Genomic DNA, 72,089 nt, shown 5'->3' on the forward strand with positions numbered 1-72,089 from the left:
CCCCAGATCTCTAGGCAAGTGCCATTTTGAACTGTATCAAACTCAATATGCCCTCCATATAGTTGAATCTTGTAATAAAGCCCCACCACTCTATGTCCTGTAGGCTGCAATCTGCTGTAACTCAGCAGGCTACAAGAAACCAGCTTCTTACTTTAGAGGGTTTCAGGGGCATCATTACTTTCTAAAAAGTGCGCTCAGGGTACATTATTTATTTATTTTAAGAGTGCACTATCACAGAGGTACAATACTGACTTGCTCTGGGTGCTGTCAACCCAAGCTATGCAACAGAACACATCGACAGTGAAAAAAAAAATGAACACATTTCACGGTGTCAGTATACACCAAAAATATTATCACAGCATGCTCAGCCTATACCATTGACATGTCCATTTCAATCAACTATGGGCATTCAGTTTTTCAATTTAATTATAAGAGTTGATCCGGATCAGATTTCCAAACATATTATGGAAGCATGGTGACTCCGTGCTTAGCACTTTTGCTGCACAGCTCTTGGGTCCAGGGTTCAAATCTCGCCAAGGACAACATCCGCAAGGAGTCTGTATGTTCTCCATGTGTTTGCGTGGATTTCTTCATGTTTCTTCTCAAACTGAAAAGATATACTGATAGGGAACTTAGATCCCAGTGACAGTGAAGATAATATCTGTAAAGTACTTTAGAATATGATGGTGTTAAATAAGCAATGCATAATAATGACATATACTATACAGACAAAAGTATTGTGCCCATTACACATACTAGATCTTTTATACCATCCAATTAGGAATCCATAGATATTAATACATACTTGGCTTCTACTTTGCATCTACAGTTTAACAGCTTCAATTTTCGGGGAAGACTTTCTACAAGATTTTGAACATCTCTGTGGGAATTTTCATTCATCCTGAGAAGCATTTGTGAGTTGTGATGTTGGCCAAGAGGTCTTCGTTCACACTTTCCATTCTAGTTCATGTTGGATGAAGTTGAAGTCAGGACTCTGTTCAACTGCTCATGTTCTTCCACACCAAATTCACCCAACCATGCATGGGCGGACATACCGCCGGTTCAACCGGTGCAGCTGCACCGGGGCCCGGAGGCTCTGGGGGGCCCCTGCAGGGCGGCCAGGGACGCTGCTACCATTAGGCGATTTGACTATTTGAGCCCTTTGGCTCAGGCGGGAGAAGAGAGAGGGCGGCAGACTACTGGATTTGCGCTGCTAGGTTTTTTTTTTTTATAAAACTCCGGGGTCAAGTGCCCGCCCCCCCTCCTGCCCGCCCCCCCCTCCTCCCTCCCTCCTGCCCGCCCCCCCCTCCTCCCTCCCTCCTGCCCGCCCCCCCCCCTCCTCCCTCCCTCCTTTCCGCCCCCCCTCCCTGAAGACGTAATACTCACCTTCCTCCAGCGGTGGCTGCAACTGCGTCTCAGCGCCGGCGGCGCGTCCTGTCTTCAGCGGTCACATGGTACCGCTCATTTAGTAACATAGTAACATAGTAACATAGTTAGTAAGGCCGGAAAAAGACATTTGTCCATCCAGTTCAGCCTATATTCCATCATAATAAATCCCCAGATCTACGTCCTTCTACAGAACCTAATAATTGTATGATACAATATTGTTCTGCTCCAGGAAGACATCCAGGCCTCTCTTGAACCCCTCGACTGAGTTCGCCATCACCACCTCCTCAGGCAAGCAATTCCAGATTCTCACTGCCCTAACAGTAAAGAATCCTCTTCTATGTTGGTGGAAAAACCTTCTCTCCTCCAGATGCAAAGAATGCCCCCTTGTGCCCGTCACCTTCCTTGGTATAAACAGATCCTCAGCGAGATATTTGTATTGTCCCCTTATATACTTATACATGGTTATTAGATCGCCCCTCAGTCGTCTTTTTTCTAGACTAAATAATCCTAATTTCGCTAATCTATCTGGGTATTGTAGTTCTCCCATCCCCTTTATTAATTTTGTTGCCCTCCTTTGTACTCTCTCTAGTTCCATTATATCCTTCCTGAGCACCGGTGCCCAAAACTGGACACAGTACTCCATGTGCGGTCTAACTAGGGATTTGTACAGAGGCAGTATAATGCTCTCATCATGTGTATCCAGACCTCTTTTAATGCACCCCATGATCCTGTTTGCCTATTCATGACCTTAATTAGCGCTATCATGTGACCGCTGAAGACAGGAAGGAAGACGCTGCAGAAGAGATGCCAGGAAGTTCTGTTCTGTGCCGCGCGGTGACAGGTGAGTATGACAGGGAAAAAGGATGGGGAGCCATGCACACAGGGAAAAGGATGGGGAGCCATGCACACAGGGGAGAAGGATGGGGGAGCCATGCACACATAGCAGAAGGATGGGGGAGGCATGCACGCAGGGTGGGAGGATAGGGGAGGCATGCACGCAGGGGAGAAGGATGGGGGAGCCGTGAACGCAAGGGAGAAGGATGGGGAGCCGTGAACGCAGGGAAGAAGGATGGGGGAGCCGTGAACGCAGGGGAGAAGGATGGGGGAGCCGTGAACGCAGGGGAGAAGGATGGGGGAGCCGTGAACGCAGGGGAGAAGGATGGGGGAGCCCAGCACGCAGGGGAGAAGGATGGGGGAGCCATGCACGCAGGGTGGGAGGATAGGGGAGGCATGCACGCAGGGGAGAAGGATGGGGGAGCCGTGAACGCAGGGGAGAAGGATGGGGGAGCCGTGAACGCAGGGGAGAAGGATGGGGGAGCCGTGAACGCAGGGGAGAAGGATGGGGGAGCCGTGAACGCAGGGGAGAAGGATGGGGGAGCCGTGAACGCAGGGCAGAAGGATGGGGGAGCCCAGCATGCAGGGGAGAAGGATGGGGGAGCCCAGCACGCAGGGGAGAAGGATGGGGGAGCCGTGAACGCAGGGGAGAAGGATGGGGGAGCCCAGCACGCAGGGGAGAAGGATTGGGGAGCCGTGAACGCAGGGGAGAAGGATGGGGGAGCCGTGAACGCAGGGGAGAAGGATGGGAGAGCCCAGCACGCAGGGGAGAAGGATGGGGGAGCCGTGATCGCAGGGGAGAAGGATGGGGGAGCCCAGCACGCAGGGGAGAAGGATGGGGGAGCCGTGAACGCAGGGGAGAAGGATGGGGGAGCCGTGAACGCAGGGGAGAAGGAATTACGGGAGCCGTGAACGCAGGGGAGAAGGATGGGGGAGCCATGCACACAGGGTGGGAGGATGGAGTATAAATATGGAGTATAAATACTAGGCCCTATAGGGGGGACACAGTGTGTTAGGAGTCGAGTTTCCTCTGCTGCACAGGGGGAATCTCGATCCGTGTCTGCTGCGGTCTCCCATGCTGCTTCGGCCGCAGTGGGCTCTGCTCAGCAGAGGCGTCGCTCCCAGCGTCTCGCTGGGACTGATTCTGTGCAAAGGGTTACTGCTGCCTTTTCCGGCTCTCCTGTTGTACCCTGCACTGATCTGCGGCGAGCGGGCTTCCCTGGGACTAAGTCCTTATTTGCACACACTGAGCATGCCCAGGGCAAGATCTCCCGTTGGAGATCGAGGGTCACATGCTCAGGTACTGCAGCACATCCCATTGGTCCTTTTGGCAGGTCCTGAAAGGGCAAAACTTCTGTAGCTGTTTCCTGTGCTGCAACTATATAAACTGCGCATGACCGCACGGCCATGCGCTAGTATTGTCTTGATAATATGTGTGTGTGTTGTGAGTGAGAGTCGCTCTTTAAAATACCCTCCCTATTGGATGACTGTTCGCGGAAGGTGTATGTTTGCTATCTAGCGCCCGACTTATCCAACAGCACGTTACACACATAACAGCGTCTAGTTGCTGTGACCGCCTGTACGGCGCCGTGCGCTTCCTCTGCGCTTTCCTTACCCAAGCCTGGGTGGTTAGTGGCGTCCGTCAGTGCGGCACTGCATGCACTCTCGTGCCTTTATATACTATTTTTATAGTTTCCTTACACACCCAGTTGCGGTGTTGTGCCAGCAAGTGGTCTAATCGGACTTCAATCCTGTGTTGGGGTTGTGTTCGCTGACATCTTGCTCGCGTTCTATGTGCGGTACCGCGGTCCTGTAACTCAACAGGATCGCTTCCTTCACGCAGGGTGAAGTTAACCCGTGCGTGTATACTTATAGTACCGCCATATAGTCCGTCTTACTAGCAGCAGGGTTTTTACCTGCACGGTGGACCTCGGACTGCGAACGCACCTAGTTTCATATCTTCTATACTTGGTGCGTTCCGCCAGTCCTTAACACAGTGTGAGAGGACAGTGTGAATAGGGGGCCGGTATAGAAAGGAGAGGTCAGTGTGAAGAGTATGTACCATAAGAGGGACAGTGTGGGGGTCATATTTTGTGCAGACAATATAGTGAGGGGCAATTTTTTATTCCGGAGCATTATAATGACACTTGTATCTTTAAGGGCGTCATGTGGAGACTTTCTGCAAAAGAGCGGAAAAGATGGAAGTCTGCAGAGACGCTGTGGCTGAGAAAACTCATCAAGGGGTCTGGACAAGATGAAGAAAAGAAGAACGGCTCCAGAGTCAACGCCATCTATAAGGTACCTGGATGTAAATGTTATTTGTGATACTAACTAATTCTCATGTTTTTATTTATGTTAGGAGATTTAAAGGGGATGTCCAGGTTTGTAATGAGTCTGCAGTCATTCTTTGTGACTGCAGACTTCTGACTTCTCACAGTGCGCACTCCACGCTGTCAGGATTCTCTTGTGCTGGTGATTTACATACATGCGGTCATGTGCTGACTAGACATGTGTAGCCTCCGTCATTGAAAATGAACTAAGCGAGGCCGGGCATGTCTAGGCGTAATGTGGTCAGAAGAAAACAAATCACATGCTTGTGCTGACATGACTGTCCACCGGCAAGGGAGAATCCTAGTAGTGTGCAGTGCATGCGTTGTGAGAATTCAGAAGCTGCGATGTCAGGATTCAGCTCTGCAGGTTCCAGTAGTCGTCACATGGACACTTCACTCATATGTGATTTTCCTACTCATGGTCCTGTGACATCGAGCTTCTCTTCTGCATCTCTCAGTTTATCACTGAACATTGAGAGCATTAGGGAGAGGAGCTCGTGGGCACATGACTGAGTGTGCAAATCGCATATGTCCTTGGCGGAGGGGGGGCACCAAAATGAATTCTTGTCCCTGGTGCCAGAAACCCTAGATACACCTCTGCTGGTATGCTACTGCGAGCGGCGATTACCGGGTCCGGTGGAGGGATGTGTGTGCACAGGCAGTGAGGCAGGGACTGTGGGGGGGGGCCATTTTTCCGTTCGCCTCAGGCAGCAGAGAGGCTAGGTTCACCCCTCAGGGCGGCTAATATAGAAGGCAATATGGCCAGTCTATCAGGCTCCGGGGGCCCCCTGGCCAGATTGCCCTCATATGCGGCAGGCAGGGAGCAATCCCTGCAGCTCCGCTGCCTGCAAGAGAAAATGGCAACGGATCTGCAGGGAATGGATGCTTCCTGCTTCCTTTCTCACACAGACAGCAGCGGCTCAGCTGAATGACATCATCATTCCGCGCTGCGGCTGTGCGAGACAGGAAGCTGCCGGCGTGCAGCTTCAGGATAGTATCTGTGCGCAGAGGTGAGACATCTCCTGTCTTCTTCACGGCTGCTCCTCCTCCCGGCTTGTCCTGTCTGGCACCTTCTCCCTGCACACACTTCCAGCCTGTGCAGAATGGCGTCTGCACACTCATGCCTGGAACGAAGCTGCAGCTGTGTGCAGGACCTCAATCACCCCCTGAACAGGAGGTAAAGAACGGTCTGAATGTGACGGATTGTTTAGAGAGTTAAGAGAGGAGGCAGGTGCTGCAGTCAGAGACTAGAAGCAGAGATTTACTGACTGTGACCCCCGGAGCTTTGTGTTCTCTGGTCAGTGCAGGATTTTCATCCACACACAGCAGGGACCAGAGAGCTCAGAACTTGGGAACACAGTCACTAAATCACTGGGTCTATTCTCTGACGGGACTCCAGTCATCACTGCAGCATCAGATCCAGGCTGGGACTGACCCCTGAGCCCATCCCCCAGTGAAGACTTTTTCACATATACTGTATCTGTTGCATTAAACACACAGGTACAATACATAGACACATATAAGGGTATGTTTCCACTGTCAGAAAACTCTGCGGATTGGACGCTGTGTACATCCGCAGCATCCAGTCCGCAGCGTCCTGATGTTACAGCATAGTGCATGAGATTTCAAGGAATCCAATGTCCACTATGTATGCAGCGGCACCCGCAGCTTCCCTGCAGAGACGGACATGCGGCACATCTTTCTTGACCGTAGCATGTCTATTTATCTTGCAGAGACGCTCAGTCTCCACAAGATAAATATCACAGTCCAATGTATAGGATGCGGTGATTCCGCATGTGTTCAATGAACACATGCGGAAGCATCACTCGTACAAAAGCCGGAAGCGCTTTGGACCGAGCGGACATGTGCTGCATCCAAAGCGCTGCCGATTCCTGACCGTGGAACTATACTCTTATACATTAATGTATTCTATGTCACATATGCAGTAGACACAGGTGTTTATTATACATGGGCATATTCTACAGATATATATATATATATATATATATATATAGCTTTGTCGCCTTTAAATAAGGGGGGGCCCAGACACATTTCCTGCACAGGGGCCCCAAGCTGTCTGTGTCCGCCCCTGCAACCATGCCTTTATGGATCTTGATTTGTACACTGGGACACAATCATGGAGAACAGAAAGGGGCCTTCCTCAAATGATTCCAACAAAGTTGAAAGCTACAATTGTCCAAAATGTCTTGACATGCCAAAGCATTAAAGAAGACCCATCAGCAAGATCTTTGACCCCTATCTAAAAGTATGAGTGTAAAGCCTCTTTTATTACATTCAGACGCTGCTAGTAGAATTTCACTGGGGCATTTTTGAGAAATCTATTCTTGAATATTTATGCTCAAGTACAGCCTGCCCAGCAGTTCACTCCTCAGTTCTGCTATACTCCGCCGTCCTCTTCTGGCCTCTAGTCATTGATTGACAGATCAGTCTTCCTTCAGTGACCTGTCTCCCCTGCGCAAGTGCCATCATTGCATGAGTTTGTTTAATCAGAAAGTGCAGTGCCTGTGCCATGAGCTACTGATGATGTTGTGAGATCAATGTATTTCTCCTGCAAGATCATTAGGAGCTCACTGCGTAGGCGCCATCTTTGCAATGAACTTGCGCATTGACGACACCTGTGCAGTGAGCTCCTAATGATGTTGCGGGAGCCGGTACAAGTCATCAGGAGCTCACAATGAACTGGAACTAAAGGGTCTTGGGTAATCCCTGAAAAACATCACATAGCATTAGCTCTATTCCACCAAGCTTTACAGTTGGCACAATGCAGTCAGGCAGTTACCGTTCTACTGGCATTCCCCAAACCCAGGCTCATCTATCAGATGCCAGATAGAGAAGTGTGATTTGTTACTGCACAGAACATCCTTTCTATGCTTTTAGCAATTCTGTCCAGCGGTGATTTCGGTGCATAGGGGACAAACTGTATATGGGGTCTTCTCCTCCCTGTCTGTGATCCCAGGCCCCTCAACCTGCCTCCTGTCGGTGAATCACCTGCCTCCTATGTTTGACATCTCAGCAGTGTCCTGTCATTCAAAGACAGGAGGCAGGCGGAAGGGTCAGGGATCACAGGCAGGGAGGAGAAGACCCAGTGCACAGACCGGTCCCTGTGCACCAAAATCTAATTATCAGAAAACATCAAATGGTGAATAAAAAAGAACCACACAGCCGATTTCTTCACCAAAGGTATCGGTGGAATCAGTATTACAGCGCCATTACAGACATGCCTTTACATTACAAAATGGTACTGACAAGTCCACTTTAACACAGCTGTAGATGATACAAATCTGCTTGCAGCCACCACTAGAGCAAGCTTATGTAGTGAGCAGAATTAACCTGTAATCGTGTCAATACCTTGTGGTAACAAGTAGAAAGAAGTTTATAATTTTACTATTGACGGAAATCAGAGGATCCGTAAAAAAAGATGTAACCTCTGTCTCACACATATATTCAGATTTTAGGAGAAGGGTTATAGGTTCCTCTAAAGTTCTATATGACCCATAGGAACACCTCAACCTGTGGCACTTACCTTTTTTTAATACACAAATTTCACGTTGAGAAAATATCTTTAACAGCACCAATGACGTCCTCTACTACTATTGGTGCATTCCAGACCACTACTTCTTGGTAAAAACCCCAGCAAAAATGTACATATGAAGTCCTATTCACTGCTATGTTACATATTGACGTGGGTGCAGCCATTGTGGCAACCATGACTGAGTGCCAGGTGGGTACCAATAAGTTGCTTTGCCTAGGTCGGGTCTTAATGTTCTGGGATAGGGAAGTGAATTAAACCTTTGCATCGGGTGAAAGAACGCCTAGCTACAGCTCTGCATCCAGCACGTCCTCCCGTGTCCTTGAAAGGTCTCCTTCCCATTAAAATGTCATTGATACCATAAATGGCACTTGATAAATAGTGGGGTATGCTATACATTTTGTAACAGGGTTGAATGACTTAAAGTTAACAATTGGTAATCTCTCCAACACTATGAACTTACCCTTTTACACTCATTTTAGTTGAATATCCAGTTTTTCATAGACTGATTAATATACACAAATTCATTTATGCAAGACAAGTTTATAATTACCAATCTGCCCTCCTCCCCTGTACAAAATACAGCGTAATAGCCACAAACAATATTTAACCTAAACTATCACAAGACCATAAAGTTAATTTTAAACTAAAATGTTCTTACATTTTATGCTTTTACTGGTGTACATCATGTTAGTGTGTCTAGTTTGTGATATCAGTTCCTCGCCACTTTATGTAGCTCTGTTGACAGATGGAGAATAGCAATATTCTTGTTTTCATCTTTTACAGCCTTGATACCTGTCATAGCTCTGAGATAACTACATAAGAGGTAAAAATACATCAATTCGTCATCAACTCTCCTAAGAGTTTATTACAATGTATTAGAGCTAGAAATGAGCAAACTTATTCAAATGAAATTAAATTCTAATAAAAATAAAATGGGTTGGCGCAAGATAATCCTAAACACAGGTATTTGCTGCAACATGAAGGACAATACCACAAGATTGTCAGCTCAAAACAAAATTAATCAACTGCGTAGTGTGCGCAAAAATACCTTGTGAAAGAAGAGGACAAAATTTATTATACGTAGATATCACAATTAAAACCAACCAGTGAATTTATTATTCATTGGTTGGTTTTAATTGTGATATCTATAATAAATTTTGTCCTCTTCTTTCACAAGGTATTGCGCACACTACGCAGTTGATTAATTTTGGAATTAAATTCTACTCTAATTTTACAAAAAATTGTATTGCCCAGAATACAGGTTTTTTTTTTTTTTAAACTGCTCAGTGCAAATTCAGCAAAATGTTGGCAAGCTACAGACGCTAATTTGCTGAACCGTAAAAGGCTGGCAAAGGTTAAAAAAATATTTAGTGGCACTCACTTCACTGATCACCTGTCCCACCACCCCCGCAGTCTGGTATCCTGTCTTTCTCGCCTCTTCTTTTCACCTTTACCCATCGCGCAACTTCTGACAACGACTAGGCCAGAAATATCACTCTCAGCATGCCGTATCTTTGCGGCACACATCACAAATCCACAACGTTACAACTTGCATCGCCAAAGCCTAGTTAATGTCTCTGGCAATGCATGTCATGATGTTATGCGACAAGATGGCATAGCACACAGTGATGTCAGAGGCCTAGTCAAAAGTTGGAACAGGCTTGTGAGAATGCACGTATGAGGAAAGGCGAAAGGAAGAGGTGCAGAGGACTGGAAGGCAGGCTGGAGGGGGCAGAACAGGTAAGCGGTAAGATACTAATTATTTTTTACATCCTAAGTTTATTAGGCTCTGAGGTCTACATACCCCAGAGCATAATAAAGGGCATTCAATTTGCAAATTGCGTGATTTGTCAAATTTGAATCTCTGCAGATTCAATAATTTCTAGTTAGAACAGGTGAAATGTATCATCCTGGATTTTACACTGTTTAACTCACAGAAGATGACACATACTGATTACCTTTGTAGCAAACCCTCATCTGTAGATATATTAGGTTGGTACCAGTTTGGAGTCAAATTGAGGATAGCATGGCAAGAAAATGACAAGTCTGCAACAGAGATGTATCTAGAAAGGGCAACTAGAAGCTATGCCCTGGGTACTTGATGCCAGAGGGGGCATTGTGAAACCACATTGCTCTAGCCAGTGCAATAAGGTACAGGGCCCGGGCAACAAACTAAAGCTTTGCTCCAGGTAATAAAAAGGAAAGCTATGTTTTTGGTCATCAAATAAAGACACTCAGAATCAAAACATGCTACGGTAAACATTGAATATATGAATCATGAACTGGATTGCAGCTATATAGGCTATACTTTTACATTTGAGGTAGTTAGTACACATTTTGATCAAATAGTGTGAGCCCATTTGCCAGGAACAAGTCACGACTTGAGATACAGTGAGCAGAGAGCTTCTCTGTGTTCAGAAACGCTCTCTGCTCACAATCAAAGAGGATGCATTGCAGGCGGAGCACGGCGAGATGGAGCAAGGAACCATACAGGGTGATTACACACAGCCCAGCCTCATCTCATCCCAACGTGGTTTGGGTGACAATGAGGAAGAGGAGGAAGAACAGGAGCTAGTTTCATGCGCTATAGACGTTACTACCTGCACAACTGTCATACTGTCTGTTCAGCGTGGATGGCCTGAGGACAGGGAGGAGGAGGAGAGCATGGTCAGTTGTCCTCTTGGTGAGGACACGGATGTCTTGCCTTTTAACAGTCTGGCACGCATGGCTGAGTTTATGTTACGCTGCCTTTCCCGTGAACCTCACGTTCTCAAAGTTTTGGGTAACAGTCTGTTAGGGGTCGAGTTCCCGCCTCTGCACAGGGGGAATCTCGGGCCATCTCTGCTGCGGTCTCCCATTCTTCTCCTGCCGCAGTGGAGCCTGCTCAGCAGAGACGTCAGTCCCAGCGTCTCACTCAGTCTGACTCTGTACAAAGAGTTACTGCTGCTTTTCCTGCTTCTGCCATTGAAGTCAGTGCTGGGCAGCGGCGAGCAGACACTTCTGGGACTAAGTCCTGCTTTTCTCATTCTGAGCATGCCCAGAGTAAGATCTCTCAGTGGAGATCAAGGGTCACATGTTCAGATACTGCAGCTAAAGCCATTGGTCCTTCAGGAAGGTCCTGTAGGTGCTCAGGCTTTGTGGCAGCCTCTCATTGGTCCTTCTAGGAAGGTCCTGTATGTGCTGCAACTATTTAAGGCTCGCATGGCCGCATGGCCATGCGCTAGTATCTTTCTATGTTATGTGCTTTGCGCCAGTGTGGTCATGTAAGTTTGTGTTCAGGGACCCGGCTGAAATAAGCCCCTAGAATGCTGCCACCTCCGGTGAGGAGATTGTGTGTGTATGTATTCAGGGACCTGGCTGAAATAAGCCCCTAGAATGCTGGCACTTACGGCGAGGAGTTTTGTGTGCATGCATGACCACTGACTGCTCTCAGTTTTGTAGTTAACCTGTGCCTCTGTGAAGTCTAACAGGGCACAGTGCTTTGATTTCACGGCTACTCTGTGAAATAACAGAGTTAGCTCATACCGCCATATAATTCCGCCGTTTGCTAACAGCAGGTTCTCCTGCATAGTGGCCCCCGTGCTGCGAACGCATCAATTACAATAAAACATCTATATTTACTCGGTGCGTTCCGCTAGCCCTAACACAGTCATTACTGGTTTGTGACATTTCTAGACCCACGCAACAAGCAGAACTTTCTATCTTATTCCCAAGGCGAACAGGTCTACTAAAATGGGGCAGTACCAGAAGGCCCTTGTTGTGGAATTATTACAAAAATTCCCATCTGAAAACGCTGGCGGCAGAGGTCACAGTTTGTTGGACAACTAAGGAGTACAGGCGATAGAGACACAGTTCAAACCCAGCAGAGGCAGTGGAATACTGTCAAAGTTCTGGGAGAGTTTTCTCAGACCCTCCCATCGCACAGGTCCTGAGGTGCGGGGTACTCTCACAAGGAGTGCAAAGTTTGGGAAGATGCTGAGGGAGTATCTTGCTGACCGTACCAACATCCTACGTGATTCCTCTGTGCCTTATAATTATTGGGTATCCAAGCTGGACACGTGGCATGAACTGACTCTCTACGCCTTGGAGGTCCTGTCCTGCCCTGCCGCTAGCATTTTGTCAGAGCGTTTTTTTTAGTGCTGCTGGTTGAATTATAACTGATAAGTGCATCTGCCTGTCAACTGAAAATGCTGACAGGCTGACTTATAAAAATGAACAAGGCATAGATTGAGCCAGACTTCTCAACATCACTGAATAATAGCTGTGTAACATAAACTCAAATCCAGTGTCTTGTTTTGGGAGGTCTATTCCCATGCACCTCTTCACACCCACACATGGGTATATGCTTCCTGATTTTGGCTATTTGCTGTTGTCCTCCTGCTTCTCCTCATCTTCATACTCCACCATCATATCACCAGGGTGACCGTGGTCCGTGATGCAACACCAACATAAAATTGTTATACAGTATGTTCATGTATACCCCCATGGGTAAATGTTTATCAGCCCATACACTTAGTGATTGGGCGTCACAAGTATAGGAGACCCGCTCCTTTCTAATGAGAACATTTTTTTTTGAGGCCCTCCTCCACGTCTCTTCCAAGGGGCATTGGAGTACCTCCAAATTTTTGGCAGCCATTGCTTCACTGCATAGGCAAACACTATGGGAGACCCACTTCCTAATAATAGGAACATTTTTTTCATGAGACCCTCCTCTACATCTCTTCCAAGGAGCATTGGAGTAGGTCAAAATTATTGGCAGCCCTTGCATTCACTGCATAGGCAAACAGTATGGGAGACCCACTTCCTAATAATGGGAACATTGTTTTCAGGAGGCCCTGCTGTACGTCACTTCAAAGGGGTATTGGGGTGCATCCAAATTTTGGGCAGCCCTGCCACTCACTGCATACGCAACAACAGTATAGGAGACACACTGTTTAATAATGGGAACAACAAAGCATAGCCGGCTGATGGCTCTCTAAGAATAGTGAGGGCAGACTGCTGGCCCTTTAAGAATAGTAAAGGCGCCTGATGACCCTATAAAAATAGGCTTTGTGACTTTCAGAGTCCCTCTTTGATAAATGAAACAGGATGTGTCTGACGATGTGTCACACACCACATGGCCAGATAAGGTTGTAACATGCTAAAATGACATTTCCCAGTGAATACTTTTGTCTTGGTTGAAAGCAATGCTAAAGTTCAAAAACGCATCAAAAACATTATGTGTGAACATAGCCCAAGGTGTGGAGGAGCATTTTTGTTTTTGGTTATTTATTTTGCCTTGTATACAAGTTATTACCCTGGAAAGGATGTTCCTTAACATATTTCCCAGGAAAATCCACTTTGGTTTCATTTTTGTATGTTTTATTGTAAGTCAGTGAAAGTGGCATAAGACTCTGACAACATTGTTCACAGCAGTGACCTGGGAGTCAGAAATGCTTCCAGGGGTCTTTCCCATGCTGTTCCCATGTCATTTGAGCACTGCTCCCATCGATTTCCACAATTTCTAGTCCCTCTGCAGACCGCCGTGTGGGGCGCCGGAAAAATGCTCGAGTTTCCCATAGACTTACATTGGGCTTGTTGCTCGGGTCGAGCACCCGATCATCCCAAATTGGGAGACCATTTGGCTGCAATATGCATGAATGTCCTACAGTTATCGCTGTATCTGGGGCCTTATTTCTACTGCTTTTTGAGGCCTTGTGGCAATACTTTTATTTGCACCCAATTGTTGGCATTGTAAAGGCAGCTAAGTGTCTAATTAAAGAAAAACAATATGTCGTAATGAATCTACCATGTTACTTGTGAGGTTTCTGTGACTTAAGATCCCTAAGGTCAAGTTCAGTAATGATACAGTGTCTTACATCTGCAGAGATATTTTGCATTTTAATGAGTTCAAAGATACTTATTGCACTAAAGGATGTCTCATTAGTGACAATAATAATTACAAGGATTATGTTAAAGTTTAAATTCTTCAAGGTGTCCTGTGACCAGACAGTGGAAAATTCCATCAGCTCTCTAGTTGGAGGAGATGGACGATTATACTCTAATGGATATTCCCCAACACCTTATAAAACACCATGCTGAGCAAATTTTACATAAATTGCAGTTATCCCAGAGGTTACACTGTATACTGGTACAGGGTATGAGATGATTGTATGGGGTCAGTCACAGCTTTATTTGTCTTAACATATTTATAAAAGTCAAACTCTTATCTTTTTTTAATTTGGGCAAAAAGCAAGGCAAAGGAGCAGTATGCCAACCGCCAGACTCCCAGTGGGCAAATTGGCCTCCGTAGCTATCATCATCTTAACTGTTATCTGACTGCCATGGAGGAGAAAGTCTATCCCTGCAATAGTCTCCGACACTAACCCAACAAATACAGTGACTTGAAAAATTATTCATATCTTGTGAACTTTTCTACATTTTTTTTTCACGTTACACCTACAAACGTAAATGTAATTTATTGGGATTTATATGATATACTAACACAATATGGCAAGTATGTATGAAGTGTAAAAGATAAAATACATGGTTTTCTAATTATTTTAAAAATATAAATCTGAAAATTGTGACGTGCATTTGTATTCAGCACCCAGAGTCAATACTTTGTGGCACCACCTTTCACTGCAATTAATGCTGCAAGTCTTTTGTGGTCTGTCTCTACCAGCTTTGTACATCTGGAGGCTGAAAGTTTTGCCCATTCTTCTTTGCACACTTGCTCTAGCTCAGTGAGATTGGATGGAGATGTCTGTGAACAGCAATTTTCATGTCTGGTGACAGATTCTCAATTGGATTTAGGTCTAGACTGTGACTGGGTCAGTCATACATATGAATCTGCTTTGATCTAAACCATCCTATTGTAGCTGTGGCGGTATGTTTAGGGTCATTGCCCTGCTAGAAGGTGAACCTACATCCTAGTTTCAAGTCTTTTGCCGCCTCTAACAGGTTTTCCTCCAGGATTGTCCTGTATTTAGATACATCCATAATCCCACCAATTCTCACCAGCTTCACTTTCTATGCAGAAAAAAGCACCCCACAGTATGATGCTGCCACCATCATATCTGACAGTGGGGATGGTGTTTTCAGTGTGATGTGCAGTGTTAGTTTTCTGCCACACATAGCATTATGCATTTTATCCCCAAAAGTTGTACTATGGTCTCATCTGACCAAAGCACCTTTTTCCACATGCTAGCTGTATTCACTACATGTCTTTTTGCAAGCTGCAAATGGGACTTCTTAGGGCTTGCTTTCAAAAATATCTTTCTTCCTGCCACTATTCCATAATGGCCAGATTTGTGGAGTATAAGACTAATAGTTGTCCTGTAGATAGATTCTCCCACCTGAACTGTGGATCTTAACAGCTCTTCCAGAGTGATCATGGGCCTCTTGGCTGCTTCTCTAATTTGTGTTCTCTTTGCTTGGGATGTCAGTTTAGGTGGATGGCCATGTCTTGTTAGGTTTGCAGTTGTGCCATACGCCTTCCATTTTTGGATGATGAATTGAACAGTAGTTTGTGTATACCCTAACCCTGCTTTACTCTTCTCCACAACTTTATTCCTAACTTGACTGGTGTGTTCCTTGATTTTCATGATGCTGTTTGATCCCTAATGTTCTCAAACAAACCTATGATGCCAAAGAATATAGTTATACTGAGAATAAAATACACATAGGTGAGCTCAATTTACTAATTATGTGACTTATGGTCACTCAGGACTTTATGTAGGAATATTATACTATAGGGTCACAATTTTCAGATTTATATTTTTTAAATAATTAGAAAACATTGTATGTCTACTTTGTGTTGGTAGATCACATAAAATTCCAATAAAATATATTTAAGTTTGTAGATGTAACGTGAAAAAATGTGGAAAGGTTTATGGGTTATGGGTACTTTTTGACAGTACTGTAACTTCAAAATTGTAAGATTTTGACTCAAGCCTTCAACCACCCTAAAGACTCCCCCAAAACCTTTCCATACGGCAGCTTATATGTACAGTGATAAATCATTGCTAGATTCCTCTGGCTTCTGAAAACAAGTATAAACGTAGTGTTACCAAAATTTCTTTCCAAACAAATGAGCTAGAATGGAATGTGTAATCTGGATCCTATGCTTCAGAAGCTTAAAGAGTAACTAAACTTTGAACCTGTTTTTTCTAATTTGGCAGGCACTTTAATTGCCTGCAGATCGGTGGGATTCCTAGTGTTGAGAACTCCACTGACCGTTCAGTAGACTTCCGGACAATATACAGCTCAGCAGACAGCAGAGCACAGCTCCTGTGTGAGTGCACGCACACACAGCGGTGTACGGATTCAACAAAACGTTTTGTAGCATATAAGTTCTATTGAACTAATACGCCACACTGGTCTGTTGAGTTGCCCAGTGTTTAGGGGTCTAATGAGCGATTGGTGGTAGTCTCAGGACCCGGACGCCCCCCAATCTGCAAGCAATTTTAGTGCATACCAAAATGTGAAAAAAAAACATGCTCATAGATTCAATGGCCTTTTTTTCCATGGGTGGTTGTAGCGGTATGTGACGTCTTAATGGAACACACATCGGTTCCAGAGCCAGCGCAGAGCTCAGGAGTGGCCTGCTTTGAATCCATGTTGGCAGTTAGCCTCCGTTGTTTGTATGGCTCCATTTATTGTTTTAAAACCAAAGATGTCTGAAAAATGATATATTTCAGTATCAGACAAACTCCTTTAAATTTTTCTTGGCCATAATATTGCAAATGTAAAAATAACAAACACACCAGCGATCACCTTCTGCTGGTCTAGGCTTTGTACATACATCTACAGCACAAGTGACCGTTGAAGTCAACCTACATCAGTACCACCACTGAACCCAGTTAAACAGGATTTAATCCCGAATGGTTTTTTTTCAAACTGTTTCTTCAGAAGTTTATACCTCCCCAGACTCCCGGTTTTAAGTCTTGATTGACATTTCAGAGCAGCAACATTGTTGTGCCACTGTGCACTCTTCATTGATGTTATAAGAGGCAGTTTTACCCCTATATCATCAGAAGAGCTAACAGGCACTCAAGATGATCGGATAGGGAGCTAATAATACACTTCAGAGATTTGGACAACTTCAGAGCAGTGATTACAAGGTCTGCTCAAAAGATTTCATAAGTATTGTGGATGTTACCTTACTGTAGACAATGATCAATAAACAGTAAAATAAAGATCCCGCTGTTTTTGAGAACAGTGAAGATTTTTAACAGGTAAATTGCTCCTTTTTCCAAGTATCCATTTATTAACTGTAACTCCTTAAGGACCGAGTCACTTTGTAGGCTAATGATCGAGCTTCATTTTCCAAATCTGACCAGTGTCACTTTATGAGACATTAACTCTGGAAAGCTTCAATGTATCACAGTGATTCTGTGTGTTTTTCTGTAACATGTTGCACTTCATGCTAAAAAATTTGAAAATTTTGCAAATTTCAGACTTTAAATTTTTATGCCTAAAATAAGATAGTTATACCACACAAAATAGTTAATAAATAACATTTCCCATATATCTACTTTACACCAGCATAATTTTTAAACATATTTTTTTTTGTTAAGAAGAAGGGTTAAAAGTTTGTCAGCAATTTCTAATTTTCCAATAACATTTACCATTTTTTAAGGGACCACATCACATTTGAAGTGACATTAAGGAGCCTATTTGACAGAATATACCCAAAAGTGACACACTCTAAAAATTGCACTGCTCAAAGAGCTAAAAACCACATTCAAAAAGTTCAGGTTCACCTTTCCAACATTTTTACAAAAATGTTACTTTAGCCCCAATTTTTTTTATTTTTACAAGGGAAGCAGGAAAAAATGGACCTCAAAATCTGTTGGAAAATATCTCCTGAGTACGTCAATAAACCGTATGTGGGTGAAAACTTCTGTTTAGGCGCATGGTATGACTCTGAAGGAAGTAGCACCGTTTGACTTTTTGAACACAAAATTTGCTGGAATCAAGAAATGGCGCCATGTAGCATTTGAAGAGCCCCTGATGTGCCTAAACTGTACAAACCCCCCACAAGTGATCCAATTTTGGAAACTAGACCCCTTAAGGAACTTATCTAGAGGTGTAATGAGTAGGGTTGAGCGAAACGGGTCGTTCATTTTCAAAAGTCGCCGACTTTTGGCAAAGTCGGGTTTCATGAAACCCGACCCGACCCCTGTGTGGGGTCGGCCATGCGGTACGCGACTTTGGCGCCAGAGTCGCGTTTCGTACGACGCGCTTGGCGCCATTTTTTCAGCCAATGAAGGAGCGTGGGCAGAGTGATGACATAGGTCTTAGGGGCGTGGACGCCTATCGTCATCTTGTTGCTTGTGCGCAGCAGCGATCTGAAATGTGTAACACCAGCTTTTCTGGAGAGAGAGAGAGAGAGAGAGAAAAAAAATCCCATTGACTTTGCATTGGGTTTCGTGTTTCGGTCGATCCCCGACTTTACGCCATAATCGGCCGATTTCACTCGACCCGACTTTAGAGATAGTCGGGTTTCGCGAAACACGGCTCGACTCTAAAAAGGTCAAGGTCGCTCAACCCTAGTAATGAGTACTTTCAAAACACAGGTCCTTCACAGAATTTTATTATGTTGAGCAATATTTTTCCTGTAATTTTTCATTTTCACAAGGGTAACAGGAGAAAATGGTCCAAACAATTTGTTGTGCAATTTGTCTTGAGTACCCCATATGTTGTGGAAAACAGTTTGGGCACACGGCAGGGATCAGAGGAGAAGGAGCACTTTTTGACTATTGGAGTGCAAAATTGTCTGGAATAGATAGCAGAGCCCCTGATGTGCCTAAACAGTGAAAAACCCCTACAAGTGACCCCATTTTGGAAACTACACCCCTCAAGTAAGTTATGTAGAGATGTGGTGCACATCTTGATATCACAAATGGTTCACAAAATTTTAAAACATTAGACCGTGAAAATTAAAACTAATTTTGTTTCCCTAGAAATGTTTTATGCCCAAATTTTTCATTTTCACAAAGGTAACAGTAGAAAATGGTCCCCAAAGTGTATTGCACGATGTCTCCTGAGTACGACAGTGCCCCATTTGTTGTCAAAAACTACTTTTTAGGCATAGTGCAAAACTCAGAAGGGACGGGGTGCCATATTGGTGTGCAGATATGCCTGGAATGGTTTACGAGTGCCACTGAAACAAGTAATTGGAATGCAACATGCAGACAAGGACAAGGCAGAAGTAACAAACTTAACTATTTATTCCTTGGGTCTGAATAAAGAACAGGGGTGATATTCACAAAGGGTAGTTCAGGGATAACAGGGTAATAACAGAGTATAATATTCAACATACAATAATATCACAGTTGCTATTAACGCACTATATCTCTTGCAGAGGGATTTCACTACGCTAATATATGCAGTGGGTACGGAAAGTATTCAAACCCCTTTACATTTTTCACTCTTTGTTTCATTGCAGCCATTTAGTAAAATCAAAAAAGTTCATTCTTTTCTCATTAATGTACACTTTGCACCCCATCTTGACTGAAAAAAAACATAAATGTAGAAATTGTTGCAAATTTATTAAAAAAAAAAAAACTGAAATATCACATGGTCATAAGTATTCAGACCCTTTGCTCAGACACTCATATTTAAGCCACATGCTGTTCATTTCCTTGTGATCCTCTTTGAGATGGTTCTACTCCTTCATTGGAGTCCAGCTGTGTTTAATTAAACTGATAGGACTTGATTTAGAAAGGCACACACCTGTCTATATCAGACATTAAAGCTCACAGTGCATGTCAGACCAAATGAGAATCATGAGGTCAAAGGAACTGGCCAAGGAGCTCTGAGACAGAATTGTGGCAGTACTCAGGCTTACAAAGAGCTCAGTGACTTCCATAATCCTTAAATGGAAGAAGTTTGGGACCACCAGAAGTCTTCCTAGACCTGGCCGACCAGCCAAACTGAGCAATCGTGGAATAATAGCTTTGGTGAGAGAGGTAAAGAACCCCAAGATCACTGTGGTTAAACTCCAGAGATGCAGTAGGGAGACGAGAGAAAGTTCCACAAAGTCAACTATTACTGCAGTCCTCCACCTGTCGGGCCTTTATGGCAGAGTGGCCCAACGGAAGCCTCTCCGCAGTGCAAGACATATGAAAACCCTCATAGAGTTTGCTAAAAAACACATGAAGGACTCCCAGACTATGAGAAATTAGATTCTCTGGTTTGATGAGAGGAAGATAGATCTGTGGCGCCCCAGGGTCCTGGTCGTCACAGTGGTATTGCTTTCTTCTCGGGGAGAGTGATGCTACGTTTGGAGGCAAGAAAGGATGACTGCATCCAGGTATCACAAACATGCAACACATTTCATACTCCAGGCCACCAGGGAGAGCTTCTGCTCCTATTTATTAGGTCACTCCCTATATGGTAGTCTGTAGGGAAAGAGAGAAAGTTCCAGACAGTAGTCTGAGAAGGACAGAGGGTCCACGGAGCTGTGCATGCCCTCAGAGCTGCAGCTCCCAGAAAGAGACATTGGAAGGCAGAATTGTATTGCAGCGAGCATGAAGGAAGTTGAAGCAAAGGAGAGGATACCAGAAGGGGACCTGCCCCGAACTGGCTTCCTCCTCATGAGGCGCAGAATCCCAGTAGTCGGAACACTGAGGGAGTAAGGACCTCTACGCCTTATTTCAGAGACTGGCAGGACAGCTAATTGCAGGTTACCTGTCTGCATCTACACCCAGGAGGCATGGTGACACCACGTAGAGCCGGGTTATCTAAGAGACCCTACAAACAGGCTCAAGTAACCAGTCATACGGGTTTTGTCCTATCCTATACGTGGGACAGAGAGAGCGAAACATTGCATCTGTGAGACCCTTATGTGAAGCCATAGGCAGTAAGGGACTACACCACTGCAGCGCAAGAGAAGGCTACTGATTTCCACCTGGACAAGGGAACTCTGGACTTGCCTCCAAACCGGTCGGACTCTGCCTGCCCTGTGATCTGGTGCCCTGGACTGTGGATGCTGAAGTCTTCAGTAAAGAGACTGCAACCTTGTGTCCTCGTTCTTCTCTGCGCCTCTCACCATACCACAATCTACACACCGGGAAGCCCTGGGGATACACTTCACCTGTGGGAAGGTATACCATCTAGCTGCCATAACATCACCCCAGCGGACCCCTTAAAGCAGCGTCGGTCACCTTTACCGAATACTACAGGTGGCATCACGAACATAAACATTTTCCCTTTAAAGACCTTTCCCCTTTTACATGGGTGCCCTGGGCCACGGACTGGGTCGCAGCCACCGTGACATCGCCCTGTGAAATAGTAGGACTTGGTACCGAGTATCCCTAGCCCGCGGGGCGACTCAGATCTTTTTGGTGATAATTTTAAGCGGTATGTGTGGAAAAAAAACAGGCAGTGCTCATCACCTGCCTAATACAATCCCAACAGTGAAAAATGGTGGTGGCAGCATCATACTATGGGGGTGTTTTTCAGCTGCATGGATGGGTTGCCATTGAAGGAAATCTGAATGCAGCCAAGTACAGAGATATTCTGGATGAAAACCTCTTCCAGAGTGCTCTGGGCCTCAGACTTGGCCGAAGGTTCACCTTCCAACAAGACAATGACCCTAATCACACGGCTAAAATAACAAAGGAGTGGCTTCAGAACAACTCTGTGACCATTCTTGACTGGCCCAGTCAGAGCCCTGACCTAAACCAATTTGAGCATCTCTGGAGAGACCTGAAAATGGCTGTCCACCAACGTACACCAACCTGACGGAACTGGAGAGGATCTGCAAGGAAGAATGGCAGAGGATCCCCAAATCTAAGTGTGAAAAAGTTGTTGCATCATTCCCAAGAAGACTCATGGCTGTACTAGCTCAAAAGGGTGCTTCTACTCAATACTGAGCAAAGGGTCTGAATACTTATGATCATGTGATATTTCAGTTTCTCTTTTTTAATAAATTTGCAAAAATTTCTACATTTCTGTTTTTTCAGTCAAGATGGGGTGCACTGCAGAACATACATTAATGAGAAAAAAAAATAACTTTTTTGAATTTACCAAATGGCTGCAATGAAACAAAGAGTGAAAAATTTAGAGGGGTCTGAATACTTTCCGTACCCACTGATTATTGTTTCTTATGAGAACAATGTTTACAGTAATAAAGTACACTATAACAATCCCCTTTATATAATAGGCCCTAGCAGGGGTCTCCGGTTCTTCCCAGTAGGCAACGAGTCCTTTTGACAAAGTCTATCAATGCTCTCTGTGCCTCTCACACTCTGGACGGTCCGCATCCTGTCAATTGCACCACCCCTGACAGACCCTGGTACCATACGTCAGTGTCGGAAGTAATGGTCCGGCTTACTAGCGCCTCCCGTTCCCCACTGCTGGAGTCCACCACTGAGCGTAGTCTTCTCACGGATCTTCGGTGCTTGACCAATGGCAGATGTATCTCGTACCCAGTGGGTTGAGGCCTGGGCCTTGGCTCTTGACTGGGTAATTTGAACTCCAGATCTTGACTTGCACAGGTCTGGTTTTCGGACCTTCACCGGCGTAGAATGGACTCCGGAACTCGCTTGGCGTAGATCAGATCTTCAGGCTTTGATCTGCATCATCTGGATTTCGGGACTCATCTGGCACCGCCTGGGTTATGCTTCCAGGCACGCCACAACTCGCTGCCTCGGGTCACTTTTCACGGCCTGACACCCGGCTTCAGTGTCTCTCTTGACACACATCCTGTCTGTTCCTTCACCTGGTGCCAAATCTCCTGTTTTGGCACAGGAAACTTTGTCATCAAGGTCACCTGATCCAGTGCTCTCTTTTGATCCATCCTCTTTCTTCTAGTTCTGCAGCGTTCTGTCTGAGCAGTAGATTGCAGTCTCTAATCACAAATGCTGCACACTGCTGGAGACTCATCTTTCATCGTACACTCTCTTTCACCATGGCACAATGGCAGATCCTCTTACGTGTCAGGACAGCAGTACCTCTGTAAGTGACTCCATGTTATAAACTACACCCCTTAATGAAATCATCTAGGGGTGCAGTGATCATATTGACACCACATGTTTCACAAAATTTTATACCATTGAGCCGTGAAGTAAAACATTTACATTTTTAACACTATAAAGTTGTTTTAGCTCCAGATTTTACATTTTTGCAAGGGGAAATAGGTAGAAATGACCACATAATCTGTTACACAATTTCTATGGGCAATACCCTATATGTGGCTGCACAGTACTGTTTGGCCGCACAGCAAGACTCGAGAGGGAAGGAGTGCTATTTAACTCTTGGATAACAAATTTTCATAGAATAGTTTGCGGACTCCATATACAGAACTTCTAAGTGCCAGAAGAGCAGAATCCCCCTCAATTTACCCCAATTTTGAAAATTACACCCCTCTGGGAATTAATCTACAGGTGTAGTGATGATTCTGACTTCATGGGTGTTTTCAAGAAACTAGCAGCGATGGATAATGCAAAGTGAACATGCAAATATGCCACTGTAGTGCCCAGGACATTGTAGTTCCCATACAATGTACGCAGCTCATGCATCTGGAGACATGCATCCTGTAAATTAAGTGGGCTCTCCTCGCTAAAGTTGTTGCAAAGATGTGGGCGCTAACTGCGGTTTAGGCACACTGTGGGGCTCAGGAAGAAGTGGCATTTGAATTTGGGAGCGCAGATATACCTGGATTTCTTTTGGTGGGAGCCACGTCACTTTTCCAGAGCCTTTTTGATATCAGAAATATACACACCCCTTTCTATATTTCTGTTAACGGATGACAAAACTGAGTGGAAACTTGCTTTTTGTGGGTTGTATAGAAGCTTTTAATGGGAGCATTTTGGATCACATTTATCATGTGCTCTACTCTGAGCACTTACATAGGGACTCTGTCTGCCTTGGGTCCCTGCACCTCTTCCCATGTCATTGACAGCTGTCAGCAGGGAACTGTCACTGTGTGCTTATTTAATAACTATATGGCACTGGTTTTCAGTTATGGTCTGCTACTATAATTGTTGCATCATCCTATCAACAAAACTGAAAAAGGGTTAGAAACGTAGGTTTTTAACATGGTTAATCTTTTTTTTCTCATGGGGAATTGGGGAGAGACAGAGGTATCTTTGCATCAAGTACACATGCATACTTCTTCGGAAGAAGCAATAACATGAAACGCACGTTAGGGGGTTCCCACAATTGGTCCATCGGTACTGAATCTGTGGTATGTCGTTCTAAGGTTTATATGTGTTTTGATATAAGGGTTGCCTTGCACCATTGCAGCACTTTTATATTGCACTATTCTGCACTTTGAATTAACCCTTTTATGCATGCACTTTAGTGGTATTGTAGCATGATTATGTAGAATTAATAAATAATGCTTGGCACTCTCCTCAGTATGCATATAAGGAACTTCAGGATGGATTGGGAAGTAGGAGTTTGCTCTGAATTGTGAATAGGATGCAATTCATTTTATTGCCACTAGATGGCAGTGCAATAAAAGTATATATGACCATCTAATGTAGTTTTGAGCAGATTTTGTATAAATTATGGAGTACAATTATAGAGACATATAAATATACCATCTTCTTCCTCTTCTATTTTTGATTTTTAATAATAATAAATCCATGTGAGTAAACATTATGTAAAGTTCCATATTTACACACTGAAGACGGCGTTTTTGAGAATAAGGCTGCCGTCACACTAGCAGTATTTGGTCAGTATTTTACGTCAGTATTTGTAAGCCAAAACCAGGAGTGGGTGATAAATGCAGAAGTGGTGCATATGTTTCTATTATACTTTTCCTCTATTTGTTCCACTCCTGGTTTTGGCTTACAAATACTGAGGTAAAATACTGATCAAATACTGCGAGTGTGACAGCAGCCTAATTATGTAATAAAAATCTTTGTGATATTGTTGATACCACTTCTTACCTAAATGTACCATGTGTTGTCCAATCATGTACTACCTTATAACTTCTATGTTTTAATTGATTACTATTGTGTTCAATAACGATTTGTCCATTATTATCTTAAAGGGAACCTGTCATCCCCAAAATCGAAGGTGAGCTAAGCCCACCGGCATCAGGGGCTTATCTACAGCATTCTGTAATGCTGTAGATAAGCCCCCGATGTATCCTGAAAGATGAGAAAAAGAGGTTAGATTATACTCACCCAGGGGTGGTCCCGGTCCGGTTCTGGTCCGATGGGCATCGCGGTCCGGTGCGGGGCCTCCCATCTTCATAAGATGATATCCTCTTCTTGCATTCACGCCACGGCTCCGGCGCAGGCGTACTTTGTCTGCACTGTTGAGGGCAGAGCAAAGTACTGCTGTGCGCAGACACCGGGTAAGGTCAGAGAGGCCCGGCACCTGCACACTGACACTTGTATATTTATAATAACAAGTCACCAGCCCAGTCTGCATCCACATAGCCTGTGAGTTTTAGATCTTCTGTTGCAGATATCTTTAGGCTTATGTCTTGAGTCTCTTTCAAATATCAAAGGTAACAAAGAGTGGCTCAAAAATAAGCACATTAAGGTCATGGAGTGGCCTAGCCAGTCTCCAGACCTTAATCCCATAGAAAACTTGTGGAAGGAGTTGAAGCTCCGAGTTGCCAAGCGACAGCATCAAAATCTTAATGATTTAGAGATGATCTGCAAAGAGGACCAAAATTCCTCCTGACATGTGCGCAAACCTCATGATCAACAACAAAAAAGGTCTGACTGCTGTGCTTGCCAACAAGGGTTTTGCCACCAAGTATTAATTTAAGTCTTTTTTGCCAGAGGGATCAAATACGTATTTCTCACTGCAAAATGCAAATAAATTTATATAATTTATACAATGTGATTTTCTGGATTTTATTTTTGATACTCAATCTCTCAGTGTTAAAATTAACCCACCCTTAAAATTATAGAGTGTTCATGTCTTTGTCAGTGGGCAAACTTACAACATCAGCAAGGGATAAAATACTTATTTCCCCTACTGTATGCACATCATGCAGGGTGGGTCACTACTAGGACCCATTCTATGCACAAAAACGGAGGCCACTCTGTAAGGGCAACCCTTGCTCTCATGAACTTACATGAGTACTGCAGGAATTAAGTACAGTCATTGATAGACCATTATTTTTAATCTTTAAAGACTCCATAATAACAGGGTCTGTACCACAGGACTGGCGTATAGCAAATGTGGTGCCAATATTCAAAAAGGGGACAAAAACTGAACTTGGAAATTATAGACCAGTAAGCTTAACCTCTACTGTGGGTAAAATCCTGGAGGGCATTCTGAGGGACGCTATACTGGAGTATCTGACGAGGAATAACCTCATGACCCAGTATCAGCATGGGTTTACTAGGGACCGTTCATGTCAGACTAATCTGATCAGCTTCTATGAAGAGGTAAGTTCCGGACTGGACCAAGGGAACCCAGTGAACGTAGTGTATATGGACTTTTCAAAAGCTTTTGATATGGTGCCACACAAAAGGTTGATACATAAAATGAGAATAATGGGGATAGGGGAAAATATGTGTAAGTGGGTTAAGAGCTGGCTCAGGGATAGGAAACAAAGGGTGGTTATTAATGGAGCACACTCGGACTGGGTAGCGGTTAGCAATGGGGTACCACAGGGGTCAGTATTGGGCCCTCTTCTTTTTAACATATTTATTAATGATCTTGTAGGGGGCATACACAGTGGAATTTCAATATTTGCAGATGACACTAAACTCTGCAGGGTAATCAATACAGAGGAGGACAATTTTATATTACAGGATGATTTATATAAACTAGAAGCTTGGGCTGATAAATGGCAAATGAGCTTTAATGGGGATAAATGTAAGGTCATGCACTTGGGTAGAAGTAATAAGATGTATAATTATGTGCTTAATTCTAAAACTCTGAGCAAAACCGTCAATGAAAAAGACCTGGTAGTATGGGTGGATGACAAACTCATATTCAGTGGCCAGTGTCAGGCAGCTGCTACAAAGGCAAATAAAATAATGGGATGCATTAAAAGAAGCATAGATGCTCATGAGGAGAACATAATTTTACCTCTATACAAGTCACTTGTTCGACAACACTTAGAATACTGTGCACAGTTCTGGTCTCCGGTGTATAAGAAAGACATAGCTGAACTGGAGCGGGTGCAGAGAAGAGCGACCAAGGTTATTAGAGGACTGGGGGGTCTGCAATACCAAGATAGATTATTACACTTGGGGCTATTTAGTTTGGAAAAACGAAGACTAAAGGGTGATCTTATGTTAATGTATAAATATATGAGGGGACAGTACAAAGACCTTTCTGATGATCTTTTTAATCATAGACCTGAGACAGCGACAAGGGGGCATCCTCTACGTCTGGAGGAAAAAAGGTTTAAGCATAATAACAGAAGCGGATTCTTTACTGTAAGAGCAGTGAGACTATGGAACTCTCTGTCGTATGATGTTGTAATGAGTGATTCATTAATTAAATTTAAGAGGGGACTGGATGCCTTTCTGGAAAAGTATAATGTTACAGGGTATATACACTAGATTCCTTGTTAGGGTGTTGATCCAGGGAACTAGTCTGATTGCCGTATGTGGAGCCGGGAAGGAATTTTTTTCCCCAGTGTAGGGCTTACTCTTTGCCACATGGTTTTTTTTTTGCCTTCCTCTGGATCAACATGTTAGGGCATGTTAGGTTAGGCTATGGGTTGAACTAGATGGACTTAAAGTCTTCCTTCAACCTTAATAACTATGTAAAACAATGCTGTGAAACTTGCAGATATGAGGATAATCTGGAGGTTAATAGTGTTCTGACAATTTTCAGCTTCCACACTGAAACCCCTGCTGCCAGGAGGAAATGAACTTTAGTCCCCCTAGCAGCGTTTGGCTTGCAGTCATAAGGGTGGCACCGACACGGTTTCAGTTATGGCTCTGTGCGTAGGGAGCTGCGGCTATACTGACTGACAGCTGGCCCTAATGATGAGCGCTTATGATTAACCGACTGTCAGTCAGTGCCAGGGTGAGGTTACAGCCACCGTTCTCTATACCCAGAGTGCATATGACTGGAAGCCGAATGCTGCCAAGGAGAATAAAGTTTATTTCCTCCTGGCAGCAGTGGTCTCAGTGCAGGCGCCACGCGGTGTCAGAACGTAATTAAAATGCATATTACCCCCATACTTGCAGGTTAACAGCATTATTTTACATGACAGGTTCACTTTTAGATATTTTAGTAAATTATTAAGAGTGGGAAATCTTACAAATTTTTACCCACATTTCCCGTCCTCCTGAATAGCAATCAGTGAGCAGTGATATTACCATTCTAATATTCCTTTCTAATTATTCATATTTTTAGTACTCTTGATAAGCCTAGTGGCAACCCCTGCCGATGATAAAGACAGTTATATTGGCTGTCACCCAACTTTCCCACAGTCAGATCCAACAAGAGTCTGAATATAAACTGTTAACAACGTAACATAAGAGGAGGACTCAGGTGCTGGGCGTGCAGTGAAGGCACAGGACTTCCTACCTTTTGTGTACTCACCGTCTCCCCAGTAACCACCAGCAGCTCCAGTTCTCCCAGTCTGGTCATTGCTTTCATATGCTCTGGATTCCCCTGTTACAGCACAGCACTGACTCGCTGCTTTTAGCCCTGTGCCAAGTGGGTTGCTTCTCTTGGTCACTATGTTTAAGACATGGCCTACAGATACCCCATACTACACCAACCCAGGAGTACAGATCATCCCTCCTCCGGTAAGTCCACAGTCCAGTATCGCAATGTTGCTGTTTGGAAATTTTCATGGAAATTTTTGGTCCCTAAAATGCTATATGTCACTTACAATACTAGGGATTTTTATACGGTAAGGGACCCGTGGACTATGAAGGTACCAGGATCTGGGTGCTACCCATACCCCTTCAACCCTACAGCTACGTTTCACATCTTTGGGAACAATTGGAGAGGTTTGACTTTATAAGGGAGGCAACATAAGATTGTGGCTCACTATCTAAAGGTTTGGGGTTGTCTCTTCCCCGGATATCTGTATATCTGTTCATGGTTCCAACTCTTCATTGGGTCAAGACGCCATTCTCTACTAACTTGCATGGGCACAACAAACGAGCAATATTTAGATTTTTCGCTGTGGACCCTATCTCATTAATGTTTAGTCATTAGTTTCTAACTTCTCCTTTATTCCCTATAACTTCAGTGGGAAGCTGGTCAAGCTTAGGGCCAACATTGCTTGAGCTCACATGAGGGCAACAAGGCTGTAACCAGATCCAGGTTGTTACTTACTACTTTTTGTTCTGGCATCAGCTGATCCTGACTATTGTCCTGATTCGGACCGTTGTGAGGTTCAAAACATTGATATGCAGCAAATAAGGTTTTTTTTTCCAGGATTTCTAAAAAATGCAGCCTGTTCAATCCCTGGCTGCTCCATCCCAACCGGTCTGAGCTTTTCCAGGATCTACTTTCCTGTAACCAATGCTTGGCTGTAGTATTCACATCAAGTAGGTAGTCAGCAGATCAAGTCTGGGAACAGCAGAGCAGCGATGCTGGAGAGGCAGGTAATTGAAGACATAAGCATATTTTGTTTTATTTTACCTATTCACCTATTCCTCTTTACAATATTTACAAATCACAAAACATCCATGATGAAGGATCCTAAGGGTCCATTTACATAGACCGACCTGGGACACTAAACGCCTGCACAGTACCCTCCACACACAGAGTATGATAATCTTACAGTACTCCTCATACAAAGTACGATACCCCCACACTGACCCCCACCAAAGTATGATGGCCCACACACAGTATGATGGCCTCTACACTGCCCTTAACACAATATGATTGCCCCCACAGAGCCCTCCATGTACTCTGATGGCCCTTCACACAGCATAATGGCCTTCCTTATATTATACATCCTCATACAAGCCTCCACACAGTATGATGAACTTCACACAACCCTCCAAATTGTGTAATGGACATCATACTGTATAATGGCCTCCACTGGCCCTTCAAACAGCATAATAGTTCCCACATAGCCCTCCAAACAGTATAATTGACCCCGACATAGTCCTCCAAAAAGTACACTGGCATGTAAAAGTTTGGGCACTCCTCATCAAAATTACTGTTATTGTGAACAGTTAAGCAAGTTGATGATGAAATTATCTCTAAAAGGCCTAAAGTTAAAGACGGCACATTTCCTTTGTATTTTTGGTGAAAAATATATAGTAATTTTTTACATTTTAAAAATTACAAAAAGGAAAATGGGCCAATGCAAAAGTTTGGGCACCATTGGAGATTTGTTTGGTCAGATAACTTTGACCAAGGTTTCAGACCTTAGTTAGCCTGTTAGTGTTAGGGCTTGTTCACTATCATCATTGGGAAAGGCCAGGTGATTAAAATTTTCCAGCCTTATAAAAACCCAGCCTTCTCTAACCTTGTGCGAAAAACCGCAGCCATGAGTTCTTCTAAGCAGCTGCATAGCAATTTGAAAATGAAAATGGTGGAGGCCCACAAAGCAGGAGAAGGCTATAAGAAGATAGCAAAGTGTTTTCAAGTTGCCCTTTCCTCAGTTCGAACTGTAATTAAGAAATAGCACTTAACAGGAACAGTGGAGGTCAAGATAAGATCTGTAAGACCCAGCAAAATTTAAACAAGAGCTGCTGGTAGGATTGCTAGAGAGGCAAATAAGAACCCCCGCTTAACTGCAAAAGACTATTAAAAAGATTTAGCAGAATCTGGAGTTGTGGTACATTGTTCTACTCTTCATAGAAACCTGCACAAATATGGCCTTCATGGAAGAGTCATCAGAAGAAAACCTCTCCTGTGTCCTCACCATAAAATTCAGCATCAAAAGTATGCAAAAGAACATCTAAACAATCTTGATTCATTTTACAAACAAGTCCGGTGGACCGATGAGATTAAAATAAAACTCTTTGATCACAATAATCAAAGGTATGAGAAAAAAGGCCACAGAATTTCAGGTAAAGCACATCTTAACAACCATTAAGCATGAGGGTGGATCAATCATGCTTTGGAGTTGTTTTGCAGCCAATGGCTTGAGGAACATTTCATGGGTAGAGGGTAGAATGGATTCAATTAAATTTCAACTAATTCTTGATGCAAACATAACACCATCAGTAAAAAAGCTCAGGTTGAAAAGACGATGGCTTCTACAAATGGATAATGATCCTAAATAGTAATGAGTGAGTATACTTGTTGTTCAGGTTTTCCCGAGCACGCTTGGGTGACCTCCGAGTATTTGTTATTGCTCGGAGATTTCGTTTTCATCACCTCACCAGCATGATTTACAGCTAATAGCCAGCTTGATTACATATGGGTATTACATAGCAGCCAGGCAACCCCCACATGTACTCAGCCTGGCTAATAGCTGTAAATCATTCAGCTGCCATGATGAAAACTAAATCTCCGAACACTAACAAATACTCGGAGGTCACCCAAGCGTGCTCGGGAAAACCTGAACAACGAGTATACTCGCTCATCACTAATCCTAAACACACATCTAAATCCACAACAGACTGCCTTAAAAGGCGCAAGCTGAGGGTTTTATAATGGCCACAGTCCTCTGATCTGAATATCATTGAAAATCTGTGACTAGTCTTCAAAATAGCAGTGCATGCAAGATGACCCAGGAATCTCACAGAACTGGAAGAATTTTCAAGGAAGAACTCTTGGCTGGCTACAAAAAGCTTTTACAAGCTACTATACTTGCAAATAGGGGCCCTACTAGGTACCAACCATGCAGAGTGCTTAGACTTTTGCATCGGTTCGTTTTCCTTTTTGTATTTTTTAAAATGTAAAAAAGGAAAAATATATTTGTTTTGCCTAAAATACAAAGGAGATGGGTCATCTTTAACTTTAGCCCTTTTAGAGCTCATTACATTGTCAACTTGCTTAATTGTTCACAATAAAAGTAATTTTGACCAGGGCTGACCAAACCTTTACATGTCACTGTATATTGGCCACAAAATAGCCCTCTGTATACTGGCCCCACAAAGTCCTCCAAATAGTACAATGGCCCCCTCATAGCCTTCCTAATAGTGTAGTTGACCCCATCATAGCCCTCCAAACAGTATAATTAGCCCCACATAGCCCTCCAAATAGTATAACTGGCCCTCACAAAGCCATCCAGATAGAGTAATTGGCCCCGACATAGCCCTCCAGACAGTACAATGGACCCCACATAGCCATCCAAATAATATACACAGCATGTATAATATACACAGTATGATGCCGCCCACATAGACCTCCAAATAGTATAGTGTCCCAACATAGCTCTCCAAATAGGGTAATAGCCCCTACATAGCCCTGCAAATAGTACAATGGTCCTCACATTGTCCTCCAAATAATTTAATGATCCCAACACAGCCAAACAGTATAATGGCCCCCACATAGCCCTCCAAATAGTATAATATCCCCAACATAGCCCTCCAAAGAGTATAATGGCAGCTCCATTAATGTACTTATTAATTTAAAAAAATATTCAACTCTCCCCATTCCTCCATTGCTTCAATCTCTGCAGCATGTGGTCTAAAGCTCTAGGCTGTTATTGATCTTGGCAGCGCAGGTCCCGTTTACATAGGACAATGTGCTGTTGAGAACGATGAGCTTTTGTACAGCACAAAAGATGATTTCACACAACGATCAAGCGATTTTCTTGTTTGTGGAGTGATCGGCAGCCTGTTTACACAAGGAGCCATCAGTTTTCTAATTGCTTCATCCACAGCTATATCTTATCTCAGAGAACTATTACCATAGAGACATGAATGCTTGAATTGCCTGAGGATATTTCACTCCATACATATTAATCTAACAACAGCTGAACTCCCCAATATTGGAGGGATCATTTGACAGTCAAATTTTAAAGGGAATATGTCAGCAGGTTTTGCTATGTAATCTGACAGCAGCACGATGTAGGGACCAAGACCCTGACCCCAGCCATGTATCACTTAGTTTACTGCGTGCAGGAATTGTGATAGAATCACAGTTTTCTCTACTGCAGATCTAGCAGGTCTCAGAATGTTGACTTTTGTATAACCCGCCTATACCACTGACTGGCAGCTTTCTGCCAATGTACACTGTATGTTGACAGAAAGCTACTGATCAGTGGTCGGGATGTGGTTGTGCAGCGCCCCAGAGACCTGGTCGTTGCAGTATAGCGCTCTGCCACTAAGGAGAGCAGCGGTACGTCTGATGGCACTAAGGAGTTCTCCTGACCAGGTATCACCAGAACACATTACACTTCACACTCCGGCCACTAGGGGGAGAAAAAGGCTTTATTTATTGGGCCACTCCTCACACTGGTAAAACTAGGGGCTGGGGAGGAAGTTAGTCAGAAGCTGACTGGGTTGGAACCAGGCAACATCCCGTGGCAGGGGGTGTTGCAGGGAGAAGGCACAGGGGGGTCCCTGTCAGGCGTGGGAACCTGGCAGGTGCCTAGCGACAGAACAGAACGAAACGGAACCGCGCCTGCACACCTTGCGGCGGTGTCCTAAGAAAGAGACAAGAGGGGAAGAATATTGTGGAACAGTGTAAACGAGATCAGCACAAAGGAGAACCAGTAAGAGTCGTGCCGAGAGAGGAAGGCAACATCTTACTGAGGCGTGTAGTCGGTGGCCGGATCACCGTAGGAGTAACTGACTTCAGGCCTTACTTCAAATTCCGCTGGACAGTTAATCATAGGTTGGCTGTCTACCTTCTACACCTACGAAGACATAGGGGGCAACATTGGGAGAGGGGCGTCTCTAGGGTCCCGGAAGACCTCCAAGCCTTCCCGTCAAACGGGTGACGTCCTAGCCATAACATATCTGGGGGACGTTAGAAACTAGTAACATCTGGAACCAAAGAGAGAGAGAGAGAGCTGTGGAGAACGAACGAACGAGAACAGCAGTTGTGAGGACTATTCCGAATGCTCAGCAGGCTAGGACTACAACACACAGGCGCTATTGGTAGGCAACGATTTCCATCTGCGTAGGAAACTCTGGATGTGCCCATCGGACCGGCCGGTCTCTGAGAGCCTGGTTGAACATGCTCTGGATTGAGGATATTGAAGCCTTCAGTAAAGAGGTAAAGAGACTGCAACCTTGTGTCCTCATTATTGACTGCACCTCACACCATCACCAACTACATATATGGGAAGCCCTGGGGACATACTTCACCTGTGGGAAGTTATACCATCCAGCTGCCATTCCATCACCCCAGTGGACTCCATAGCAGCGTCGGTCACCCTGACCGAACACCACAGGTGGCGTCACGAACCCCTGACAGACTGTACCAAATCCCTTTACTGGACGCCCCTTAGCAGGGTCACGGACCGGGTCTAGCCACCGTGACAGCCTCAGAACCGAACCAGAGAGGCCCGGTACCGAGAACTCGTGGCCCTGTGTCTGGGGGCGCTCCAGTTGGACCAGGAAGCACAAAGCAGCTTGACCTATAAAGATAATCCCCTGCTGATAAAACACAGATTTTTTTAAACAGCACCACACAGCCTAGTAAGTGACATGTCACTGGAATCAGGCTTTCTTCCCCTACATCACGCTGACAGGTTCCCTTAAGGGTCTGTCACGGGTTTACCACGACAGAGAGGAGCAAGCAGACTGCAACGTCTGAGTTCTCCTTATCCTGCTCTGAATAAAAGCACTTCACCTTCTTATTAACCCCTTTCTGAAATCAGACGTAATGTTCCATCCATGTGCCCTGGGCCTATTTGACCAAGGACGGAATATTACATCTGAGCGATCGCCCGCGCACGCAGGGGGTGTGTGGGTAATCGCCGCCAGGTGTCAGCTGATTCTGACACCCGGAACTAAGTGCCAGGAGCAGTCACAGACCGCTCCCGGCACTTTAACCCCCAAAATGCTGCAATTGAACACAATCGCAGCATTCCGGAAGCCGACACAGGGCTGACATCCACTCTGCCTTTGGATTGGAGACCTCACAGCGTGACGTGAGCTCCCGATCATTGCCATGGTGACCAGGTGTCGTCATGACGACATCTGGGTCACCAGACCTAGCAAATGTGCTGATCATGCCCAGTACATCATGAGCAAGTTTGTCTGTCAGTGCAGAGCTGACAGTTTCTGCAGCATGGGGATGCTGCTTCATCTCCATGCTGTAGAAGCGATCAGCCTGCAAAAAATGATTTTCCCATAGTGGGACAAGCTAAAAAAGTAGAAAAAAAAATTAAAATAATTGTAAAAATATAAAAAAAAATAATAATAATAAAAAATCTAAAGATATTGTATCTCTAAATAAATATTTGAATGAAAAAAAAAAACAATAAAAGTACACATATTTGGTATCACCGCATCTTTAACGACCCAACCTAAAAAGCTGTCACATTAGTTTGCCCCTTTAGTGAACACCAACAAAAATAAATAAAAAACAAGGCAAAAAAACAATTCTTTATCATCATACCTGCGAACAAAAAGAATAAAACACGACAAAAAAGACGGATATAAATAAACATGGTAAACAAGCCATCACACAGCTCCATCAGTGGAAAAATAAATATAGTTCTCACAATAAAGCAATGCAAAAATAATTATTTTTTTCTATAAAATATTTTTTATTATATAAAAGCATCAAAACATAACATTGCAATCAAAAGCATCTTTTAGTGTGTGACACCAGCCAAACCTAAAAACCCGATATAAATCTGATATCGCTGTAATCGCACCGACCCAAAGAGTAAAGTCGCCTAATCACTTATGCCGCACCAGGAACGGCGTATAAAATCAACAAAACCAATTCTTCACCTGCTGTTAATTTTGAAATTCTGCCTCCCAAAGATCGCAGTAAGGGTCAGTGCACATTTATGCTGTGCTCTGCATTGAGCGCTTACACTGGGGTTTCCATGTAAATCTCTGAAATATGTGATTTAGACGGAACCTCTGGTGGAAAATTCCCTATAATAAGGCAGATGGGGGCACTGTGGACGACGTCTGGCCTGTAATCCAGCAGTGTCTTTTTAGGCATGCATAGAAGTGCCATCGGCCACAGTTTTGTGCACTTCTGAAAAGAAGGACATCGCTGAACAGATGCCAGACGAAGTCCAAAGTAACTCTGCTGCCTCATTATAGTAAATGGATCTCTTGGGGGTTTCATCTGTATCACGTCACTCAGAGATTTAGATGGAAACCCCAAAGTAAGTGCTCAGCGTAGAGCACCAGATAAATGTGATCCAAAACATCATGTAAAATGTTCCCAATAAAAGCTTCAACTCAATACACAAAAAAAAGCAAGTCCTCACTCAGATCCGTTATCTGATAACAGAAATATAGGGGGCTTCCACTTTATTGGTAGTACAAAGGCTCTGGAAAAGCAAAATGGCTCCTCACCCGCCAAAAGAATTTCAGCAAATTCTCTGCTCCCAATTCCAAATGCCGCCTATCTTTTGAGCTCCCCAGTGTACCTAAACCACATATGGCGTCCACATTTGGCGTTTCTGAAGCGATGAGAGCTCACCTAACTTAATTGTGCATGCCTTTAGAAGCACGGGCTGGGCAAAACGTACTGGTGACGGCAACATACTGGTCACTACAGAGTACTGGTCACTACAGCGGCAGCTTGCATTTTTTACTTGGCAATATTCATTGCTGCTTGTTTCTGGAAAACACCCATGGAGTCAAAATCGCCACTATACCTGTACATAAATTCCCAAGGTGGTATAATTTCCAAAATGGGGTCACTTGAGGGGGTTTTCTGCTCTCCTAGCAATTAGGGCTTTGTATATGGAGTCCACAAATTCTTCTAGGAAAATCTGCGCTCCCGGAGGCAAATAGCGCTCCAGTTCCTCCCGGGTCTCTCCGTATGCCTAAGTAGTACTGTACAGCCACATGTAGAGTATTGCCACATTCAGTAGAAATGGTGCGACACATTTTGGTGCCATTTTTACCCACTTGTGTGAAAATGTAAAATCTGGGGCTAAAACCAAATTTTTATGGTAAAAATGTTATTTTTTTCTTCACTGCTCAATGGTATAAAATTCTGTGACACACCCGTGGCGTCAATATGATCACTGCACCCGTAGATGAATTAACTGAGAGGTGTAGTTTGTAAAATAGGGTCACTTATGGGGAATTCTACTGTTCTGGCACCTCATGGGCTCTCCCAATGGGTCATGGTACCTGCAAACTATAACAGTAAAATCTGGCCCTTGACTTCTGAGCTTTGCACTGTGCCTGAAAAATATTTCCTGATTACATTTAGGGTATTGGCGCACTCAGGAAAAAATTAACCTCAGTTTTTTGTAAAAAAAAAAAATCCTATTAGCCCTTAGAAAAATTAGAAACTTGAGGCTAAAACAATATTTTTGCTAGTAAAATGTCATTTTATTATTTTCACAGCTCAACATTATAAATTTCTGTGAAGCACCTGGGGGTTGAAGGTGCTTACCATGTATCTAAATACATTCCTTGAGGGGTCCATTTTCCAAAATGGGGTCACTTGTTGGGGGTTTCCACTGTTTAGGCACAGCAGGGGCTCTCCAAATGGGGCACGACATGCTCCAATGATTCCAGGAAATTTTACATTTAAAAAGTCAAATGATGCTCCTTCCCTTCCGAGCCCTGTCATGAGCAAAACAGTAGTTTTTATGGGGTATCGGCATACTCAGGAGAAATTGCATAACATATTTGTATGGTGAAATTTCTCCTGTTACTGGATCGCCCCCCAAGGGCCGTGGGGTACTCGGCACCGGGTCCTGCAGTTCACAGGGGGATGTCATGGTGGCTGACCCAGTCCGTGGCCCTTGGACGTCCGTGTAAAAAGGAAAGGTCTTTAAAGGGAATGTTCGTGACGCCACCTGTGGTATTCGGTCAGGGTCACCGATGCTGCTTTAAGGGGTCCGCTGGGGTGATCTTATGGCAGCTAGATGGTATACCTTCCCACAGGTGAAGTGTATCCCCAGGGTTTCCTGGTGTATAGATGGTGAATGATGAATGGCGCAGTGAAGGACAGGGCCTTACTCCCTCGGTGTTCTGGCTACCGGGATATTGCGCCTCAGAAGGAGACAGCTTGGCCGGTCCCCTTCTGGTATCCTCTCCTTTGCTTTACTTTCCTTCATGCTCACTGCAATACAATTCTGCCTTTCAATGTCTCTTTTTGGGAGCTGTAGCTCTGAGGGCATGCACAGTTCCTTTAACCTTCCATCCTCCTCAGACTACTGTCTGGAACTCCCTACAGAACTCCTGTCTGGAGCTCTGTCAGGAACTCACTTCTGTCTGGAACTGACTAACTTTCCCTACAGACCACCAGTTATATAGAGATATGGGGAGTGACCTAATAAATAGGAGCAGAAGCTCCCCCTGGTGGCCTGGAGTGTGAAATGTGTTGCACGTTTGTAATACCTGGATGCAGTTAGCCTTCTTTGCCTCCAAACGTAGCATCACTCTCCCCAAGAGGAAAGCAATATCACTGCGACGACCAGGACCCTGGGGCGCCGCATTACCAAAAATGCAATATTTTGTGCTGAAAACATATTTTTGTTTGGAAAATTTGATTTTTTTTTTATTTTTATGGCTCAACATTATAAACTTCTGTAAAGCATCTGAGGGTTCAATGTGCTCACCACACATCTAGATCAGTTCCCTGAAGGGTCTTGTTTCCAAAATAATGTCACGTGTTGGGGATTTTCACTGTTTAGGCACATCAGAGGCTCTCCAAAGGCAACATGGCGTCCGCCAATTGTTCCAGCAAATTTTGCATTCAAAAAGTCAAATGGCACTCCTTCCCTTCCGTGTACTCAGGACAAATTGCACAACAAATTTTGGTGTCCATTTTCTCTTGTTACCCTTGTCAAATAAAACATTTTGCATCGTAAGTAAATTTTTTGAGAAACAAAAGTTAAATGTTAATTTTTTTTCCACATTCCAAAAATTCCTGTGAAGCTCCTGAAGGGTTAATAAACTTATTGCATGTGGTTTTGAGCACCTTGAGGGGTGCAGTTTTAAGAATGGTTTAACTTATGGGTATCTTCTATCATATAAACCCCTCAAAGTGATTTCAAATGTGATGTGAAAAAATAGTGTTGTAAAAATTAGAAATTGATGGGCAACTATTAACCCTTAAAACCTCCTAACTATTGTTGAGCGATACCGTCCGATACTTGAAAGTATCGGTATCGGATAGTATCGGCCGATACCCGAAAAGTATCGGATATCGCCGATATCGATATCCGATACCAATACAAGTCAATGGGACACCAAGTATCGGAAGGTATCCTGATGGTTCCCAGGGTCTGAAGGAGAGGAAACTCTCCTTCAGGCCCTGGGATCCATATTAATGTGCAAAATAAAGAATTAAAATAAAAAATATTGATATATTCACCTCTCTGGCGGCCCCTGGACATCACCGCGGGTAACCGGCAGGCTTCTTTGTTTAAAATGAGCGCGTTTAGGACCTGAGAATGACGTCGCGGCTTCTGATTGGTCGCGTGCTGCTCATGTGACCGCCACGCGACCAATCAGAAGCCGCGACGTCATTCGCAGGTCCTAAATTCCTACAATGAGGAGTTTAGTGCCTGAGAATGACGTCGCGGCTTGTGATTGGTCGCGTGGCGGTCACATGAGCGGCACGCGACCAATCAGAAGCCGCGACGTCATTCTCAGGTCCTAAACGCGCTCATTTTAAACAAAGAAGCCTGCCGGTTATCAGCGGTGATGTCCAGGGGCCGCCGGAGAGGTGAATATATCAATATTTTTTATTTTAATTCTTTATTTTACACATCACTATGGATCCGATACCGATTCCAGATACCACAAAAGTATCGGAACTCGGTATCGGAATTCCGATACCGCAAGTATCGGCCGATACCCGATACTTGCGGTATCGGAATGCTCAACACGACTCCTAACAAAAAAAAAATTGGGTTCCAAAATTGTGCTGATGTAAAGTTGACATGAGGGAAATGTTATTTATTAAGCATTTTGTGTAACATATCTCTGTAATTTAAGGGCATGAAAAATCAAAGTTGGAAAATTGCAAAATTTTCACCAAATTTCTGTTTATGTCAAAAACAAATGCAAGTCATGGCAAATAAATTTTACCACTATCATGATGTAAAATATGTCACAAAAGCACAATATGAGAATCACCAGGATCCATTGAAGCATTCCACAGTTATAACCTCATAAAGTGACAGTGGTCAGAATTGTAAAAAGTGGCCTATCATTAACGTGCAAACCACCCTCGGGGGGTAAAGGTTAAATGGTGTAAATTTCTTTGGGCAGTGCAAGGGTTCATTTGTTCTATTGAGAGCCCTTGGAGCTAAGGCTCTCATCTGTGCACTGTTAAACACTCCCATCTCCTATATCAACTAGGCCCTGGCTAGCACTCATTGTCAGAGTAGCTTATGCTGCATGGCTGGAGGTTATTGTTGGTGGTTATTATAGATGGCATTTGGCTGATTTATCTGTGACTGTTGCTAGGTTTTGAGTGTGTGATAATTCCGTTTCTTCTCCTACTTTTGTTTAACCCCATCTTCCTTCTCCCCAGTGCATTCCTCTGTTATATGTGTGTGTATATTTGTATGATTGGTATTTTTGTTACCCCTGTTCACATTACCTTGTTAGTCTGGCAGGTGTACTACGATGTACTACTACTCCCCTCTTCCCTTGGAGGATTCAGAAGCTAAGGCAAGGTACGTGGCCCTGGCATCTTCACCTTCAGAAGTAACCAGGGGAAAAGGGCAAGCTAGGGCGCTGGCTAGCATTAGGGACAGGGAAGTAGCCCCTGCTCCCAGGACAATTGATAACAGAGTTGTGACAGGGGCCCTCTTGATTCCCTATCGGCCAACCAGAGTCAGCAAAGAGAGCTGTCCGAAGAAACATGGATAGCTATATATTGTGTATGAGGCCTTTATTATTCTCAGAGCTCTGAGAGAATTGTCACTGGCCTGAGATAATCTCACTTTTAATTTTATTATATTTCTATATTTGCCCCATCCACAGTTATCATCAATGTAATAAATGCACAGTATGATGGATCTTATGGGAATCATTCTGGCAGTGTCTTTGCTTTCATCGCTCAGGTTTCTCAACAGCCGACTATCATCCAACAACTTCCAGCAGATTTCACCCCTCCTCTGTCTCATCCAATCCGATATGGTCGGGCTAAAGAAGGTGAGAGTGGATTTCACTATAGTACATACATGATGGTCCTTGCACCCCTCCCCTTTTGATCATGACCTATGATCCTGCGGCAGGAAAATCGAAACCTTATTTACAAGCTCCATTCTGATTGATCACTAGTGAATTCCTTTTGTTTACACCCTGGCGGAGCTTTAAAGAGGCGGAACCCTGCAGAGGTACATGGCCTTGAGGAAATGGAATAAATGCACCCAGGACCTATGGCTCCTTATACCCAAAGACATTTTCCAGAAACTTCTATCTTCTGTTTTTGTCATACTCATTTATCTCTTACTTGCAGATTTGATAGAGCTGATGATGATCCAGAACGCCCAAATGCATCAAGTTATAATGAACAACATGACAATGTCTGCTCTTTCCAGTTTTGGATATGGCTCTACACCACCTACCCCCATGGTAAATGTTATCAGTAGTGCAGGATGGATCACTTCCTTTCAAGACTCTGTGAAAGTTGGGTTGATGTTGATGTTGCATAAAATATAATGGCAACTATAATGTCACCAATCTTTCATATTTACAGATATAAATATAAAGAAATTAATGGCTCTACGACTTTTATGCACTGCAACTCCTGTGTATTGTAGCCAGATATGAGATCCATGTATATTTAATATCAAGCATATGTGCCCAAAACAATCTCTTTTTCAGGTGGGTGAACCCGATGAGTTTTTCAAGCAGGAGACACTTTAAGAAATGCAAGCATTATTTGTACAGAAGAAAGTTTTTTTTTACCTTTTTTAACGTTTCTGGAGCACTTTTTATGTTTTAACCAGCATTTTTGTGGTGTCTGTTTTCACCGACAATTTCTGGCCATTGTTTTAAAACTCCATACAACAATATTATTTACTGAGATAATGACTTTTGGGTTTTCATTGGCTGTAAGCCATAATCATCAACATTAACAAAAATAAACACTTGAATTAGATCACTCACTCAAGATCAAGACAGAATAAGTAATGTATGTACACAGTGACTGCACCAGCAGAATAGTGAGTGCAGCTCTGGAGTATAATACAGGATGTAACTTGGGATCAGTGCAGGATAAGTAATGTAATGTATGTACACAGTGACTCCACCAGAATAGTGAGTGCAGCTCTGGAGTATAATACAGGATGTAACTCAGGATCAGTACAGAATAAGTAATGTATGTACACAGTGACTGCACCAGCAGAATAGTGAGTGCAGCGCTGGAGTATAATACAGGATGTAACTTGGGATCAGTGCAGGATAAGTAATGTAATGTATGTACACAGTGACTCCACCAGAATAGTGAGTGCAGCTTTGGAGTATAATACAGGATGTAACTCACGATCAGTACAGGATCAGTAATGTAATGTATGTACACAGTGACTCCGCCAGAATAATGAGTGCAGCTCTGGAGTGTAATGCAAAATGTAACTCAGGATCAGTACAGAATAAGTAATGTAATGTATGTACACAGTGACTCCACCAGCAGAATAGTGAGTGCAGCTCTGGAGTATAATACAGGATGTAACTCAGGATCAGTACAGGATAAGTAATGTAATGTATGTACACAGTGACTCCACCAGCAGAATAGTGAGTGCAGCTCTGGGGTATAATACAGGATGTAACTCGGGATCAGTACAGGATAAGTAATGTAATGTATGTACACAGTGACTCCACCAGCAGAATAGTGAGTGCAGCTCTGGAGTGTAATGCAAAATGTAACTCAGGATCAGTACAGAATAAGTAATGTAATGTATGTACACAGTGACTCCACCAGCAGAATAGTGAGTGCAGCTCTGGAGTATAATACAGGATATAACTCTGGATCAGTACAGGATCAGTAATGTAATGTATGTACACAGTGACTCCGCCAGAATAATGAGTGCAGCTCTGGAGTGTAATGCAAAATGTAACTCAGGATCAGTACAGAATAAGTAATGTCATGTACAAATAAAGTGACTCCATCATCAGAATAGTGATTGCAGCTTTGGAGCATAATACAGAATTTAACTAAGGATCAGTGCAGAATAAGTAATATAATGTATGTACACAGTGACTCCACCAGCAGAATAGTGAGTGCAGCTCTGGGGTATAATACAGGATGTAACTCAGGATCAGTACAGGATAAGTAATGTAATGTATGTACACAGTGATTCCACCAGCAGAATAGTGAGTGCAGCTCTGGAGTGTAATAGAGGATGTAACTCAGGATCAGTACAGGATAAGTAATGTAATGTATGTACACAGAGACTGCACCAGCAGAATAGTGAGTGCAGCTCTGGAGTGTAATAGAGGATGTAACTCAGGATCAGTACAGGATAAGTAATGTATGTACACAGTGACTGCACCAGCAGAATAGTGAGTGCAGCTCTGGAGTATAATACAGGATGTAACTCAGGATCAGTACAGAATAAGTAATGTAATGTATGTGCACAGTGACTCAACCAGCAGAATAGTGAGTGCAGCTCTGGAGTATAATACAGGATGTAACCCAGGATCAGTACAGGATAAGTAATGTATGTGCACAGAGACTCCACCAGCAGAATAGTGAGTGCAGCTCTGGAGTGTAATAGAAGATGTAACCCAGAGTCAGTACTGGATAAGAAACGTTACTCCACTGTTTCAGTAAATGGGTATGAGCTGCACTCCCAGGCACCGCCAAAACCAAATGAACTATGTTATGCCTCGGACTAAGGTGTTCATTGGAGAGTTGCAGCTTTTTCGTTTATCTGATGGGCAGCCAGATCCATTCCCAACAATTAGATATTAATTACCTATTACAGAATTAGGCTATCAATGCTACAGTCAAAGAAAACTCTTTTTAAGAATATATCAGACATTATCTTCTCTCTTTCTTATAGCCAAGTATCCTGCCAGTACAAATGGAAGACGACGAACCAATCGTCTACCACCATCATTACGAATCCTACCCAGCCAGCTACCCAACATACCCAACATATCCCAACCTACCTCCGATGGCACCTGTGCATCACCGTGAGCCAACTGTGAGACACATCAATCAAGACACACACCCGGCTTCACCCCTACGTAACACAGACCAGTGAGAAGCTTGTTTGCTTGTAAATGATGACTGAAATAAAGTCCTGTCAGTTGCCAATAACATCTGAATAAGATCTTTCATGATTAAAGGGAATCCATGTAAATCCCTCCCCTCTCCTTTACCTAGCAGCACTGCTTGCTGAGAATGGCATAGAACAGGTGGTCATCACTAGGTCATCAGACAATGCATATTCCTCATCATAATCACAAATGCCATATCTTTAAAGGGATTGTCCATCTTTGAAAACATTTTTCTTTTACTTAAACTCATGTAATTTAGACTAAAAAACATTTTTTTTATTGGATTTCATTAATATATTGCACCAATCGGTTTCTAGAGCCTCGGTGTATTACACTATATATTACTGGCTGCAGAATGCGTTAACTTATAAACTGTTGGTGAGCCCCCATGACAGTCTAACAGAGAATTTGTATCTTTTTCTGAGCTCCTCTCAGCTGATTTATGACCACAGACCACATTAGAGTTGAATGTGCAAGTAATCAAAAACCCTGTAAAAGCCTAAACGGTACAAAATTTTTGATGAATCTCATTTGCAAAAATGATTTGTAGCTGCAAATACAAGTATTCACATATACAAAAATAGTAGATGAGAGATGGAAAACCACTTTAAAAATAGAAAGGACGGCCATCTTTTCTGTACCTCAGTCACATCACAGCTTGTCATATGGTTCTTAGTACTGAATCTGCTATGTTCTGTACCATAGGACATAGGCCATGATCAAGGTCTAGGGCAGTCCGGAACATTGGCCGTTTAAGTGAGTGCCGTGACATTTTGTACTACTGTTTAGAGGAACGTTCCCTACTACCAGAGCACCGCTGTCTTCTAGCTATGAGTGCCGACCTGAAATTTGGTTGCTCAGACTATAAATGTGATATGGAAAGTCGGGAGGAACATATTACATTTTAAGCATTAGGGTCCAGAAGCTTCTTGAGGGACACCATGATGGATTGGCCCACGAGATAGTTTTGAGTTACTATTCTGTAGTTATGCCAAATAAATGTGACTCAACCTCTAAGTGTACAGTAACATCTGCTTCTTTTGAGTTCTGTGGTCATGTCTCATATACTGCTATAACCTCAGCTTACTTGAAGATCCTTTTGTACGGTGACCCAATCTGACCCTACATGTAGGAAGCATTTATATGGTAGAATCAGTATGATAAGGCATGGGTTCCATTTATTAGAAAGAATGTATATGATTTCCTATAAGGAGGTTGTCCACTACTTTAGTGTTGATGGCCTATCCTTAGGGTAGGGCATCAATGTCTTATCGGTCAGGGTCCGGTATTCCCGCCGACTAGCTGTTATCGGTTTCGGCTGGAAGTATTCATTTGCGGAGCTGGCTGTCTTCTGATAGTGGCCATCACAGGGTACTATGCCTCCTATTGATTTGAATTTTTTAGGTGGATGTGCAGTGCCCCGCCTTGGCCAGAAGACGGCCAGCCCTGCAAATGACTTGTTCCAGCCGGTGGCCACCGACACCAATAGCAGCTGTTCATCCAGTGTGCTGGGTGTCCGACCCAGACCAATCAGACATTGATGATCTATCCTAAGGATAGGTCATCAATAGTAAAGTAGTGGACAACCTCTTTAAGGAGGACCTGTCACCAGGTCAAAAGTCTAAATTTTTAGCTCTTATTTTATTCCCAGTGCTCCCGATTATGATTTTTTTTTATAATCGACCATACAGATCCAGAAATATGGGGTCTTTTTATCTATTGATAATTTTTACAGTGCTTACTAAAGGTGTGCGGCTAACAGGACTCCTTGGGGCAGCGCATTATTACCCCGTGAACCAGGCCACATTGGTAAATAGCGTAGAAATTAGCAGTAAATAAAAAGGAAAGCTGCAGGAATAAAATAAGACATCTTTGATCTGTTGATATGTCCTCCTTAAAGGGCTGTGAACACTTGTTCATATTTTAAAATAGAATATATAGATTTTATAAAAGGGGGTCCTCCACTCAAGACCTCTCTATGAGGTGGTGCAGAGAACTGCTATATAAGAGCAGCTCCCATTCTGGTGGATGCAGTCTGCCATTTTATTACTTTCATATCAATGGCTAAGAATAAATCTGCCAAACATTAACCCATTTAATATTGATACAGTATCTGATAAGATCCGGTCGTGTAATAAATTACAATATGTCCTTACAGACGGGCAGTGCCACCACCTCCACCCCTGAGTGCCACCAGCACGGTAGGAGCAGACATCCCTCCGGCTTCAGGTAAATGAGCCGCACTTAGCATACTGTGGGGAGACATGGGCCATTGATGTATCTCACACATCTGCTTCATGTTCTTTCAGAATATTATGACCTAACTGAAGCAAGAATGGGATGAACTGGAAGATTCGTCTTATTAATATGTATATTTATTATTTAATCTACATTGAGGTCCTGTATATAAAGCCTTCACAAGCAGACTTTTGTATACTTAAATTACGGTAATCCATTATCTGTGATGTGTTATTTATCACACTGATATATAATAAAGAACTTCCTTGAATCTGGGAATTAACAATTTCACATTAATTACTCCGAATAAGGGATGTACCCCAACAATTGCTTGTTATGACTGAGCCGTAACACACAAGCATGAACAAACAGGGGAGATGTTAAGCCTGCACACTACAGGTTAATATACAGACTAGGCAAATCCCTAACCTGACCCTGATTTGTCCCTGCCTGACCACAGAGGTTGGCACTCTAAAATTATGCAGTGGCGCCCCACTCAATATCGTCTGACCTTGAGTGTCCTTAACTCCACCCTCAGCTATACACATAATGTATCCCAAAACAACAACAGAACGGAGTAAACATAGACAGAGACACAGGGCTAAAGACGTATTCACACAGTCATACATAAAAGACAGAAAAAAAAGAAAGGAACCCAAAAAGACCTTTGGTATACGTGGAAACCCACAGACCTTGAATGTAACAAAATGGGAAAAGTGCTGAGAAGAGGAACAGAATAAGCAAACAAACCGCAGGAGAAGTGATAGGAAAAAACCTCAGCAAGATAATCCTTGACTGGGGAGCTGGGACTCCAAACATTCATCTAACTTGGAATATAACCAGCAAAGACTTCATGTGCCAGGAGAGTATAAATAGCCCCTCCAAAGATGTTATAGGACAAACTAAAACACGGAAGTGAAGACACCTGCATAGAAGCAACACAGCAAAATTAAGACAAGAGCATTATCAGAAGTTAAACAGAGACAAAACAGGCTGTGGTTCAACAGAGAGGGAAACCGACCACACAGCCAAAGGTCACCAGAGCGAGCCCCAGAGTCGAACGATGACATTGCTCCTCTTTACCGTGTCCAACCTACTCTGTGCACCTCATTGCTATAAACTGAGATACCATGGAGCCTGAGAGAGAATGCCACAATAGACCAATAAAGAAAATTACATTAATTCATTACTGTTCTTGACCACTAGGGATGCTGATATTAACCCTTTATTGTACTGTTGCTGAAACGTGCGTTGGGGTGGTGGCACCACAGCTTCCAGGTAATTATGGTCTGCACAGGCTGTAATTAGTTTACCCCTCATCCTACATTATGTATGTATTGGTTCCCCCTGGTACTTTGAGTAACCACTCATAAGTCAGTGATTGGGCTTTGTCTTTGACACATCATTATTTATCTTCTCATATTTTCCTTTACTTAACTGTGCATCACCTTTTTACCCATTCTGTGACATCATGTGTAGCTGTGGTGCCCCTTGTTTCTGACCGGTTTCTGTCTTCACCATGTAATTGATTTTCAAATATTACTTTGCTATTCAGCAGTTTTTAATGTATCTCAAATAAATATCACGTTTTATATTCTATTGGATTCCTATGCATGTTTCTTTCTATATGTTCTTAATTGCTATTTCTTGCACTATAACCTGTATTAAATCTCCTTACTTTGAGATAGAATCACTCGAGTGTTTATAATTTTCCTGTCTCTATTTAGCCTACATTTGTTTCTTTATTATACTAGACCACCATTTATGTTGAGAATATCCATTCAAAACTCTAGATTGTCTGATTTTTTTACATGAGTACCTTCCTTGCCCTAGACCACCTACTATTTCAACATCAACCCCCTACCTACCCTAGAACACCAGGTATTTTGACACTGACGACCTCTTCAATATTGTACACCATCAAGAATGTTGGCATTGACCTCTTTAGTACAGTACATAGACCACCAGGATAGCCGGCATTACCCCTTAACTACCCTTACACCACTAGCAATATACCCGTCAAGGATATTCGATAAAAAAATGTATGGACATGAACACAAATTGAAGGCCCATTTAGACAATGTTTATTGAGAGCAGTTGTTTGTTAGGACACTTATTTGCCATTTATAGAATTGTGTGAACATGGCAGCAATCACCCAAAGAACCAGCAAAACACTTACTTTGCAGGTGATTGGATTGTTCATGAGAGCATTAAAATAAGTCATCCACATTTTAAAAAATAATATTTGGAAATTAGAGTATTTAGAGTTTAAAGACAGCAACTAGATTATTACAAGGCATGGAAGACCTCTCCTATGATGAGAGGTTGGAAAAGTTGGGCTTGTTTAACTTAGGGAAAGATGTCTCAGAGATCTCATTTACAACCTCTGGCAAAAATTATGAAATCAGCAGCCTTGGAGGATGTTCATTCAGTTGTATAATTTTGTAGAAAAGAAGCAGATCACAGACATGGCACAAAACTTAAGTCATTTCAAATGGCAACTTTCTGGCTTTAAGAAACACTAAAAGAAATCAAGAACAAAAAATATGGCAGTCAGTAATGGTTACTTTTTTTAACCAAGTATAGGGAAAAAATTATGGAATCACTCAATTATGAGGAAAACATTATGGAATCACCCTGTAAATTTTCATACCTAAAAATAACACCTGCATCAAATTAGATCTGCTCATTAGTCTGCATCTAAAAAGGAGTGATCACACCTTGGAGAGCTGTTGCACCAAGTGGACTGACATGAATCATGGCTCCAACAGGAGAGATGTCAATTGAAACAAAGGAGAGGATTATCAAACTCTTAAAAGAAGGTAAATCATCATGCAATGTTGCAAAAGATGTTGGTTGTTCACAGTCAGCTGTGTCTAAAATCTGGGAAGGTTGTTAAAGGCAAACGTACTGGTAGACCAAGGAAGACATCTAAGCGTCAAGACCGGAATCTTAAGGTACCTTCACACATAACGATTTCGTTAACGATATCGTTGCTTTTTGTGACGTAGCAACAATATCGTTACAAAATCATTAAGCGTGACAGCGACCAACGACCTTCTGGGAGATCGTTGGTCGCTGGGAATGATCAGGACCTTTTTTTGGTCGCTGATCACCCGCTGTCATCGCTGAATCGGCGTGTGTGACGCCGATCCAGCGATGTGTTCACTGGTAACCAGGGTAAATATTGGGTTACTAAGTGCATGACGTCACCGCTGTGCTCTGCTTTACGGCCGGCCGGCCGGCGCTGACATAGTCAGTGCGGGAAGGTGACGGCGGGGGACGTGACAGACACCGGAATGTGAGTATGTTGTGTTTTTTTTTTTACATTTACAATGGTAACCAGGGTAAACATTGGGTTACTAAGCGTGGCCCTGCGCTTAGTAACCTGATGTTTACCCTGGTTACCCGGGGACTTCGGCATCGTTGGTCGCTGGAGAGCTGTCTGTGTGACAGCTACCCAGCGACCACACAACTACTTACCAACGATCACGGCCAGGTCGTATCGCTGGTCGTGATCGCTGGTAAATCTTTTAGTGTAACGGTACCTTAAAAGCAATAAGTCAACAAAACAGGAAATGCACAACAAAACAAATTAGGAACGAATGGGAGGAAACTGGAGTCAACGTCTGTGACCGAACTGTAAGAAACCACGTAAAGGAAATGGGATTTACATACAGAAAAGCTAAACGAAAGCCACCATTAACACCTAAACAGAAAAAAACAAGGTTACAATGGGCTAAGGAAAAGGATGAAAGTCATATTCAGTGATGAATTGTGAATCTTCATTGGGCAAGGTGATGATGCTGGAACTTTTGTTTGGTGCCGTTCCAATGAGATCTAAAAGATAACTGCCTGAAGAACATGCAAATTTCCACAGTCATTGATAATATGGGGCTGCATGTCAGGTAAATGGCTGTCATTACATCTTCAATAAATGCACAAGTTTATGTTGATATTTTGGACACTTTTCTTATCCCATCAATTGAAAGGATGTTTGGGGATGATGAAATCATTTTTCAAGATGATAATGCATCCTGCCATAGAGCAAAAACTGTGAAAACATTCCTTGAAAAAAGACACATAAGGTTAATGTCACGGCCTGCAAATAGTCCGGATCTCAATCCAATTGAAAATCTTGGTGAAAGTTAAAGAAAATGGTCCCTGACAAGGCTCCAACCTGCAAAGCTGATCTGGCAACAGCAATCGGAGAAAGTTGGAGCCAGATTGATGAAGAGTACTGTTTGACACTCATTAAATCCATGCCTCAGAGACAGCAAGCTGTTATAAAAGCCCAAGGTGATGCAACAAAATACTAGTGATGTGTTGGAGTGTTTTTTTGTTTGTTTGTGTTTCATGATTCCATAATTTTTTCCTCAGAATTGAGTGATTCCAGATTTTTTTCCCTATGCTTGGTTGAAAAAAGGAACCATTACTGACTACCACATTTTTTGTTCTTGATTTCTTTTAGTGTTTCTTAACCCCTTAATCCCATATGACGTACTATCCCGTCGAGGTGGGGTGGGCCTTAATTCCCACCGACGGGATAGTACGTCATAGCGATCGGCCGCGCTCACGGGGGGAGCGCGGCCGATCGCGGCCGAGTGTCAGCTGCCTATCGCAGCTGACATCCAGCACTGTGTGCCAGGAGCAGTCACGGACCGCTCCCGGCACATTAACCCCCGGCACACCGCAATCAAACATGATTGCGGTGTGCCGGCGGTACAGGGAAGCATCGCGCAGGGAGGGGGCTCCCTGCATGCTTCCCTGAGACGATCGGTACAAGGTGATGTGCTCACCTTGTACCAAGCGTCTTCTCCCTGCAGTCGCCGGATCCAAAATGGCCGCAGGGCTGCATCCGGGTCCTGCAGGGAGTACTTCCGGGTCGACTGCAGGTGCTGGTAAGCCTGCAGCGATGTGAGTGAGATCGCCGATCTTACAGAGTGCTATGCTAACTGTAAGATCGGCGATCTGTGATGTCCCCCCTGGGACAAAGTAAAAAAGTTAAAAAAAAATTTCTACATGTGTAAAAAAAAAAAAAATTACTAAATAAATAAAAAAATATTATTCCCATAAATACATTTCTTTATCTAAAAAAACAAAAAAAAAAACAATAAACGTACACATATTTAGTATTGCCGCGTCCGTAACGACCCCACCTATAAAACTGTCCCACTAGTTAACCCCTTCAGTGAACAACGTAAGAAAAAAAACAAGGCAAAAAACAACTCTTTATTATCATACCGCCGAACAAAAAGTGGAATAACACGCAATCAAAAAGACAGCTATAAATAACCATGGTGCCGCTGAAAACGTCATCTTGTCCCGCAAAAAATGAGCCGCCACAAAGCATCATAAGCAAAAAAATAAAAAAGTTATAGTCCTCAGAATAAAGCGATGCCAAAATAATTATTTTTTCTATAAAATAGTTTTTATCGTATAAAAGCGTCAAAACATTTAAAAAAATTATATAAATGAGGTATCGCTGTAATCGTACTGACCCGACAAATAAAACTGCTTTATCAATTTTACCAAACGCGGAACGGTATAAACGCCTCCCCCAAAAGAAATTCATGAATAGCTGGTTTTTGGTCATTCTGCCTCACAAAAATCGGAATAAAAAGTGATCAAAAACTGTAACGTGTGCAAAAATGTTACCAATAAAAACGTCAACTCGTCCTGCAAAAAACAAGACCTCAGATGACTCTGTGGACCAAAATATGGAAAAATTATAGCTCTCAAAATGTGGAGATGCAAAAACTTTTTTGCTATAAAAAAGCGTCTTTTAGTGTGTGACGGCGGCCAATCATAAAAAACACTATAAAAGTAAATCAAACCCCCCTTCATCACCCTCTTAGTTAGGGAAAATAATAAAATTTAAAAAATGTATTTATTTCCATTTTCCCATTAGGGCTAGGGTTAGGGCTAGGGTTAGGGCTAGGGTTAGGGTTAGGGTTAGGGCTAGGGTTAGGGCTAGGGTTAGGGCTAGGGTTGGGGCTAGGGTTAGGGTTAGGGCTAGGGTTAGGGCTAGGGTTAGGGTTAGGGCTAGGGTTGGGGCTAGGGTTAGGGCTAGGGTTGGAGCTAAAGTTAGGGTTAGGGTTGGGGCTAAAGTTAGGGTTAGGGTTGGGGCTAAAGTTAGGGTTAGGGTTTGGATTACATTTACGGTTGGGATTAGGGTTGGGATTAGAATTAGGGGTGTGTCAGGGTTAGGGGTGTGGTTAGGGTTACTGTTGGGATTAGGGTTAGGGGTGTGTTTGGATTAGGGTTTCAGTTATAATTGGGGGGTTTCCACTGTTCAGGCACATCAGGGGCTCTCCAAATGCGACATGGCGTCCGATCTCAATTCCAGCCAATTCTGCGTTGAAAAAGTAAAACAGTGATCCTTCCCTTCCGAGCTCTCCGGTGCCCCAAACAGGGGTTTACCCCAACATATGGGGTATCAGCGTACTCGGGACAAATTGGACAACAACTTTTGGGGTCCAAGTTCTCTTGTTATCCTTGGAAAAATAAAAATTTGGGGGGCTAAAAATCATTTTTGTGGGAAAAATAAGATTTTTTTTATTTTCACGGCTCTGCGTTGTAAACTGCAGTGAAACACTTGGGGGTTCAAAGTTCTCACAACACATCTAGATAAGTTTCTTGGGAGGTCTAGTTTCCAATATGGGGTCACTTGTGGGGGGTTTGTACTGTTTGGGTACATCAGGGGCTCTGCAAATGCAACGTGACGCCTGCAGACCAATCCATCTAAGTCTGTATTCCAAATGGGGCTCCTTCCCTTCCGAGCTCTGCCATGCGCCCAAACAGTGGTTCCCCCCCACATATGGGGTATCAGCGTACTCAGGACAAATTGGACAACAACTTTTGGGGTCCAATTTATCTTGTTACCCTTGTGAAGATACAAAACTGGGGACTAAAAAATAATTTTTGTGAAAAAAAAGGAATTTTTATTTTCGCGGCTCTGCGTTATAAACTGTAGTGAAACACTTGGGGCTTCAAAGCTCTCAAAACACATCTAGATAAGTTCCTTAGGGGGTCTGCTTTCAAAAATGGTGTCACTTGTTGGTGGTTTCAATGTTTAGGCACATCAGGGGCTCTCCAAACACAACATGGCGTCCCATCTCAATTCCAGTCAATTTTGCATTGAAAAGTCAAATGGCGCTCCTTCCCTTCCGAGCTCTGCCATGCGCCCAAACAATGGTTTACACCCACATATGGGGTATCAGCGTACTCAGGACAAATTGCACAACAACTTTAGTGGTCTATTTTCTTCTCTTACCCTTGGGAAAATCAAAAATTGGGGGCAAAAAATCATTTTTGTGAAAAAATATGATTTTTTATTTTTACGGCTCTGCATTATAAACTTCTATGAAGCACTTGGTGGGTCAAAGTGCTCACCACACATCTAGATAAGTTCCTTAAGGGGTCTATTTTCCAAAATGGTGTCACTTGTGGGGGGTTTCAATATTTAGGCACATCAGGGGCTCTCCAAACACAACATGGCGTCCCATCTCAATTCCAGTCAATTTTTCATTGAAAAGTCAAATGGCGCTCCTTTCCTTTCTAGCTCTGCCATGCGCCCAAACAGTAGTTTACCCCCACATATGGGGTATCGGCGTACTCAGGACAAATTGTACAACAACTTTCTCGGTCCATTTTCTCCTGTTACCCTTGGTAAAATAAAACAAATTGGAGCTGAAATAAATTTTGTGTGAAAAAAAGTTAAATGTTCATTTTTATTTAAACATTCCAAAAATTCCTGTAAAACACCTGAAGGGTTAATAAACTTCTTGAATGTGGTTTTGAGCACCTTGAGGGGTGCAATTTTTAGAATGGTGTCACACTTGGGTATTTTCTATCATATAGACCCCTCAAAATGACTTCAAATGAGATATGGTCCCTAAAAAAAAATGGTGTTGTAAAAATGAGAAATTGCTGGTCAACTTTTAACCCTTATAACTCCCTAACAAAAAAAATTTTGGTTCCAAAATTGTGCTGATGTAAAGTAGACATGTGGGAAATGTTACTTATTAAGTATTTTGCATGACATATCTCTGTGATTTAAGGGCATAAAAATTCAAAGTTGGAAAATTGCGAAATTTTCAAAATTTTTGCTACATTTCCATTTTTTTCTCAAATAAACGCAAGTTATATCGAAGAAATTTTACCACTAACATGAAGTACAATATCTCACGAGAAAACAGTGTCAGAAGCGCCAACATCCGTTGAAGCATTCCAGAGTTATAACCTCATAAAGGGACAGTGGTCAGAATTGTAAAAATTGGCCCGGTCATTAACGTGCAAACCACCTTCGGGGCTTAAGGGGTTAAAGCCAGAAAGTTGCTATTTGAAATTACTTTAGTTTTGTGCCTTGTCTGTGATCTTTTTTTCTACAAAATTAAACAACTGAATGAACATCCTCCAAGGCTGGTGATTCCATAATTATTGCCAGGGGTTGTATATGTATAAATACAGGTGCTTCTCACAAAATTAGAATATCATCAAAATGTTAATTTATTTCAGTTCTTCAATACAAAAAGCAAAACTCATATATTATATAGAGTCATTACAAATAGAGTGATGCATTTCAAGTGTTCATTTCTGTAAATGTTGATGATTATGGCTTACAGCCAATGACCCAAAGGTCATTATCTCAATAAAGTAGAATACTTTATAGCACCAGCTTGTAAAATTATTTTAAAATCTGAAATCTTGGCTTACTGAAATGTATGTTTAGTAAATGCATTCAATACTTGGTCAGGACTCATTTTGCATCAATTACTGTATCAATGCAGTATGGTATGGAGGTGATCAGCCTGTGGCACTGCTGAGGTGTTATGGAAACCCAGGTTGATTTGATAGCAGCCTTCAGCTTGTCTGCATTGTTGGGTCTGGTGTCTCTCATCTTCCTCTTGAAAATACTTCGTAGATTCTCTATGGGGTTAAGGTCAGGCGAGTTTCCTGGCCAATCAAACACAGTGATACTGTTGTTTTTAAACCAAGTATGGGTACTTTTGGCAGTGTGGACAGGTGCCAAGTCCTGCTGGAGAATTAAATTTACATCTCCAAAAAGCTTGTCGGCAGAGGGAAGTATGAAGCGCTCTAAAATTTCCTGGTAGATGGCTGCACTGACTTTGGTCTTGATAAAACACAGTGGACCTACACCAGTACTTGAAGTGAAAACTGTAGAAGCGCATGTTAGCATGAAATGGCTGTCGTCCAATGCATCTCCAGTGAAAAAACTCTCCTGCTTCTGTTTTTTTTTAATGTAAATCCAAATAAAAGGACAATTTTATGGGACAGTGAGTGCCACTTTTCTTCTTTTTTTCTTCTGGACATGGACCTACACCAGCATTTGACATGACTTCCCAAAACATCACTGATTGTGGAAACGTCACACTAGACCTGAAGCAGCTTGGATTGTGGCCTCTCCACTCTTCCTCCAGACTCTTGGACCTTGATTTCCAAATGAAATACAAAATTTACTTTCATCTGAAAACAACACCTTGGACCGCTAAGCAACAGTCCAGTTCTTTTTCTCCTTAGCCCAGGTAAGACGCTTCTGGCATTGTCTACTGGTCATGAGTGGCTTGACACAAGGAATGCGACACTTGTAGCCCATGTCCTGGATATGTCTGTGTGTGGAGGCTCTTGAAGCAATGACTCCAGCAGCAGTCCACTCCTTGTGAATGTCCCCCAAATTGTTGAATCGCCTTTTCTTAACAATCCCTTTAAGGCTGCGGTTATCCCAGTTGCTTGTGCGCCTTTTTCTACCACATTTTTTCCTTCCATCCAACTTCCCATTAATATGCTTGGATACAGCACTCTGTGAACATCCAGCTTCTTTAGCAATGACCTTTTGTGGCTTACCCTCCTTGTGGAGTGTGTCAATGACTGCCTTCTGGACATCTGTCAAACCAGCAGTCTTCTCCATGATTGTGGAGCCTACTGAAACAGACTAACGGACCTTTTTAAATGCTTAGGAAGCCTTTGCAGGTGTATTTTGTTAATTGCTGTAATTTACTGAGATAATGACTTTTGGGTTTTCGTTGGCTGTTAGCCATAATCATCAACATTAACAGAAATAAACACTTGAACTAGATCACTCTGTTTGTAATGACTCTATTGAAGAACTGAAATAAATTTACTTTTTGATGATATTCTAATTTTGTGATAAGCCCCTGTATATACAGTATGTGGTCAATACAAAAGACTGGCATATGACTTATTCCATCCAAGGACCTTACAAAGGACCAGGGGGCACTTATTACTGGTGAAGGAAAGGCGATTCCCGCAGTTAAAGAAAGGATTCTTTACAATTAGAGTAGTCAGACTGTGGAATGCCCAACCACAACAGGTAGTAATGGCAGATGTTATATAAGCATTTAAAAAGGTCTGGATGCTTTTGGCATGGTCGGTTATGAATAATCTAGGGATAGAGAATGTATAAATGGAGGAAAAAGGTGGAATTTGATTGACCTATGTATTTTTCAACTTAAATAACCATGTAGCTATGACAGCACATCGTCTGGAGTAAAAAGGAGATATTTGAAATTAATAACAATGATATTCTGTCATACAAAATGATTGAATTAACAATAGTTCTGCGCACAAAGATTTCTAGTGATCCTGTCTAAACAAGCCATTAAATGTCTGACAATCATTGTCAATGTGGTCATTGCACTATGGCATTCCACACCTTTACAATCCTCTTTTGCAAAGGTGTCATTTGTAATGGAGTCCCAGAGATATATGAGGAAAGACAGAGAGCAAACACAGAGAGATACACAAACTAATCCTTCCACTAATCATCACTGTCAGATGGTGTCAGAAGAGATGTTGTGTTTCACCTGCCCTAGAGATCTGGACTACAATGCAAGCAGATTGGACAATCCAGATCTGATTAAACAGAACATGTCATATGAATCACCACATACAAATGGCTAATGTGTAAGAACTGTTTACCTGGTTTTGACAAGTGCTTTATACACATCATTGCTTACTGTATACGCCCATCACCATTATTCATTTCTTCTGTAGACGTTGATCGCTTGCTTGTTACTATAGTGGCAATAAGCTGCTGTTCAAGGTAAAGTGACATGAAAATCCAAATAGACCCTGAGCTCTGCTATGGTGCCAAATTTCGTCACCCAGGGACAAGAGCATGGTGTTTGTTTTCCCTCTTTCTTAACACATGAGATGATTATCCATTCCTTTATCTTCTAGCAATGCACTTCTTCTGTAGAGATAAATTACTGTATCTAATTGTAAAGGGGATGTAATCAGTCAAGGTTGGTTCTTCTCATTTCTCCAACAGCTCCAAAGCAGCCACATAACCTGCCTCATTGATATATATGCCTCTAAGCATGTCAACAGAGATATTGGGATGCTTTCAAAAATAGTTTACTTTTTATCAATTAAAATGCGAAATGGATGAACAAAAGAGAAATCTAAATCAAATGAGTTTGGAGTCAAGGCCCTTTGAACTCAAAACAGCATAAATTCTTCTAGGTGCACTTGCACACAGTTTTGGAAGAAACCAACGTGAAGAATATTGGACACATAATTTCATGTCAATCATTTGTATCCTATTTGGCACTGGATCATAAAAACCCCTTCCCATGTGCAGCTGTAACAGGACACTTAGCTCAGCAAGGGGGGACAAGCCTCAAAAGGCTGTGAGTGACAGATCTCACACCTTGAGCCATCTAAACTCAGAACAAAAGGGCGTGCTTGCAAAATAGATACCATGAGGTCTAATTGCTTTGTTGAGTCAGCTATGTCATAAAGAGAATATTGACTTATGGTACATGCTGATCACACACCAGTTATATTTTCTAGATCTCTGGACTGGACCGAACACATTCCAGGGTCCCGATCCGTTCTCGCACCAAAGGGTAAGGAGATATGTAGAATGGCTAGTAGGATCCAGGTAGCAAAGTTGTGTTTAGTCTCAATGCATAGCAGGTGCCCGGTCAGATCCGATGGCTCTAAAACCGCCTCCCTAGGACAATTCATTAAGGAGTTATAACCCATCTTCAGTTTTGGAGTTTTTAGATGTTAGAGTCAAGGGAAGAGGATTTTGGTTCAGCCCCGAAGGCAGAAGGTGAGTGACCCAAAGGCGAGAAAGGCTATTGTAAGGCCATTTGGGCTCTCTCTCTGTTATGCTTGCGGTTCACTTTGAAGGTCGTGGCCACATCCAGTAACATGCTGTGAATGACCTATGGATCAGCTGGCAGCCCATGCCATCTGCAGCCCAGCACACACATGGTCAAACATCTACCCGGTAACTGACATGATCCATCTTTTGTACTACCACTATTTGTATTTGCATATTTTACCACTGTGTATGTATAACCATCATGTATATAGTATATTGTCTAGTGTGCCATTAAGGTGATTAAATATATATTTTATCCTTTGGCTGCTCTTTTATTTCGATCCACAAATCCAAACGTCCGTTTCTCGGCTTAACTTTCCATGCTACCGGGCCTGATTTCAGACCCGTTATAATCCTGTTAATGGCCCAGGCTTATATATAATGAGGAATTGGTGGCAGTGCTACCGAGCTGGCAGCGCTCTATTTTACTGGTGCTAGCGAAAGGGACCTCTCAGCCTGTCAGGGTTGTGAGTGTGGTGCCAGGTCAGTGACAGCGTGGGCCACATCCTCTCACTTCCAGTACCTCACTGCGCCCGTGGGGACAGTGGGTGTCTGTGTACAACTGTACCAAGCTTACCTGATGTGTCCCTAGGGGGTGCAGAACGTCACCTTGGTGAAATTGGGGAGACCGCACTAAATGATCCTTCTGACATAATAGTGACCTCAGGCGGGGTGGTGAGGCGCTGTTCATCACAACTAGTAAGGAGACTGTTCCAAACATCTTGCCAACCTAGCCACAGATCTTCTGTGCATGTAGGTTTTTTTTATAATCCCAGACAGTCTTGATGATACTATGATAAGAGCCTTGTTGGATCTGTGTGAGATTAAAAGAAGAGATCCAAGGATTTGCACAAACCTACATCCAGAGAAGATCTGTGGTTAGTTCTCCAAGATATTTGGAACAACCTCCCTGCAAAGTTCCTTCAAAAACTGTGTGCAAGAATACCTAGTGGATATTGATGCTTTGATCTTGCCTAACTGTTTTGAACTGTAATATATATAAACCCCAAGAATCGGCTGGAGAAAATTGTTGGCACCCTCAACTTAATATTTGGTTGTATTCCTTTGGAATAAATAACTACAATCAATTGCTTCTTATAACTATCAACAAGCTTCTTAAACCTCTCAACTGGAATTTTAGACCACTCTTTGTTGGCAAACTGCTCCAGGACTCTCATATTTGAATGGCGCCTTCTCCCAACAGCAATTTTAAGATCTCTCTACCATATTTGACTGCAGATACTGTGTTATTTTGTTTGTAGGCCTCAGTCCGTTTTCGTCAAACAGTAGAATGACGTGCTTTACCAAAAAGCTCTATCTTGGCCTCATCTGTCCATAAGACATTTTCCCAGAAGGATTTTGGCTTACTCATGTACATTTTGAGAAACTCTAGTCTAACTTTATTAACCTCTTTACCCCACAAGCCTGTTTGCACCTTCATGACCAGGCCAAATTTTGCAATTCTGACCAGAGTCAATTGATAAGGTAATAACTGTAGTACGCTTGAATGGATCCCACTGATTCTGAGTCTGCTTTTTCATGACATATTAATTCCCTTCATAATAGTGGTAAAATTTCTTCGATATGACTTGTGTTAATTTGTAAAAAAAATGGAAATTTGGCAAAAATGTTAAAAATGTTGCAATTTTCAAACTTTTAATTTTTATGCCCTTAAATCAGATAGTGATGTCACACAAAACAGTTAATAAATAAAATTTCACACATGTGTAACTTTACATCAGCAAAATTTTTGAAACATACCGTATTTTTCGGATTATAAGACACACTTTTTTCCCCACAAATTTGGGGGGAAAATGGGTGTGTGTCTTATAATACGGATATACCTTACCGGCCATGGTGGAGCAGGGTCCCAGGGTCGCTGCTAGAGGAGGCAAGAGTGGAGCATTGCTGCAGGCCGCATGCTGGGATGAGGGGATGTTCGGATTTGCAGCGCGCCGCTGCACTTGTACAGTGTTGCCGGGGCTCTTCAGACAATGTGTAAAAACCCAGAGCCCCCCGCAGTTACATGGCTTCCTATGCAGTCGACTCTGGGAAAATGGCTGAAGAGGGCGAGGCATGCGCAGATGGAGATCTCGACACCAAGATCTCGGGAGATGAGGCAATTTTGCATCTTAAATTTCCCAGAGGAGCATTGTACGGTGAATAATCCTCCTTACCTTGTCAAGCCAGAGCTGGTATGTCACTCTCCAAAAGGAGAAACATTAGACCCCAGTCCAGAGTCTCTCACCTAGCCAAATCAGTTCTCATACTTTACACTGACGAGGGCCAATAGCCCAAAACACCGTGTCTGTAAAATTAAGATCCTGATTTGGCTTTTATTCTAAGTCATATTGCAAGACTTATTAAAGGTTGACTGTGGCTTGTAGGATCGCTCTATCCAACAGGTGGCGCTATAGATTTGAAGTCTTCTTTCTCTCTAAAGAGGCAGTTTGCATATTAATCTAGGGATGCACTTATATTGACACCACAGGTGGGTCACAGAATTTTATATAATTGGGCAGTTAAGAAAGAATAATTACATTTTTATCCCCAAAAGATGTTTTAGCCCTAGATTTTACAATTTCACAAGGAGAAATTGGTAAATATGGCACCAAAATTCGTCCCACAATTTCGGTTGATTGTGGAAATACATATATGGCTGTGCAGCCACATAGTGAGACTCGGGAGGGACGGAGCGCTATTTGCCTCCAGGAGCACAGATTTTCCTAGAATAGTTTGCGAATGCCATATATAGAGCCACTAAGTGCTAGAAGAGCAGAATCCCCTCTCAAGTGATCCAATTTTTTGACATTTTATCCTATTGGGAATGTATCTACAGGTGTAGTGATGATTTGACTCCATGGGTGTTTTCCAGAAACAGGCAACAGTGCATGTTACTGAGTAAAATGCAAACTTCCATTGTAGTGACCAGTACGTTGTAGTGACCAGCATGCTGTAGTAACCAGTACGTTGTAGTGACCAATACATTATGCCCAGCTCATGCTTCTGGAGACACGCACCTGTAAATTAGGCAGGCTCTCATCACTACAGAAATGACAAATATGTGGATGCTAAATGTGGTTTAGGCACACTGGGGCTCAGAAGGGAGGAGGCATTTGGATTTTGGAGCACAGAATCAGGGACACAATGACAGACAGGTGTGGTATGTTGAAAAAATAATTGGAAAACATAATATACTAGTTTGGGAAAGTAACAATCGGCTTATTAGATAAAGCACAGTATTATAAGGTGTACCCCAAACACATATATGGGCATATGTAGGGCTAACTACAAAATTCAATAGAATAACACACCAGTACTGCCATAATTAAGATATTCCCATAGATGGCATGACCGGCTGGTTATATATGGTTCAACACAGGCCACATCATATCATAGGTAAAAAAAAAGTAAGGCTAGTTGAGCAGATTACCTGCAGAATCAAAAGGGCACAAGTATACTATCGATATTTTTTGGTCAAAGATAAGTGTATCAAATAAACATACCAGGCAGTCATATTCCAAGCCTCACATGGTCACCAGCCCACCCCCAACGCGCTTTTCGGAAAGATTCCTTCCTTAGGGGGCGTGTCAATATGTGTGGTATATTGTTGTTTTATTTCATTTTTATACAATAATAAATACACCAGCGCTCCCAAGAAGTTTTGAGTGTGAGTGAAAGCTGCTGGTGCCTAGACAGCTGCCGTGCTTAAACTGTGAACAGTGAACACACAGCACCGAAAGCTCAGCGACGTATCACCAGAAAGTAAGATTTCTTTTATTACATATATCGGGGACCCATTGTGCCATTGTTTCCCTGCTGTGTGACTGCTAATATTGATTGATTATCTGGCATTAATTAGCATACCTATATAGATTGGCCAAATATATCTACGATTGACATATTGTTATGAGTGCAATCCAGTGACACAGTGTACCAGCGATCAGAGCACATACAGTGATCTGACAATAACCCAAAACAATAGAACGAGCTCTGAGACGTGGAATCTCTGTAGACCGCAATACCTGAACCTATCCTAAACACAACTAAAGGCAGCTGTGGATTGCGCCTGACACTACCTATGCAACTCGGCACAGCCTGAGAAACTGACTAGCCTGAAGATAGAAAAACAAGCCTGGCTTGCCTCAGAGAAATACCCCAAAGGAAAAGGCAGCCCCCCACATATAATGACTGTGAGTAAGATGAAAAGATAAAACGTAGGGATGAAATAGATTCAGCAAAGTGAGGCCCGATATTCTAGATAGAGCGAGGATAGCAAAGAGAACTTTGCAGTCTACAAAAAACCCTAAAGCAAAAAACCACGCAAAGGGGGCAAAAAGACCCACCGTGCCGAACTAACGGCACGGCGGTACACCCTTTGTGTCTCAGAGCTTCCAGCAAAACGAATAGACAAGCTGGACAGAAAAAATAGCAACAAAAGCAAAGAAGCACTTATCTAAGCAGAGCAGCAGGCCACAGGAAAGATCCAGAAGCTCAGATCCAACACTGGAACATTGACAAGGAGCAAGGAAGACAGAATCAGGTGGAGTTAAATAACAAAGCAGCCAACGAGCTCACCAGAACACCTGAGGGAGGAAGCTCAGAAGCTGCAGTACCACTTGTGACCACAGGAGTGAATTCAGCCACAGAATTCACAACAGTACCCCCCCCCTGAGGAGGGGTCACCGAACCCTCACCAGAGCCCCCAGGCCGACCAGGATGAGCCACATGAAAGGCACGAACAAGATCTGGAGCATGGACATCAGAGGCAAAAACCCAGGAATTATCTTCCTGAGCATAACCCTTCCATTTAACCAGATACTGGAGTTTCCGTCTAGAAACACGAGAATCCAAAATTTTCTCCACAATATACTCCAATTCCCCCTCCACCAAAACCGGGGCAGGAGGCTCAACAGATGGAACCATAGGTGCCACGTATCTCCGCAACAACGACCTATGGAATACATTATGTATGGAAAAGGAGTCTGGGAGGGTCAGACGAAAAGACACAGGATTGAGAATCTCAGAAATCCTATACGGACCAATAAAACGAGGTTTAAATTTAGGAGAGGAAACCGTCATAGGAATATGACGAGAAGATAACCAAACCAGATCCCCAACACGAAGTCGGGGACCCACACGGCGTCTGCGATTAGCGAAAAGTTGAGCCTTCTCCTGGGACAAGGTCAAATTGTCCACTACCTGAGTCCAGATCTGCTGCTACCTGTCCACCACAGAATCCACACCAGGACAGTCCGAAGACTCAACCTGTCCTGAAGAGAAACGAGGATGGAACCCAGAATTGCAGAAAAATGGAGAGACCAAGGTAGCCGAGCTGGCCCGATTATTAAGGGCGAACTCAGCCAACGGCAAAAAGGACACCCAATCATCCTGGTCTGCAGAAACAAAACATCTCAGATATGTTTCCAAGGTCTGATTGGTTCGTTCGGTCTGGCCATTAGTCTGAGGATGGAAAGCCGAGGAAAAAGATAGGTCAATGCCCATCCTACCACAAAAGGCTCGCCAAAACCTTGAAACAAACTGGGAACCTCTGTCAGAAACAATATTCTCAGGAATGCCATGCAAACAAACCACATGCTGGAAGAACAAAGGCACCAAATCAGAGGAGGAAGGCAATTTAACCAAGGGCACCAGATGGACCATTTTAGAAAAGCGATCACAGACCACCCAAATGACTGACATCTTTTGAGAAACGGGAAGGTCAGAAATGAAATCCATCGAAATATGTGTCCAAGGCCTCTTTGGGACCGGCAAGGGCAAAAGCAACCCATTGGCACGTGAACAGCAGGGCTTAGCCCTAGCACAAATCCCACAGGACTGCACAAAAGTACGTACATCCCGTGACAGAGATGGCCACCAGAAGGATCTAGCCACTAACTCTCTGGTACCAAAGATTCCAGGATGACCAGCCAACACCGAACAATGAAGTTCAGAGATAACTTTACTAGTCCATCTATCAGGGACGAACAGTTTCTCCGCCGGACAACGATCAGGTTTATTCGCCTGAAATTTTTGCAACACTCGCCGCAAATCAGGGGAGATGGCACACACAATGACTCCTTCCTTGAGGATACTCGCCGGCTCAGATAAACCCGGAGAGTCGGGCACAAAACTCCTAGACAGAGCATCCGCCTTCACATTTTTAGAGCCTGGAAGGTACGAAATCACAAAATCGAAGCTGGCAAAAAATAACGACCAACGGGCCTGTCTAGGATTCAAGCGCTTGGCAGACTCGAGATAAGTAAGGTTCTAATGATCAGTCAATACCACCACGCGATGCTTAGCTCCTTCAAGCCAATGACGCCACTCCTCGAATGCCCACTTCATGGCCAGCAACTCTCGGTTGCCCACATCATAATTACGCTCAGCAGCCGAAAACTTCCTGGAAAAGAAAGCACATGGTTTCAACACTGAGCAACCAGAACCTCTCTGTGACAAAACCGCCCCTGCTCCAATCTCAGAAGCATCAACCTCGACCTGGAACGGAAGAGAAACATCTGGTTGACACAACACAGGGGCAGAACAAAAACGACGCTTCAACTCCTGAAAAGCTTCCACAGCAGCAGAAGACCAATTAACCAAATCAGCACCCTTCTTGGTCAAATCGGTCAACGGTTTGGCAATGCTAGAAAAATTACAGATGAAGCGACGATAAAAATTAGCAAAGCCCAGGAACTTTTGCAGACTTTTCAGAGATGTCGGCTGAGTCCAATCCTGGATGGCTTGGACCTTAACCGGATCCATCTCGATAGTAGAAGGGGAAAAGATGAACCCCAAAAATGAAACTTTCTGCACACCGAAGAGACACTTTGATCCCTTCACAAACAAAGAATTAGCACGCAGGACCTGGAAAACCACTCTGACCTGCTTCACATGAGACTCCCAATCATCTGAGAAGATCAAAATGTCATCCAAGTAAACAATCAGGAATTTATCCAGATACTCACGGAAGATGTCATGCATAAAAGACTGAAACACAGATGGAGCATTGGCAAGTCCGAACGGCATCACTAGATACTCAAAATGACCCTCGGGCGTATTAAATGCAGTTTTCCATTCATCTCCTTGCCTGATTCTCACCAGATTATACGCACCACGAAGATCTATCTTAGTGAACCAACTAGCCCCCTTAATCCGAGCAAACAAGTCAGATAACAATGGCAAGGGATACTGAAATTTAACAGTGATCTTATTAAGAAGGCGGTAATCAATACACGGTCTCAGCGAACCATCCTTCTTGGCTACAAAAAAGAACCCTGCTCCCAGTGGTGATGACGATGGGCGAATATGTCCCTTCTCCAGGGATTCCTTCACATAACTGCGCATAGCGGCGTGTTCAGGCACGGATAAATTAAATAATCGACCTTTAGGGAATTTACTACCAGGAATCAAATTGATAGCACAATCACAATCCCTATGCGGAGGTAGGGCATCGGACTTGGGCTCTTCAAATACATCCTGATAATCAGACAAGAACTCTGGGACCTCAGAAGGAGTGGATGACGAAATTGACAAAAATGGAACATCACCATGTACCCCCTGACAACCCCAGCTGGATACCGACATAGAGTTCCAATCCAATACTGGATTATGGGTTTGCAGCCATGGCAACCCCAACACGACCACATCATGCAGATTATGTAGCACCAGAAAGCGAATAACTTCCTGATGTGCAGGAGCCATGCACATGGTCAGCTGGGCCCAGTACTGAGGTTTATTCTTGGCCAAAGGTGTAGCATCAATTCCTCTCAACGGAATAGGACACCGCAAAGGCTCCAAGAAAAACCCACAACGTTTAGCATAATCCAAATCCATCAGATTCAGGGCAGCGCCTGAATCCACAAACGCCATGACAGAATACGATGACAAAGAGCATATCAAGGTAATGGACAGAAGGAATTTGGAGTGTACAGTACCAATGACAGCAGACCTATCGAACCGCTTAGTGCGCTTAGGACAATCAGAAATAGCATGAGTGGAATCACCACAGTAGAAACATAGCCCATTCAGACGTCTGTGTTCTTGCCGTTCAACTCTGGTCATAGTCCTATCGCACTGCATAGGCTCAGGTTTAATCTCAGACAATACCGCCAAATGGTGCACAGATTTACGCTCGCGCAAACGTCGACCGATCTGAATGGCCAAAGACATAGACTCATTCAAACCAGCAGGCATAGGAAAACCCACCATGACATCCTTAAGAGCCTCAGAGAGACCCTTTCTGAACAAAGCTGCCAGCGCAGATTCATTCCACAGAGTGAGTACTGACCACTTCCTAAATTTCTGACAATATACTTCTACATCATCCTGACCCTGGCACAAAGCCAGCAAATTTTTCTCAGCCTGATCCACTGAATTAGGCTCATCGTACAGTAATCCGAGCGCCAGGAAAAACGCATCGACACTACTCAATGCAGGGTCTCCTGGCGCAAGAGAAAATGCCCAGTCCTGAGGGTCGCCGCGCAAAAAAGAAATAATAATCAAAACCTGTTCAACTAAATTACCAGAAGAATGAGGTTTCAAGGCCAGAAATAGCTTACAATTATTTTTGAAGCTCAGAAACTTAGTTCTATCACCAAAAAACAAATCAGGAATAGGAATTCTTGGTTCTAGCATAGATTTCTGGTCAATAGTATCTTGAATCTTTTGTACATTTATAACGAGATTATCCATTGAAGAGCACAGACCCTGAATATCCATGTCCACAGCGGTGTCCTGAAGCACCCAAATGTCTAGGGGAAAAAAAAGACTGAACACAGAGCTGAGAAAAAAAATGATGTCAGAACTTCTTTTTTCCCTCTATTGAGAATCATTAGTTTGGCTTCTTGTACTGTTATGAGTGCAATCCAGTGACACAGTGTACCAGCGATCAGAGCACATACAGTGATCTGACAATAACCCAAAACAATAGAACGAGCTCTGAGACGTGGAATCTCTGTAGACCGCAATACCTGAACCTATCCTAAACACAACTAAAGGCAGCTGTGGATTGCGCCTGACCCTACCTATGCAACTCGGCACAGTCTGAGAAACTGACTAGCCTTAAGATAGAAAAACAAGCCTGGCTTGCCTCAGAGAAATACCCCAAAGGAAAAGGCAGCCCCCCACATATAATGACTGTGAGTAAGATGAAAAGACAAAACGTAGGGATGAAATAGATTCAGCAAAGTGAGGCCCGATATTCTAGATAGAGCGAGGATAGCAAAGAGAACTTTGCAGTCTACAAAAAACCCTAAAGCAAAAAACCACGCAAAGGGGGCAAAAAGACCCACCGTGCCGAACTAACGGCACGGCGGTACACCCTTTGCGTCTCAGAGCTTCCAGCAAAACGAATAGACAAGCTGGACAGAAAAATTAGCAACAAAAGCAAAGAAGCACTTATCTAAGCAGAGCAGCAGGCCACAGGAAAGATCCAGAAGCTCAGATCCAACACTGGAACATTGACAAGGAGCAAGGAAGACAGAATCAGGTGGAGTTAAATAACAAAGCAGCCAACAAGCTCACCAGAACACCTGAGGGAGGAAGCTCAGAAGCTGCAGTACCACTTGTGACCACAGGAGTGAATTCAGCCACAGAATTCACAACACATATACAGTATATAGAAAACATCAAAGATAAATATTCTCTTTTCATCTGCTTTGAGGAGTTTCTAGCGCTGTGACCTTTCACAAATTCTGTTCTTTTTATTTCATTTTTATTACAGGAGATCATCGGCTTCAGTGGAATTAGGTGAGGTTGCAAGTATGCTTTAATTGAGAATATTAAAGGAATCTGTTTAATTTTTTCAATTAAAAGACTTTATTCTGGCTGTCTCTTTATTTACCATATAACTATGGGATTAGTAATGGATACGTGTCTTATAGACACCTCTCCATTACTAAGCAGTGGGCTTGATGTCAGCTGACAATACAAAGGTGACATCAACCCCACAAATATGAACCCACTTGCTATCGCTGCAGGACAAGTGGGAAGAGCCGGGCAAAGCGCCAGAATTGGAGCATCTAATAGATGCGCCTTTTCTGGGCAGTTGCAGGCTGCTGTTTTAAAGCTGGGGGATCAATATCCATGTCCCCTTACCAGCCTGAGAATACCAGCCCCCAGTGAGCTTTAGCAAGGCTGGTTGTCGAAAATGGAGGGGACCCCACGCTGTTTTTTTAAATTATTTATTTACATTATTTAAAAAAGCAGCGTGGGGACACCTTTATTCTTGATAACCAGCATTGCTGAAGCTGACAGCTGAGGGTTGCAGCCCCCAGCTGTGAGTTTTGCCTGGCTGGTTATAGAAAATACAGGGGAACCAACACTTTTTAAAAATTTATTTAGAGCGCAGGCGGCGGATGATGAATACCCCCATCACCTGCTCCTGCTCTCTCAGCAGCAGCAGAGATAGGCTGATAGGAGTAATATTCCCCTCAGCCGCCGCCTGCTCTTTTATCACTTAAATGTAACTCTCATCATTCTCCCCTGCTTGCGCCAATTGCCGGCAGAGCAGGGGAGAATGATGAGATTCATGTTCAGCACACGGCGACGGGGAACAGCGCTAACTGTAGCGCTTCTTCCCAGGCGCTGATGCATGTCACACAGATGACATCCATGTGTGTTATGCGTCTGTACATGTGCAAGACATTTTGGGCCCGTGCTGACATTAAAAAACAGACATGTCACAGTGTTTTGCCCACGGACACACGGTCTGTGGAAACACACTGACATGTGCACAGACCCATTCACTTGAATAGGCAAATAGCGCTCCATTCCTCTCGAGTCTCTCCGTATGGCTAAGTAGTACTATACAGCCACATATCGGGTATTGCCACGTTCAGTTGAAATTGTGGGACAAAGTTTGGTGCCATTTTTACCCACTTTTTGTGTGAAAATGTAAAATCTTTGCTAAAACAAAATTTTGGTGGAAAAAATGTAGTTATTTTGTCTTCACTTCCGAATGGTATAAAATTCTGTGACTGCACCCCTAGATGAATTCATTGAGAGGTGTAGTTCGTAAAATGGGGTCACTTATGGGGGGTTCTGCTGTTCTGGCACTTCATGGGCTCTCCCACGTTGGCACCTGCAAACCATAACAGTAAAATCTGGTGCTCTTTGCCTTTTGAGCTTTGCACTGTGCCTGAAAAATATTTCCCGATTACATGTAGGGTATTGGCACATTCAGAAAAAAATGGACCTCAGTTTGTTTTAAAAAAATGTCCTATTAGCCCTTAGAAAAAATTAAAAACTTGGGGCTAAAACAACATTTTAGTGGTACAAATGTAACTTCTTCTTTCTTCACCGCTCAGTGGCATAAAATTCTGTGAGGCACATGTGGTGTGAATATTATCACTGCACCCCTAGATGAATTCATTGGGGAGTTTAGTTTGTAAAATAAGTTCACATATAGAGGGTTTCTGTTGTTCTGGCACCTCAGGGGCTCTGCCAATGTGACATGGCACCCTCAAACCATTGCAGCAAAATCTGAACTCCAATTCCGTTCTAAGCTTTGCACTGTGCTTGAAAAGTAGTATTCCCCCACATATGGGGTATCAGCATACTCAAGATAAATTGCTAAATAACTTTTGGGGTCCAATTTTTCCTGCTACCCTTGGGAAAATAAAAATTTGGGGGCAAAAAGATCATTTTTGTGGAAATAATATGATTTGTTTCATTTTTACGGCTCTATGTTATGAACTTCTGTGAAGCACTTGGGGGTTCAAAGTGTTCAGCACACATCTAGATTAGTTCCTTGGGGGTCTAGTTTCCACTTGTGGGGGGTTTCCACTGTTTAGGCACATCAGGGGCTCTCCAAACGCAACATGGTGTCCGATCTCAATTCCAGCCAATTTTGCATTGAAAAGTCAAATGGCGCTCCTTCCCTTCCGAGCTCTCCCATGCGCCCAAACAGTGGTTTACCTGCAGATATGGGGTATCAGCATACTCAGGACAAATTGCACACATCAACGTATGGGGTCCAATTTCTGGTGTTACCCTTGGGAAAATGAAAAAAGTTAAATGCTTATTTTTTTCAACATTTCAAAAATTCCTGTGAAGCACCAGAAGGGTTAATAAACGTCTTGAATGTGGTTTTGAGCACCTTGAGGGTTGCAGATTTTAGAATGGTGTCACTTTTGGGTATTTTCTATCATATAGACCCCTCAAAGTGACTTCAACTGTGATGTGGTCCCTAAAAAAATGGTGTTGTAAAAATGAGAAATCGCTGTTTGACTTTTAAGGCCGGCCTTACACTAGCGTGTTTTACGGACGTAAGAGAGGTGCTGAAAATACGGATTGCATACGGTACAATGCTTCTCTATGCCCCAGCTCCTAACAGCCGTATTTTACTGATCCGTATTATACGGGTGTTCTATGGCCGTAGAAAATCGCTGCATGCTGCATTTGTCACCGTATTGCGCAAAAAATACGCCAATGAAAGTCTATGGGGGCCAGAAAAATATGGATTACACACGGACCAACAGTGTGACTTACGAGAAATACGCAGCGATGTTAGAGAGAAAAGCCGGCAATTCAGTGCGGTGTACAGTAAAATCACACTGACAGGTTAGAATAGAATAGGTAGAATAAATGTCTACACATAGTATAGGGGTATGTTTATTTATATATATATATATATATATATATATATATATGTCAGTGAGACACATATGTATATATATTAATATTTCATACAGCGCTAGATAGCTTAAAAGCCGGTAATTCAATTTCCGGCTTTTCCTATCTCCTTCACAAACCCGACATGATATGAGACATGGTTTACATACAGTAAACCATCTCATATCCCTTTTTTTTTTGCATATTCCACACTACTAATGTTAGTAGTCAGGTTGCATAATTTTACAACGTTAACAAGCTGCAGAGGTACAATTGTACCTTCATATATATTTAATTGAAATTTGGCCAATATATTCTGGACCAAAACTGCAGAGATGTCACGAAATTTCAGCCCTCTACGGCTTTTCGAAAAAAAAATTATTGCAATTTTAAAACGGAATAATTACAATTGTACCTACTCAGCCGGACGAAGGTTAAAGGGTTAAATCGCAGAAAAAAATTGGCGTGGGCTCCCGCGCAATTTTCTCCGCCAGAATGGTAAAGCCAGTGACTGAGTGCAGATATTAATGGCCTGGAGAGGGTCCATGGTTATTGGCCCCCCTGGCCAAAAACATCTGCCCCCAGCCACCCCAGAAAAGGCACGTCTGGAAGATGCGCCTATTCTGGCACTTGGCCACTCTCTTCCCACTCCCGTGTAGCGGTGGGATATGGGGTAATGAAGGGTTAATGTCACCTTGCTATTGTAAGGTGACATTAAGCCAGATTAATAATGGAGAGGCGTCAATTATGACACCTATCCATTATCAATCCAATAGTATGAAATGGTTAAAACACACACACACACACATTATTACAAAGTATT

At 43.1% G+C, this 72,089-nt stretch overlaps 1 protein-coding gene across 1 annotated transcript; it reads left to right on the forward strand.

Annotated features, from left to right (window-relative positions):
• Nucleotides 1–28,582: 28,582 nt before the first annotated feature.
• PRR29 (proline rich 29) lies at nt 28,583–48,092 on the forward strand. The gene is made up of 6 exons (XM_069755675.1): nt 28,583–28,790; nt 41,090–41,180; nt 41,488–41,603; nt 44,036–44,235; nt 46,414–46,484; nt 46,565–48,092. The coding sequence occupies exons 1-6, from the start codon at nt 28,722–28,724 to the stop codon at nt 46,597–46,599; spliced, it is 582 nt and encodes a 193-aa protein (XP_069611776.1). The 5' UTR covers nt 28,583–28,721; the 3' UTR covers nt 46,600–48,092.
• Nucleotides 48,093–72,089: the final 23,997 nt, after the last annotated feature.

The sequence above is a fragment of the Ranitomeya imitator genome, chromosome 2 (assembly GCF_032444005.1).
Source record: "Ranitomeya imitator isolate aRanImi1 chromosome 2, aRanImi1.pri, whole genome shotgun sequence".
Lineage (NCBI taxonomy): Eukaryota > Metazoa > Chordata > Amphibia > Anura > Dendrobatidae > Ranitomeya > Ranitomeya imitator.

Coding starts and splice junctions, on each gene's coding strand:
- PRR29 (XM_069755675.1), top strand. CDS start 28,722: ATGTTTAAGACATGGCCTACAGATACCCCATACTACACCAACCCAGGA. Junction 28,791..41,089: donor TACAGATCATCCCTCCTCCG/GTAAGTCCACAG, acceptor TTCATCGCTCAG/GTTTCTCAACAGCCGACTAT. Junction 44,236..46,413: donor CCCCTACGTAACACAGACCA/GTGAGAAGCTTG, acceptor ATGTCCTTACAG/ACGGGCAGTGCCACCACCTC.